General features: G+C 44.5%; 4 protein-coding genes, 1 long non-coding RNA gene and 1 pseudogene across 11 annotated transcripts in view; 4 read left to right on the forward strand and 2 right to left on the reverse strand.

Moving 5' to 3' along the window:
• Window positions 1-3,055: 3,055 nt before the first annotated feature.
• LOC132647099 (uncharacterized) lies at window positions 3,056-17,390 on the reverse strand. Its single transcript, XR_009585371.1, has 3 exons — window positions 17,163-17,390; window positions 13,374-13,518; window positions 3,056-3,130 (listed from the first exon to the last, which is right to left on the reverse strand). It is a non-coding gene; the product is annotated as an uncharacterized LOC132647099 (long non-coding RNA).
• Window positions 3,328-11,174, forward strand: LOC110566202 (cytochrome P450 2B1-like). The gene is made up of 9 exons (XM_060366466.1): window positions 3,328-3,507; window positions 3,717-3,733; window positions 5,198-5,334; window positions 5,473-5,622; window positions 6,831-6,991; window positions 7,680-7,856; window positions 8,566-8,707; window positions 10,501-10,688; window positions 10,860-11,174. Exons 1-9 carry the CDS (start codon window positions 3,328-3,330, stop codon window positions 11,028-11,030), a joined length of 1,323 nt encoding a protein of 440 aa, XP_060222449.1. The 3' UTR covers window positions 11,031-11,174.
• Window positions 17,391-17,432: 42 nt separating the features above from the next.
• Window positions 17,433-45,807, forward strand: LOC110566203 (cytochrome P450 2G1). Of its 3 annotated transcripts, none has more exons than XM_060366464.1 (9): window positions 17,433-17,566; window positions 17,690-17,807; window positions 36,212-36,361; window positions 38,704-38,864; window positions 39,238-39,414; window positions 41,048-41,189; window positions 43,400-43,587; window positions 43,706-43,847; window positions 44,548-45,807. In XM_060366464.1, exons 2-9 carry the CDS (start codon window positions 17,720-17,722, stop codon window positions 44,727-44,729), a joined length of 1,230 nt encoding a protein of 409 aa, XP_060222447.1. In that variant the 5' UTR covers window positions 17,433-17,566; window positions 17,690-17,719; the 3' UTR covers window positions 44,730-45,807. The 3 variants fall into 3 exon arrangements, with proteins under 3 accessions (XP_060222447.1, XP_060222446.1, XP_060222448.1); XM_060366463.1 differs by adding an exon at window positions 34,680-34,842 and having other exon boundaries at window positions 17,560-17,807; XM_060366465.1 differs by lacking the exons at window positions 17,433-17,566; window positions 17,690-17,807 and adding exons at window positions 33,840-34,110; window positions 34,680-34,842.
• Window positions 29,781-29,913, forward strand: LOC132647586 (U6atac minor spliceosomal RNA; annotated as a pseudogene).
• Window positions 45,808-46,387: 580 nt separating the features above from the next.
• On the reverse strand, window positions 46,388-57,649 carry LOC132647100 (protein NYNRIN-like). Of its 5 annotated transcripts, none has more exons than XM_060366467.1 (3): window positions 53,042-57,649; window positions 51,445-51,596; window positions 46,388-50,955 (listed from the first exon to the last, which is right to left on the reverse strand). In XM_060366467.1, the coding sequence occupies exon 3, from the start codon at window positions 50,326-50,328 to the stop codon at window positions 48,850-48,852; it is 1,479 nt and encodes a 492-aa protein (XP_060222450.1). In that variant the 5' UTR covers window positions 50,329-50,955; window positions 51,445-51,596; window positions 53,042-57,649; the 3' UTR covers window positions 46,388-48,849. The 5 variants fall into 4 exon arrangements, with proteins under 5 accessions (XP_060222451.1, XP_060222450.1, XP_060222455.1 ...); XM_060366468.1 differs by having other exon boundaries at window positions 51,445-57,308; window positions 57,419-57,649; XM_060366471.1 differs by having other exon boundaries at window positions 46,388-49,118; window positions 49,541-50,955; window positions 51,445-57,649.
• Window positions 57,650-64,061: 6,412 nt separating this feature from the next.
• The window catches only part of LOC110543049 (cytochrome P450 2A3), a 7,213-nt gene continuing 1,278 nt past the window's right edge, over window positions 64,062-69,996 (forward strand). The window contains exons 1-7 of the mRNA XM_060366474.1: window positions 64,062-64,280; window positions 64,548-64,710; window positions 65,427-65,576; window positions 65,839-65,999; window positions 67,304-67,480; window positions 68,972-69,113; window positions 69,546-69,733. Of these exons, the coding sequence (XP_060222457.1) occupies window positions 64,101-64,280; window positions 64,548-64,710; window positions 65,427-65,576; window positions 65,839-65,999; window positions 67,304-67,480; window positions 68,972-69,113; window positions 69,546-69,733 (1,161 nt within the window). The 5' untranslated portion in view covers window positions 64,062-64,100. The remainder of the gene's footprint in view (window positions 64,281-64,547; window positions 64,711-65,426; window positions 65,577-65,838; window positions 66,000-67,303; window positions 67,481-68,971; window positions 69,114-69,545; window positions 69,734-69,996) is intronic.

A 69,996-nucleotide genomic window follows, 5' to 3' on the forward strand; every position in this document is an offset into this window, starting at 1 on the left:
ATCTTTAAGGCGCAGCATTATGCAGCTCTCTACAGTTCCCCCTTTTTGTTTTAGATGCATCAGGCAAGAGTAGAGGTCTGATCTCTGATATTAGAAATAAATTGGGACTTTGTACCGATGTTCATTTAGGTGTCATCCACTCAAAGAGCATCAGACCTGTCCGATACCTTTTTCTCAGAGGCGGGACCTGGGGCATCAACTGCATGCAATCAGACATGCTCTTCTCTGGGTTGAAAGCGGCTGACCCTGAGTGCAGTGCTTAGCCTCGCATCCTGAGCGTAACATTTTAGCTTTTTATGGTAGCCAACCATGCTCAACAAGCAGTTCTTGATGTATGAGCAGAGACTTCTGGAGGCCCCATCTTAGGCTGAGTCACATCTCTGTTCCTCCCAAGAGCTTCAGTCCTCATTCATCAGCTCTCTATACTACCTGATCTGTGCTGACGCACTCTGTACATGGCCTGAATTCTATGTGTACAGACTTGCCTAATATGTATGGTTCATGTAAACAGAATCACATAGTGTGTGGTCTTTGGTGTCTTGTGTATTTTACTTTACACCACATTATCTAGGTCCTTGTGATTTACAGGCTGCATTCGCACACCTTCATGGGCTTTTTTCATGCTCTTTTCTCAACATCCTTTTCAAGCATCTTCTCTCTAGGCAGAGGCCTCCTCACCCCATGGCCCCTGAGCTGCATGATTAATAACACCAACCTCAGGTTCCCCTATGTTTCTCATTAAATCTCCCAAGAATCACATGATAGCTTGCATTAGTCAGGGTTATCTTAAGGAATGGTACTGACATAATCAATCAGTCAGTCAGCTGTGTGTCTGCCTAGCCTATCTGTCAATCAATCTACCAATTGTCTGTCTGTCTATCTATCTGTCTGTCATCTATCTATGGAATTTATTAGACTGGCTTATAGGCCATGGATGGGTATTGCAACAATAACCGTTCCATATGGAAAGACTGAGAATTTAGTAGTTGTCCATGCATGAGGCTATAAGTCTCAGCTGTCCTATGCAGTGCTGAAGACCTGGACAATATCTGGAAAGCCAGCTGCTGATGTTTCATTTTTGTTGAAAATCAGAACTTGGATTTAATACCAACCACAGCAACAGGTTAGACAAAATTGCCAATAAGAGTGTAGGCAGGTAGGCAAAAATCCTTTCCTTCTGGCCCTTGTTTCAGTTCAAATCAGCCTCTCTCTCTCTCTCTCTCTCTCTTTCCCTCTTTCTCTCTCTTTCTCTATGTGTTCTTTAATCTCTATTTCTGTCTCTCTGTCTGTTTCTTTTTCTCTCTGTACCTCTATCTATTCTTTCTCTGCTATTTCTGTCTAACCAGTGACAAGTTCTCATATGAAATCTGGAACCCAAACTACCAAAGAATCTCAGCCTAGGAACAGCACGGTGAGGTTTATCACATAGCAACCCCACTCCTGGTACTGAGTTTCTGCATTAGTTCCTTTATTTGTCACAGGGGTTAAATATCGTCTCAGAAACAAGTGTGAGGAAGGATTTATTTCTGGTCAGTTTTTTGATAGGGAGGCATGGCAGCTGAGCCCCTATGTTTGCTGTGACAGCTGAGAAGAACAGACAGGGGGCTGGGAGGGAGGATGTCCCTGAAGTAATCTATTTCTTTCTGAGAAGTCTTCCATGTAAAAGATCTCAGAAATTTCTTAAAATACTGTTGGTTAGAGATCAAGCATTCAAACACATAGATCCATGGGAAATAGTTCACATTTTTTTCTTTTCACTTATTCTTCTCCTTTATAAAACATCCTGATAACAGCCTTTCCTCCCTCTATTCCTCCCAGTTTTCTTCCATACTTCCCCTCACCCCAGATTCACTGTGCCTCTGCTTCCCTTTAGAAAAGAGAAGTCCTCCCAAGGATGTCAACTGAACACAGCATAACAAGATGCACAAACCCTAATATTAAGGCTAGATGAGGCAATCCAGTATGAGGGAAGGGTCCCAAGAGCAGGCAAAGGAGTCAGAGATTCTGCTACTCCCTTCTAACTATGGCACTTTGTGAACAGACTGATGTCATTACTGTAGGAGTGGTTTTCTAGTGGTAAGTATTCACTCTCCTTTTTAGCAATCCCAGTCTTAGGCAAATTGTCTTGCCCCTTTGTCATGTTATAACACAGCAGCAAAGGCCTCACCAGGTACCAGTGATGTGTTCTTGGGAATAACTGGTTACAGAACCACAAATTCAAAATGTCTTCTAATCATAATTACCTAGTCTCCAGTATTGTGCTTCAGTGGAAAACAGACTAAGAGAGTCTCTGCATCCTACAGCACAGCATCTACAGAGGTGAGGGAGGCTAGAGATATTGCCAGAGACAGATGGCAAGATGGAAGGTCAGAGATCTCCCTGTGCTGTGAGACATCCAGGACAAAGTGATGACCAGTGACAGTGATCATAGGCTCCAACTGCTTCTCTAACAAGCTGAAGCCTCTCTATGTATACATGATTGCTGAGCTGCACCACCCTTGTATCTAAGGCTTTCCCCTTACTTCTTTTTCTCCTATCTATGGCTGTCACAGACTAGACAGTGAAGTGGGGACTGTGGAGAAATCACATCTGCCCTGGGATTGGAGTATGTACAAACACAGAGAGACTCACACAGTAACACACAATTCTACTCCTGTCACTCAAGAGTAATCAGTCATATAGGACACTAAGCACATACAGAGTAGCTCCATAATGCAAGAATATTCTAGTGAGCCTTGCATACACCTTGAGTATCAACAATTCAGGAGGCAGAAGCAGAAAATTCTCTGAGATTGAGGCCAAACTAATCTATTGAGTGAGTAACAAGATAGCAATAGCTAAACAAAGAAACTGTTTTGAAAAAACAAAACAACACAAACACAGACACAGATGCAGACACACACACACACACATGCATGGACATGCAAACACATCTAGGAAAACATAGAAGCACATGCTTACATTCCATAGTAAATATCCTTCATATGTGCAACACACACAAGTCCATGTCTGAGTAAATAAACAGACAAAACTGAGCTGACAAGCACACACCCACCTCCAGAAATTAAGATGCATTGTTCCCAATATCTTTTTGTCCTGTGTGTTTTTTTCATGGTGTCCTTTCCATCATCTAGGGTAGGGTGAGAGAATAGGCAATGAACAGGTCACCAGCAGTTCAAGCAGGAAGACTGAATGCTCACACTCCTGAACAATGATGAGACAGGAGGCGGGAACAGGTGAAGTTGCATAACTGGGTGGAGAGGCAGGTTTATCATAAAAGATCCAGCTGAAGTGTGCAGTGCAGTCAACGGTGCTTAGACCAAGACCATGGAGCCCAGTGTCCTGCTCCTTCTTGCCCTCCTCCTGGGCTTCTTGCTACTCTTATTCAGGGGTCACCCAAAGACCCATGGCCACCTGCCACCAGGGCCTCGTCCCCTCCCCATCTTGGGGAACCTCTTACAGATGGACAGAGGCGGCCTCCTCAACTCCATCATGCAGGTGAGACATGCACCAGGCCTGAGCCCTGTGGGTTTAGCCCCATGTTTGCTCATGGAGTCACTGAGCAGGAAGAGCAAGGGACTCCTCCCAGGCTGTAGGTTCAGGTGGGAAGGTTGCTGAGTGGTGGTGAGATGCTGATGGCTGCTGCTCTGATGGCAGATGAGTCTTGCTCTGCTGGGATCCTGTGGGGCGCTGTGCTTGGAGTATGAATGGTGAAGAGGTGGGGAGATATAATGTGAGAGTTTCACTTTTTGGGGCTTTTTTTCCAGAAAGGAAAGAAAAATGTCAGAGGTATCAACAACAGGTTTTGCTCCTGCCAACAAAAGAAATTATCCTGGTGTGTTCCAGGACAAGGGGAAGGAGAAGAAATACAGGACACAGTTAGGTAGGAAGGTAGGACTAATTAGTTACAAACACCATGCAGTATCCAAGCCAAGGCCAGTGGCACTGTCTTTACCAGTCTCTGCACAGTTGCTCCACTGGTGGCATTCTATGTTGCATTACCAATTGTTTTATTATCAGCAAACATCCTTGGCCCCCACTTCCCATTTAGAGAACTGATATAGTGGCAACAGTCTCAACTTCCTGCTATCTTTTCGGTTTTAACAGATTACCCACCTGGATTCAGTAGTATATTCATTTATTTTATTTAGCTTTTGAGACAGGTTGCTTTACTTTTCCCAGGATAATCTCAAACTCATGAACCTCCTTCAAGTTTGATATAAGATCTTTTATCTAATCTATAGATTGTTACTTTGTGGTTACATAAAGTTCAATGGTGTGACCACACCTGAAAATATAAATACATCAACATCAAACATGCAGAGAGCTTTCCCTTAGTATTATTAACTAGACAACATCAGGGAGTAACCATTTTTTAGCACTGAATTTCTCTTCAAAGCATCGAAATCTAGACTTTGCTAAAAGTTACAAGAAGATAAGGATGGGTTATTTGCAAAATACACCAGTCTGTTCAAGGGCTTTCAGCACTGAAGGATTCTGATATTCCTGGGGCCAATTCCCTGTGCATGCCAAGAGATGGTTGTATTGCCATGTAGTCTCCCAACTGTCTGTACTGTTAGTCATGATTCACATTCAGGGCCATCTCTGGGGATCGTCACTCCCAATGCTGCCAAGTAACCCAGTGAGTGGGTCATGACCATTCTCTCTGACTGTTGTCAAGAGGCACTGAACAGGTTGAAGCTGGGTCACAGGAAGAATGGTCTTGGATGAGATGCCAGAAACAGTTGGCCAGACCATACTTGGGCAAGGTTCTATATCTATATCTGTATATATTGCAGATCTATACATAGATCCATAACTGTTTGTTTTGTTTTGAGATAGGGACTTAAATAGCTCAGGCTGTCCTTCAACTGGCTATATACCCAAACATAACTACTGTTTCTCTGGGCTCTCCTTCCCCAATGCTAGGATGATGATCATGTGTTTAGATCATCATCCTAGATCATCATCCAAATTCGCCATAATGATGTAATGATTATACCATCCAGCCAATCAGTGCAGACCCACTAAATGATGAAATAACTCTATGCTCTTAGATCCTCAGAAAAGAAAGTGTGGAGGAGGTGTCTATTTATTGATCTGTACGTAAAAGTTTTAACAGTTTAATGATAACATTTAGGCTGACTAGCCACAACTCTGTGCCCTTATGTTTGGCAGCTTCGAAAAAAATATGGAGATGTGTTCACCTGGGACCAAGGTCCGTGGTCATGTTGTGCGGGACAGAGGCCATTAGGGAAGCTCTGGTGGACCAAGCTGAGGCTTTCTCTGGCCGGGGGACAATCGCTGTGGCTGAGCCAATTGTACAGGGAAATGGTGAGATATGGTACAGGGTGGAGTGGTGCATGTGGTTCAGGAAGGTGAGTCTGAGGGATGGATCCCACGCTGTGGGGAAAGGCTCAGGATTCTCTCAACTTCCAATGTAACCCATCCATGCTTTCCCTATCTTCTTAGGTCTGGTCTTTGCCAATGGAGAACATTGGAAGACCCTTCGGAGATTTTCTCTGGCCACCATGAAAGACTTTGGGATGGGGAGGAGGAGTGTGGAGGAGCGGATAAAGGAGGAGGCCCAGTGTCTGGTGGAGGAACTGAGGAAAGCTCATGGTGAGTTTGGAGGATGGGAATAAAGGAAAACATGAGCATGCAGCCAAAAAAGGAGAAAGAGACACACAAGGGTAGGGAAAGAGAAAAGAGACAGAAGAGAGATTGGAGGTTCATGGGTAGGCATGAACAAAGATAGAGATACAGAAATACAGAAACAGAAAAAGAAAAGGGGATTATAATGTCCACAAATAACTCAGAGACATGGATTGCCCTTGGGGATAACTTGGGTACAGGAAAATCAATCTCAGAATTAATTTTATTTGTCAGTTGGGTATGTGGTGCACACTTGTCATCTCAGAACTCAGAAGGTGAGGCAAAATGGTATGAATTCAAGGTCAGTCCTGTCCACATTGTGAGGTCCTGTCTCAGAAATGTGTGTGTAGCTGTAGGTGAGTTATAGCGTGCTTCCATATAGAGTGGGCTTGAGGGTGTGTGGTTGTAATCCCAGCATCCAGAGGTGAAGGCGGGAGGCTGAGATTTTCAAGGTCACCTACTGCATATAGAGTTCAAGATCACTTAGATTAACCTTTCTCATGCCCTCTCCACCCCACAATGGTCTTAGTCTAGTGATTCTCAACCTTCCTGATGCTAGGACCATTTACTATAGTCCCTCATGTAGTAATAACCCTCAATCATAAAATTATTTTTGTGCTACATCATTACTGCAGTTTTGCTCCTGTTATGAACTGTAATGTAAACATTTGTGTTTTGTTACGTTCTTAGGCAACTCCTGAGTTGTTTGTTATTCTAGGGGGTTGTGAGCCAGAGGCTGAGGAGCTCTCCTCTTAATCAAAGGCAAGTGCAGAGCTTTGATAAATGAAGCAAAGGAAGCAGGAAGAACTGCAGTCATGTCCTAAGCAGGGACTGGGGTGACCGCGGAGGGGAGGCTTCAAGTGTGCACACTGCCTTACACATGCTCTTTCTCGGTCTGAATTCTGGCCCCAGTCATGAGTAGCCGTGATACCTTGGTGTAATTAGCTATCATTTTTGTATGCTAACAGCACTGTGTCTTATGTCCAATGTCCTGGGGAAATTAAATAAAAGGATGCATGGAGTGCTTAGAGGAGGGCTTGGTGCTACTGTGGTTAGCTGCTATTTCTGTTCTTTGAGCAGTGAGTGGTGGAAGCAGCCTCAAAAGATGGCAAAGAATTCAAATAATACACTGGATTCATATCTCCTATCTCCTGTCCTGCCTCCTTATCCTCCAGGAGCACCCTTGGATCCCACGTTTCTCTTCCAGTGCATCACAACCAACATCATCTGCTCCATTGTCTTTGGAGAGCGCTTTGACTACAAAGACCACCAGTTCCTGCGCCTGCTGGACCTGCTGTATCAGACCATTTCATTCATGAGCTCATTCTCCAGCCAGGTCACTGGGTGGGAAGAGAAGAGCAGGGTGGAGGAAACAAGCGGCTGCTTTGTGGGTGAAGAAGGCAGTGATTTACTGCTGGAAGAAAGGCCGAGACAACATGGAGAGACAAGGGGGCTGAGACCTGGAGACAGGGAGAGAGCATGGTTAACAGAGCAGAGAGACCTGAATGTAGACCTGCAAAACCATGCAGACAGGAAGAAAGTGATGACATGGGTGGTGCAGCTGTCGCTCAGAGGACAGGTGACTTTGGTTTTGTGCATGAGGCCCTCAGATCCTCCCCAGCACTGTCTATCCTGGGTGTGGTGGTATACAACACATGACATTCCAGCACTTTGGTGGTAGAGGCTGGGTGATTAGAAGTTCAGTGACCCTTGGCTACATATTGAATTTGAGGACAGTCTTGCATAAATGAGACACTATGTCCATAAACCAAACCTCAGAAATGTAAACAAAGAATTCAGCGAAGAAGATTGGGAGAAAAAACAGAAGAGTGGAAAAGGGAGTTACAGGGAAGGAAAGACAAAGGTTAAAGACAGATTTAGAGATACAGTTCCAAAACATGCATGTATATAGTATACATACATAAGGAGTGTGTGTGTTCGCAAAATGTGAGTAACTAGGAGCATTGCCCACTTCCTGAGACCTGATAGCTCCAAATGATCACTGAAATCCTTCTTTTGTGCAGATATTTGAGCTCTTCTCTGGCTTTCTGAAGTTCTTTCCTGGTCCCCACAGACAAATCTACAAAAACATGCAGGAAGCCCTCATTTACATTGACCATAGTGTAGAGCAGCATAGAGCAACCTTGGACCCCAGTGCTCCACGAGACTTCATCGATACCTACCTTCTACACATGGAGAAGGTAAGTCCTGAATGGGTGAAAGAGAGGATGGGGGAGAGGGAAGGATGAAGATGTGATTAAAGGAAAAGAGGAAGGGGGAACAGAGAATATAGAGGAAAGACAGGAAAATGGAGTAGAAGTGATGCAGAAGCAAATGGAAGAGAAGAAAAGGGAGGAGAAAAATAGTGAGAGAGTGAAGGGCCATGGTTGGAGATTAAACACAGGGCAAATGATGAAAATCAGAAAAGACCACAAAATCTGGTCTGCAGAGATGGCTCGTGGTTTACAAACACTGTCTGTTATGGCAGAGGACCTTAGTTACTGTTCCAAAACTTAGGTTGGTCAGCTCATAACTACATGTAAATCCAGTTTCAGGGGCTCCAGCACTGTCTCCTGGCTTTTCTGGCCAACATACACACAAACACTCACACACAAAAGGCAGATACCCACAGTCACATACTCATAAATAAACATAAAATAAATCTTTTTAAAAAGAGCTGAGAATGACAAAAGAGACAAGAAGTGAGAAAGATTCTAAAGAGTCAGATGAAGATACAATAAAAAGAGCCTAAGAGGCAAAGAGGTAATTGGTGTGAAGTTCTGAGAAGAGAAATTCCAAGGGGTCAATATAGTGAGACAGAAAGACAGTGACCAGAAAAGCATGTGCATCTCCCTGCAAGGACCTAGCCAGCCACCCCTGACCCTCCCTTCTCTCTCCATCTGGAACCAGGAGAAGTCCAACCAACACACAGAGTTCCACCTCCAGAACCTCGTCATCTCCCTGCTCTCTCTCTTCTTTGCTGGCACCGAGACCAGCAGCACCACACTCCGCTATGGCTTCCTGCTCATGCTCAAGTTCCCCCATGTAGCAGGTGAGCCACAGGTGGACAGTGGGGGATGGTCTATATCCCCTTTTGCTGCAGAGGTTTGTGTGAATGATAGAGACACTTGCCTCTTAACATCTGGAACTCTGAAGGCTTTGATCTACTCCTAAATTATGCTAGTGCTGTGGGTAGTGTGTAACAAACACTTAGCTGACCCGTTTTCTGTTGGTTTCTTCTATCACTTAAAGGGGATCTATCCACCATTCCATCCATCCATTCATCCATCTATCCATCCTTCATCCATCCTTCTTTCCTTATGTCTTTACATTCACTCATTCACTCATCTTTCAATTTCTTAATCTTTCCAACTGACCTTTGCATTCATCCTTCATATGTGCACCCATTCCTCCATGTATCCAACTAATATCTAACTCATTTATCTGTGATTTATTTAATCATTCAATACACCTATCCATTCATTCTTATATTACTCTTTTATTCATTCATATACTCCTCCATTAAATTTAACATTTACTTGGTTATAGATTAGTTGTGTTCTTTGATTTTATTTCTGTATGAGCCATTTATTTATTTAATTGATCACTATAACAAGTGATAAGTGAAATATATTCATCCAATTTTTAGTTTGTTCATTTCATTCACTCATCCATGTTTCCTTTCATTAACTGACTCATCCATTTCTTGGGTGTCTTACGTACTCACATTTTAGAAACCTAAAAGTGAGTTAGTGTTACCATGAGTATGCCTGCCACAGCTCATGTGAAGAAATGGGAGGACAACTTGGTCCTCTCCTTTCACAACATGGGTTCTCAGGCTGAGGCTCTCCACCAGATGGCTGCCACCATGAATGAGCCGTGTTCAGCCTGTCAAGCTGGCTAAGGTAACCAAAGTGCTGGGCAGGTGTGTGTGGAATTTGTGGATGATGGCTCCATTAGAAAGGGTGTGTTCTCACCCTATTGGAGTCAGAGGACTGTGCTGCTCTTGCTGCAGGGTAGTGGATATTCACCATTTAACCTATGGGATGACCTGCAGCTGCTAAATAAAACCTTTGTATTATTAAAAAAATGAAAATAAAGACAGGCTGACAGGCTTGTAAGTCAAGTGCATTTACTGGTTAAGCATTTCATCAGTCAGTGTATTCACATATTGATTGCAGTTAAGTAAAGAATAATTTGCTTCACTTTTATTCTTGAGGACATAGTCTCAGATTCTTAGCTTGGATATAAAATTTTATTTCAATTTAATGTGCACTGGTGTTTTGCCTGTGTCTGTGTCTGTGTAAAGGTCAGGTGTTCTGGACCTGGAGTTACAGATAGCTGTGGGCTGCCATTGTGTTTGATGGGAATTGAACCTGGGTTCTCTGGAAAAGCAGCCAGTGCTCTTAACCATTGATCCATATCTCCAACACCTCCCCCTGAATTTTTAAATATGCATTCAATGAAAAAGTGTGTGTGTATGTATGTGTGTGTGTGCATGTGTGTGTAGACCTGTGCATGCAGGAATACAACTTATACATTCTTGCCATTTCCCCACCCACCCTCATTGAAGATTGACAGTTGAATGGCCTTTGCTGTACGTTTTTCCTTTCTCTCTGTTTACAAGCAAGGTGGGAGCTTGTTGAGAGAGACTCTACAGTGCTCTGAGTGCGGCTGGAGAGACGGGGCTGGAGAGGAGCACAGGTGTGCACAGCAGCTCGCACTGGTCTTTCTCGCAGTCTCCTTGCTCTACACTCATCCTGGGTCATTGCCTCCCAGAAAACAGGCCCATTGTGCATTGCCCCAGGGAAGGGGACATTATCTATTGTCTCCTTTTCTGTGCAGAGAAAGTCCAAAAGGAGATCGATCAGGTGATCGGCTCACACCGCCTACCAACCCTTGATGACCGCATCAAAATGCCATACACCGAGGCAGTCATCCACGAGATTCAGAGATTTTCAGACATTATTCCACTTGGTCTGCCGCATAGAGTCACCAAAGACACAGAGTTTCGAGGGTACCTGCTCCCCAAGGTGAGAGCAGCTGTGATTCTTCATCTCTACTCCATGAGTGTCCTGCATTCCCTTCAATCTTAGAAACAGACTGTTTGTGGCTTCCCAGCATTCTGTGCTTCTTAGGGAATGACTGATTTGCATATGGGGACAGGGTATGTTAACATTTTTGCATCTTGTAACTCCTCCTAGAACACTGAAGTGTACCCCATCCTGAGTTCAGCTCTCCATGACCCACGGTACTTTGAACAGCCAGACACCTTCAATCCTGACCACTTCCTGGATGCCAATGGGGCACTGAAGAAAAATGAAGCTTTTATGCCCTTCTCCATAGGTGAGAAAGACCTGTGGTTCCATTCCTAGACACCAGAGGGCAGGCCCAGCCTCCAGGACACAAACAGAAATAGGTCCCTGTTACCTGAGTCTATTCCAGGTGCATTGTCTGAATCACCCCATTCACCCTGGCTAGAGCCCCATGAGAGGACTCTTGAAGTAAAAGAGAACCATGGTCAGGAGGACATTGAGAAAGTATTTCAAAGTCTCTAAACCTGAGCAAATTCATTTTCTTAAGGAACAACAGCAAGAACAACCAACATCATTTGTGAATCTTGCCATAAGCTGGGTAGGGTCTTGATGGCTAGAGAGACATTTATCTGTGAGCACTGGGGAGATGGCGCATGTCTTGACACACTTGTACCTATTTGCATTAAATACTTTTGGATTCTTAAATTTCAAGAAAAATCAAAATTACTAGCATTTATTTGAGCAGAGAAACCATTGATGATGCACAATACACTGAACCAGAGAAAATCCAGAGTTTAGCACCCATCAGTGTTGCAGGCTGAGTCTACAGACAGATGAGGGAGCTGGCCATGCACACACAGCTTGATTGGTGCCAGCTCCACCTTTGCCTTACTTGGCTATGCTGGAGTAGTTGGAAGCCTGGGATGGGTCAACTGCTATGAGTGACTGACACTTGTTATTCCTTGGAAAAATATAATCTCAAGTCAGTGTTTAGTTTGGTTGTCTACTGTGCTTGGTTCGTTCGTTACACACAGAAACTACCTTCAGACAAATTCAGTCAGTTTAATGGACTCTATAGGATTTAAATGTGGAAATTCTTGTGCTCAGGTTTCTTATATCGATGAAAAAAATGTTCTAGAAACAAACCCCCTCTTGCAAACTCCAGTCTTAGGGGTGGAATCCAAGGCCACATATATGTTAAGAAAGTTCACTTCCTAAGAACAACATCTCCAACTGTAAGACCTGGGGTCTCACAGCTCAGGAGTTCAATCGCGCCCTTCCCAGAAACTCCCCCAGACCAAGACTCGTTGCAAAAGCAAGAGGTTTATTAACCATTGTACAACAGGGTCACCCCTGCTGGTCAGCAAAGAGTGGCACCGGGAGACAAAGGCCTTTAGGTTTTTAAAAGAAAAATTGCGGGAGATTTGAAGTTCTAGTTTTGGCAATTTAGGATTGGATGAGGAAGTTGTAAAGTAAGATAATTGGTTAGTCCTAGGTGCTCAAGCTTGGCCAGTCCTGCCAAGTGTGGATGCAGCTGCAATTGAAGGTGGGGGTGGTTAGCTCATCCTTGAAGATTAGGGCTGCGGGCTCTTGGCTGGAGGTCAAAAGCTACTCAGAAGAAGTCTAGGTTTGTTGCTAAGAAACGCTATCTCAAGGACAAGGGTCTGGTCCTTCTTTTGCTGAGTGAAGGTCATTGCTTGCTTGCCCCTTTTTTTATATCTGTCCTCACAGATAGGGTCACATTCCTTCACTCTCTGGAAAGGTACTAAGAGGCTTTAGCTTAACCTGGACCTAAAGCTCAAAACTATAGGCTTTAGAGGACATATAGGTTACAAAGTTAGCCTAACCCTTTCAGCACGTGTGAGCCCTGGGGATTTGAAGTGAGGTCCTCATGCTTTTCCAGCAAACATTCCTGCCACTGGGCATCTCCCAAACTTCACACTTTGTCTTTTTGAGATAGGATTGCTCGCACAGCACTGGGCGTTGCTGGCTAAGCCAGGCTGGTGGCCAGCAAACCCCAGGAACCTCCCTGTCTCTGCCTCCCTCAGATCTTCGAGGAGGAGATTGTGCCAGCACTCCTAGCTTTTTCTCAATATGGGTTCTGGGGCTGAGTTCAGGTCTTTATAATTTTATAATATGGGTCCTGGGGGCTGAGTTCAGGTCTTTATAATTTTTTTGCCATGTATGATACAGCCTGAACTATCTTCCCAGCCCAGGACACGATTATTTCTTTATCATTTGTTTGTTTATTTTTATTTTTACAGGGAAGTCCAGGTTGGTTTTGAAACTAGACCTGAAAGCTCGTGTTAAAGAAGTGTGCCTTGCTCAGTTCACTAACTTCTTATTGTCCACATTTTCTTGTTTACTTATATAGACCCCTCACTGTCTAGAACAGTGCCAGCACATCGCGGAGCTCACCGCAGATAGCCATGAAGTAAACAGCCCTCTGCTATATAGTCAGACACAGTTTCTCCCGGTGAACACATGTCTCTGGAGTTCATAGATTTCCCTGGAGGAGCTTTGGAGTCTAGGCCAGCTCCCATGTCCCCAGCCTTCTCAGCACAGCAGTCATGCTGACAGTGCCTGCTCACACTTCCTCAGCCACCCTTGAGGTGTGATTTATCTGCACCTCTACAGTGTTTGTGCATTTGCAAAGTGGTGGAGGCAACAGGGTTTACTTACATAAAAGAGCTGCTGACGGGATTAGCTTCAGTATGTGCAAATGCTTGCATGTGTCTGGGCTCTAGCCAGCTCCCCGAAGACCTGGCTGTCCTTGTCAGTGTTGAAGCCTGTTGCTGGAGTTCAGTGAGATTTGGTTTGCAGAGGCCTGGAACAAAAGGAGCCAGACAATCAACTGTGCTGGCTGCTCCCAAGGCTTTGGAGGCCAAGCTGGCACAGAGCTTGCTCCTCTGATTGGACTCTACCCTCTCGCTGCTGCCACCCCGTTTCTGCCCAATTGAATTCTTTCTGCTTTCCCTGGTCTTCATCTTTCTCCCTGGCCTTCTACACTCTATTCCTCTGACTCTGACCCTTGAATCTTGATTTTTTTTCCTTGTCCAGGTCTTTCCATGGCTCCAAGTCTGTCTTTAGCTGTGTCTCTTTCCCTGTCTCTGTCTTTCTTTCCATCTGCATGTGTTCTCTGTGCTTTATGTCTTCCTTCCTCAGTTCCTTCATTCATTCCTTCATTCCTTTCTTCCTTCCATTACCATTATCATTACCACTGTTTCTGTCTTGTTTAATGCAGCTGGGAAAAGACTGCCTCAGAGCAAACTTCCTGGCATTCCAGCTCTCTCCCCCACCCCCAAACAGAGTTTCTGTGTGTAGCCCTGGCTGTCCTGAACTTGCTTTGTAGGCCAGGCTGGCCTCGAACTCACAGAGATCTACCTGCCTCTGCCTCCCTGAGTGCTGGGATTGGAAGCACATGCCACCACACCTGGCCCATATTCCATCTCTTAGTGCTCTTTGCATCAGAATGATTCTTAATAGAAAAGGCCATCAAAATTTCTCTTGTAGGGATGTATCTCTGTCTCATAGATATTTCTTCTGAATTGAAATATCCCCTCCTGTAAGAAAGAGGCAGAGCCATAAAATCCAGAAAGCTAACCAAGAGGTTCCAGACTGGGGAAGTTCTGAGTCATAGAACTTACAAGGCCCCTCCCCCGAGGATATAGTATGCAGATGCTGGGAAGAGGAGACTCTTCCTCTTTGCAATAACTCTGCGTCAGGAATGTGGTGCTTGCTCAGTATCTGCAGTATGAGGTTGACTTGCTTTGGGTCAGTTGTGAGCTGTGTACACGGAACCACTGTGGCATGGAGATGCCTGGTGCAGGGGCCAATCCTTGTGAGTTAGACTCAGCACCTTTTTTCACTGATTCCAGTCAGGGAAGCAGAGGAAGAGCTAGAAGAACCTCATTTGCAAAGACAGGAAATTCATGCAAATAGTGGATTATGGGGACCCAAAACCTCCAGGTCTCACAGCCCCTTATTGGGGGGCTTTAATCAGCCTTAAGATCATATACACACCACCAGGAAAAATGGACTAAGCAGGTTGTAGCTATATATGTTTGTGCATGACCTACGTACATATACACATACATATGTATGTACTAAGAATTGAATAAAAAGAGGCAATCAGTCTGAGAGTGGGGGGATGTGGGAAGGGGTAAAATGTAATTCTCTTTCAATTAAAAACATGTATTTTAAAACAGAAAAAATATTGTGAAATTTGACAACAGAGTTTAACTGAATGAGTTGGCTGGGAGGAAATTGCCTGCCTTTGGCAAGATGTGGCATGTCTGTTATAGGTTAACTACCGTGCCCGGTACTGTAGTCCTTGCCAAATGCCTATGGTGAGCTGGGCTTACTATTGCTGTGATGAAACAAACACCATGACCAAAAGCTACTCTGGGGCTTCCATAGATTATGCTTGAGGATTAATTAAGACACAGAGACATCTATCTATACAGTTTAAAACTGCGGGCCCTTTGCTGGGGCAGTCTTGTTTCTCACCTAACCCGACTTCTCCACCATGGTCTCTCCATGTGATTCTCACTGCCTACTTCCCAGCTCTGTCCATCTCCCTTCTGCCTCCTGCAGCATCTCCCTGCATCTCTCAGCATGCCCAGACATTCTAGCACTCCTTTCTGCCCCAGTTTTGGCCTCCAGCTCTTTATTATGTAAAAACCCACAGTCCTTACTCAGTTGGCTTTGGGGGTTACCCAAGAAAGGTGGGTAGCCCCCAAAGCAGCTTGCCTTTCTTCTCAAAGGCAGGTGAGGACATCCTGAAGCCTGAGGATACAGGCTCCAATTAACAATTGAAAATACAAGGATACACCTTCATACAGTGTGTGTGTGTGGGGGGTCATCCCAACAAAGAGGAACTGGAGAAGGAGTTTATTTGGCTTACAATCCCATATTCACACCCACAAACATATGGGCAACACTAACCACACTTAGTGGGTTATGAAAAAAAATGAAGTGTTGAGGGAAGTAGGTCACATGACTGGGGGATATGAAAGGAGCTTGAGGGGAAAAACGGATAGTGAATATGATCATATTTTGTTGTATATATGCACAAAATTCTCAAGAATGAAGTTTTTTTTTTAATTGCCTGACTTTAACTACACCATCTTCCATCTGATCCCATTAACACTTTTTTGAGGGCTGTACTCTGAAAGCAATAGTTTGTAAGGTAGGAATCCAGCCCCACGGTGTGCATATTCGCATGCGAAGGAGAGAAAGCAGTGCAGAGCCTGCCTCACTGGATACCGGGACAACAGAAATACCAGTGTTTGGACTCTTACACCCTCTTAGGTGTAAGTGTGTGAGTGTGAGTATGTGTGTGCTTGCACACGCTTGCATGCGTGCTTACTTTTAGTTGATACATGGAGATTTGGTCCATGCCTTCAACTGCATCCTCTACTTTGTCTTTGCATACTTTGTCCCTTTGTCTCTATTCTTAGCCTTTCATGTTTAGTTCATCTTTTTCCTACAATATATAGTTACTATTTGATCTTTAATTATTATTTCTAAACTATGTGTGTGTGTATTAGTGTGTGGGTATGTATACATGAGTGATATAACTGATGAGGACAGAAGAGGGCCTCAGATCTTCATGGAGCCGTAGCTCCAGGCTTTTGTGAGCTGCCCGATGGGGATGCTGAAAACTATTAGCACTTCTTGTTAGGGTCTAGAATTCACTGAAGGATAGACCCAGACTCAAGTCATATGTAAAAGCAAAGAGCGTTCATTCTGCAGAGAAGGCCAGCATGCTGGTGTCACCACCTTCACGAAATGGCAGTGACCCTGAGGGGAGCTTGAAGGCCCCCTTTAAAGCCAGAAAGGGAATTCCTACTGTGGCTACATGACTTGGATTGGAACTGGCTGGTGCTCATGGAGGACAGTGACTCTGACTGGACTGGCTGGCTCTTTGAAATTAAGTCCTCTCACTCTGAAGAAGAGTATGTACTCTTAACCTCTGGCCATCACTACAGATTTACGTAATTTGGTTTAAATCTTCAAACAGGTCAATGAATGCTTACTTTTGTAGTCTGACCCGACATTAAGAAATGGGACATAATAAACACAGCTATTGATATGAACCATAGCAGTCACTCAGTCCAAGGCCACAGTGATCATTACCTTTTCATAGATGATGCAAGGCAGCCATCACAGAACAGAAGGTTATTTATTACTGTTGTTAGCACAAATGAAGAAACCAAGCCCTAGGGAGGTAAAGTGACTTGACTTAAGGTGGCATCATTAGTGGAAAGTAGGCCCATGATGTGAACCTTGCAAAATACAGTATGTAAACCTCTAAGGTCCCTCTCCTAAATTTTCTGGCATAGAATAAGGTATAAATTCTATAACTAAGACAAAACAGAAAGCACACACACAAAAAATGCAGCCTTTTCTCAGAGTTGGTAACGCAGAGATTAACCCATAAGAAGAAAGATGTTTTATCAGGGATACCTGGAACATCCATTCTTGGCGACCTGGCATGCTTTCCTTCAGGTACTTGATAACACTCTACCTCCAGGACTTGGAAAAAAATCACGCAGAAATCTTTCCTCTTTGCTCATTGATGTGATTCCAAAAGTTGAAAAAGTCTTCGAGGTCTCCTTTTAGAGTCCAAATCTTGTGTTTGACTTGGCTGCCCTTTCTGGGCAAGGGCAACCAGAAGCCTCAGGAGGCTTTTTTCCATGTCTTTGCTCTCCTCCTGCACCTCTGATACAGAATCAGGGGAGGGCGCAGGAGAATGTCTCTGCCCTGTATGGACAGCCTATGTACCCTACTTGCAGCAAAAAGGCCAGAAGCACCAGAAGCCTTTTCCTCATGGTTCTCATGGTTAGACGTGGAGAGAGAACATCAAACTAGTGAGTGCATTGGGCACTGGAAGACCCCCGGGGACAGGAGTGTGAGCATTTCAGAAGCTGTTTCCTAGGAATGCCTGGGAAGGGTGTGGACATAACTCAAGGAGTATTGGTGATTCCCAACAGTACATCACTGCGGCACTCCACCCATCACAGATGATCCCTCATTGCTGTGTGACGCCTTTCCTGGGGAAATGCCAAGAACTGTCCACTTATCTACATAGAGAATTGATGAAAAATGAAGGTAAGAAAACATCAAAGCCCAACTTGGTGAACCAATGAGTTTATTAGAGTAACATGTAGGGGTACAGGTGACAAGTTGTTACAGAGGATGACTCTGTATTATTTTTCCTTCCCAGTTCATTAATTTCTGACCTGGTCCTAGAGACTTCTCCCCATTTACTCTTTGGTTTGGTGTTTTTTTTTAATTATTATTATTTTAATTTTTACAAAGCTTTAAAGTACATCATTAAGTTATTTCTTGTTTTTTTTTATTTTTATTATCTGAGTACTCTTTACTTTTTTAAAATGACGGCACTTAGATCAGTAAACTTTTTGTTTACTGCTTTTCTTGTAGCTATAGATTTTGATAAGTAGTGTTTCATTTTGATTCAACTTTAGACGTTTTTAAAACTTTTTTTCCATGATTTCTTCTTATAGTTTCTTTTATAGTTCTTATGTAGACTTCTATAGTTTCTTTTACTGCAGATTTCTAGTTTTAATCCATTATGATCAGGTAGAATGCAAGAAGTGCTTTCAATTTTTCTGTGCATGTGAAGATATGCTTTGTGTCTCAATATGTAGTCTATTTTAGAGAAAGCTCTATAGACTGCTGAGAAGAATGCTTCTTCTATAGTTTGTAAGTAGAATATTCTATTGATGTCAACTCTAAGGCTAACTTCAGTGCTTTTCCACTTATTATTTTGTCCAGATGACATGTCCTTTGGTAACCATGGGGCATTGAAATTACCTTCTACTATTATGTCAGGATTAATCTTTAATTACATCTGATAGTATTTTTCATGAAATTGTATGCACCAAATTTGATGTGTGTGTGCTTAGAATCAAAGTTTCTTCTTGATGGGTTGTTCTTCTGGTCAGGGAAAAATGACCGTATTATTTTTTCTTATTAATTATGGTTTGAAGTCTATTTTATCAGATATTAGAATAGTGATGTCTGCTTGATTTCTGGTTTGATTTACTTGGAATGCTGGTTTCCATTCTTTCGCCCTAATGTAGTGTCTATCTTTAACAATGAGGTATGTTTCTTGTAGACAGGAAATATGCAAAGATGGATCCAGTTCACCATGGAACCTGCTAGCCCAGACTTTTGATTTGAAAATGGAGACCACTAATATTCAGCTATTATTGAAAGGCATGCATTAACTCTTATCATTTTGTTCACTTCATAGTGTTTGGTGCTTTCTTAGTCATTGTTTGCTTAACAACTCTACTAGCACCACTTGTTTTTATGTTGGTTTTGGTTTGGTTTGGTTTGTTTTTGCTGTAGCCACTCTTAGCTCTCCATTTGTGCCCATCCTCTCTTCTCTCCTTTCTGCTCATCTCAAGACAAGTTATCATACAGCGCAGGCTTATATGCAAATTTCTGTAGCACAGATGGCTTGAACATTTGCTCTTCCTTGCCTCCTGTCTTACTAGTGCTGAAATACAGGTATCCCTCATGCCCCACCCCCACAGGCAGTGCCTTTCCTCTTATTCTGTCTGCTTTTTTAATTTATTATTCTGGGCATGGAACCCAATGGCTTTGTACATATCAGACAGATTCACTATTGCTGATCTCTCAAATTATCTCCTCAAATAACCTTTGTTCATGTAGGTGAAGGCTATTAGATGCTGGAACTGAAAATTCCTAAAAAGTATTTGCTGATTTATTTGAAGATAACAGTAGTAATGAAAGAATTGCATAGTTACATAAAGATATCTCAGCATCTGTATGAATATTTTTGATCTTTTACAGGGAAAGGAACAGAGGCATAGGGTGAGGGTAAAGGAGTCAGGGGGCATGGGTGTAGGGTAAGGGCTGGTAAGGACTATACTTGGGTAAAGTTCTAACTTGTTTGAGAATATAAAAGAGGAAAATAAAAGATTAAACTTGGAGAATGACCCTTGCTTAGCTCCAATTATAGCTTCTGAGTTTGGCTAGAAATTGAGAAATGCTGAAACACTGACAGAGTCCATTCAGCTTTGATGTTCTTAATCATTAACTATCTGGGCCATGTTAGAAAGTTATTATTTACATTTCATATAGTTTGCACAAACATCAAAGATTCTGTTCCTCACTAAGATAACATCCCATGTTTTGTGTTGAGTTTCTTCACAATCTTCACTAGATGTTGTTTCTCAGATATGCTTGGTTCTGATTAGCATCCAATTCTTAGACCTTTACCTTCCCAATTTGAAACTAAATTGAATAAATAAAAGCTGGGTTTTTTTGCACTTAAAATTACTTCTGTAGTTTCTGAGTGGTGATCTGGGGAAAGAGGAATCGCATATTGGCTTTTTCAAAATATAATATTATACTAACATAATTAGAAAAGATTGAAAATTTGCATAGGAAGATGGGCCAGATGAAATTTAAGTCAGGCCTCCCCTAATTCCAACTGCTATAAGTAAAAGTTTTCTGTGGGTAAAAGCATGTTGAAGTTGTTCATTTTATGGAGAGCCCTTGATGTTTTGTCAATGTTCTGTCCAAAAAACGAATGTTGTCATCAAAATGAACATGTTGTTGTCCAGCAGCTCTGCTAAATTTTCCTGTATTATCACACACAAAAAAAACCCCAAACCTGTTAGTGTTATGCCTAATACCAGGCCAGATTAGCATAAAACTGTCGTGTATCATTTCAAGTACTATATGAAATGTTTAGTTGGCCATAGCTTGTCTTCTTCAGTCTGAACCTAGCATCTTCTAAAGCTGTGTATCAGAACTACTACATAGTGTAACATTTTTATTATTTGAGAATTTCATATAATTTTTTTTAATCAAGTCCACTCCCATTCCTTTCCCTCCAATTTTTCCCACTATTACCTCCCCATTTTATGTACTTTTTAAAAAATCCACTGAGTCCTACTGCTAGTGCTACTAGTGTGTGCATAGACACTGAGCCTACTGGATTGTGAGTAGTCTCTCAGGGGATAGTCTTGAAGAAAATGGAATTTTCCTTTCCCAGCAGGCCTCAGTTGCCAATAGCTCCTCAGATGGAGTGTTCCTTTGTGGCTAGCTCTTACGTCCATGTCAGGTTTTTGTCTGGATTGATCCTTCATGGGTCTTGTGCATGCTGTCGTAACTATTGTGAGTTCATATGTGCAACTCTCCTGTTATGTCCAGAAAACAGTCTCACTGAAGTCATTCACTGCCGCTAGCTCTTACAATCTTTCTACCCCATCTTCCACAATGATACCCTAAGACTTGAGAGGAACATATATTATGCATATATAAATGAACTTTTAGAGCTGAATGTGAAACAATAGACCTCACAAAACTAAAATGCTTTTTACAGCAAAGAAAAATCATCATTTGGGTAAAGACATAGCCCACAGAGTGGGAAAAATCTTTACCAATATATAGATGACAGTGGTTTAGTGTCTAAAATATACAAAGAGCTCAACACCTAAACACCAAGAAAACAAATAAGCCAATTAAAAATTGGAATATTAAAAGATGTTGGGAGCCGCGTGATAGTCTCGCCGGCAGAAACGCACGCGGACACAGGAATCCTCCCGCAACAGAACCTTTATTACAGTCACGCAATGGAAAGAGGAGAGGAGAGGGAGAGCCCCGATGTGGCACTGTTTATATAAGCCCGGGTCGCACCTGAGTGACGTGTGAATACCCTGATTGGCTGCTCACGTTTACCCCGCCTGATGACTCGGGCCCAGCATGCTTAGCGTGCTTGTGACGTGTCAATACCCTGATTGGCTGCTCACTCTTACCCTGCCTGATGACTCGGGCTTGACGTTTAGCATGCTTATGCAATTCTTAGCGTGCTTACGCAATTCTTAGCGTGCTTACGCAATCCGCGCATGTGTACTGGAGGTTTACAGTTTTGAGGGTGGGATGTCAGCGCCACCTAGTGGCGTCTGAGTCTCGGCTCTCCACATCCCCCTTTTGTTTTAAATAAATGAAAACTGCCTTAAAGCCTATATAAGCACGGTACAAGAGGGCCCTAAGCTCGATCAAGCAAACTCTTTCTTTGGGGAGTAAGTGATCAAGAGCTTTAGATTACTCCCTTACCCCACCAGGTGTAATGGAAACAGGTCCTCTGGGTGCAGGGGCTAAGGGAGAAGATTAAAGAAGGAGGTGACACTCATTCCCGTGCAATGGAATAAAATTCCAGGGAGTGCAAGGGCTGTCATTCTCCTATTTAGGTACCATAGCCGCTTAGGCAAAGGCAAACATTGAGACTTGGATCACTCATCGACTCAGTGCAATGGGTAAAACCCCTGAGGTACATCGACTGAGTGTCACAGTCTGTTTTAATTTTTTAACATGGATAACCAAATTTTTGGGAGATGATCCTTGTTCCAAGGCTGCTAGTACTTGCGCGATTGCGACCTAGTTACGTTTGTTTTGGGTATTGAGTTTGCAGAACAACCAGAGTAAAAACACTAAGCCACAACATAACGCTGCACCAAACATTCCAACCCCCACCCAATCTTAAAGTAAGAAAAAGCAGAAGAAACCCAGGGTAAAGCCAGTCTGTGGGCAATGAATCCACTTGAGTAGAATTAGTGGTCCTCCTCGCCGTCCTTGGCTCTTTAAGCAGTAGCAGGTGTATCTGTTGAAAGATCATCTTCAGCTATCACGAGCTTTCGCGTGAGGGGCTCCGGTACCCAGAATGGATTGTTTTCTTCCTGTGGGAAAACACAGACAGCTCCCCTGGATCTTATTAAAATAGGATCCGGGCCTTTCCACTGACCGGTTAAGACATCCTTCCATGTAATCATTTCCTTGGGCCTATTAGGCCCTGAGCAGTGGCGATCAGCAGCCGAATGGCCTTGACTGTCCAAATTTAAAAAATTTAGAGTGAAGAGTGCCAATGAAACGGTCACTCGTGGCACTGAGGTCAGAGCCTCCTGGACTCCTCCCTTTTGTTTTATTAAGTAGGATTTTAGGGTGCGGTGAGCACGTTCAATAATACCCTGACTTTGAGGGTTATATGGGAGACCGGTTAGATGGGTTATTTTCATCTGATGACAAAACTGTCTAAATTTTTGAGAAGTATAGGCTGGCCCATTGTCAGGTTTTAGAATTTTGGGCTTTCTCCAGGCACTCCATGCCTCTAGGCAATGTTGAATAACATGGGCTGCCTTTTCTCCAGTCAGGGGAGAAGCAAACATAACTCCAGAGCAAGTATCAACAGAAACATGCAAATATTGAAGTTTACCAAAAAATGAAATGTGGGTAACATCCGTCTGCCACACTTGTAGTGGACAGATTCCTCTGGGATTAATCCCAACATGAGGCATAGGTAAGAACTGACAGCAATTTTGACATTGGGTAACAATATCTCTAGCTTCTTTTCTAGTAATGTCGAATCGATTACGCAATGTCTCAGCTGTAACATGAAATCTTTTATGAAACTCCTTAGCCAATTCTAAATTTGAAAGGAGGGCAAATGCAATCATCTTTGTGGCTCGATCTGCCAGGTCGTTTCCATGGGACATGGGCCCCAGTAGACCGGAATGAGCCCTAATATGTGTAATAAAAACAGGGGATTTTCTGGTAATTAAGGCAAACTGAATCCTTTGAAAAATTTTTGCAAGCTTGCTAGATGCTTTAGTCAATCCAGCAGCCTCTAAGATTTTAGTTGCATTTACCACATAACTAGAATCAGAAACAATATTTAAAGGACCTGGAAATTTTTTCAACACTTTTAGCACTACTAAACATTCCACAATTTGAGGCGAGGTCTCATGATATTGCTTAGAAATAACTTTATTATTAACCACATAAGCTCCTATTCCTGTTTTTGACCCATCTGTATAAACTACCAATCCATCCCGAAGTGGTTTTTGGGATGTTACATGCGGGAAGACTACCTCCTGAGTTAAAGCAAATTGCAAAATAGGATGTTTTGGGTAATGATTATCAATTGAACCACTAAAAGAGGTAACTAGCACCGCCCAAGCATCAGAGGTAGCAGTTAGTACTTGAACTTGGTGAGCCGTATAAGGCACTATTAAAGACTTTGGCTCCTTCCCAAAGTATGTAATGGCTGTTTTTAACCCACGAAGTGTGAGTTGAGCGACTGCATCTGGATACCATTCAATAATTTTTGTAGGAGAAGCATTGGGATGAACCCACACTAAGGTTCCATCTTGCCATAATACAGCAGTTGGTAAATGTTTAGTTTTAATGACACACAGGTCAAAGGTCTTAGTTTCATCTACACGTTTTAATTGGGCATCCTGTAAAGCGTTTTCTACCACTCGCAGGGCGTGGCTTGCAGCCGGTGTTAAGGCTCTGGGTGAAGAAATATGAGCATCCCCTTCCAAAATATCAAATAGGGGCTTTAATTCAGCAGAAGGAATCTTTAAAAACGGCCTAAGCCAATTTATATCACCTAATAATTTTTGAAAATCATTTAAGGTATGTAAATGATCCCTGCGAATTTCTATTTTTTGAGGAACTATTTGTTCCGGATAAATAACAGTCCCTAGAAAGGAGCCCACTTCTGAAATTTGGACCTTTTCAGTGGCAATATGCAATCCCCACTGTTGCAGGGTTTTTTGCAACAAAGGATATGACATTAAAATTGAACAGTACCTGAATAACATGGTGGCAAACTCATAGCTCCACCCTCTTTATCTCTGGACCAGTATGGCGGCTGGCCACATGCAACTGAACTCAGCTGGAAACCCTAAACAAACATGGCAGCCAAACTACAGCTTTATGTGCCTTTTATTGCTGAACCATCATGGTGGCAGGCCATGTGTTAGCATTAGCAGGCTGCGACTGACAACACCAAGTACAGCCACTAGGTGTTGCTGATATAGTAAACACTGTGGAGCATCTATAATCCCCCACAACCAAAGATTTTGTGATTAAACAAGCTTTAAAATTAACTGCTTAACAGAACAATTTTAAACTGTAAAAATTATTTTAGCCATACCAAACCTATTAGCTAGAATTTTTTTCTTAAAAGAGCATAAAAAACATTTTGTAACGAACAATCACCAGTCCTTTAAATTAATTATGTGGAGAGCACATGGGAGGCAGGGCCTCTTTGCCTGAATCAAAGATGGCGCCGGCCACGTGGGGCGGGGCCTCCTTGTTCGAACTAATGATGGTGCCGGCCACATGGAAACCGCTGATATACCCAAAGGTCCCACCCATTTTTCCCAAAGCCAAGATGGCTGCACCCAGTTACCGGCCACGTGGAAGCCTCTGATGAAAGCCAAGATGGCTGCGCCCAGGCATTTAGCGGGAATTTTAATCTTATTGGATAAAGAGGCCTTTTTATTGTTTTTTTTCCTTTTACCTTTTTTTACAAGGGCGTCCTTTCCCTGACCTCTCTTCTGTGGCTTTAACGTCCACAGAAGGGTCTTTTTTCTTAGAGACGTCTCTATTTCTATCCATTGGGGCCCCTAATCTCTTCTCACGTCCTGATTCTGGCATGTCGTCTCGCATCTCCCCTACCCTTAACCTTTTGCTAATCCTTTTCCTTCCGAGGCAGCCCTCAAGTTTGCACGAAAACAAAAAAAGGAGAGCTATGGCAGCTATCACAGTAAGGAAGGCCATAAGGGCTTCTGCTAGCCGAAATGAGAAACGGGATAAGTCAAGGTCGAACATGTCTTTCAGGACAAACCTTAATGTTGCGGTTCTGAATTCCTCCCCGCTAACGGGGGCTCTCCTTACCCAGCACTGGCAGTAGCAGGCTTCCTGCTTCCGGGTTTCGGCACCAGATGTTGGGAGCCGCGTGATCATCTCACCGGCAGAAACGCACGCGGACACAGGAATCCTCCCGCAACAGAACCTTTATTACAGTCACGCAACGGAAAGAGGAGAGGAGAGGGAGAGCCCCGATGTGGCACTGTTTATATAAGCCCGGGTCGCACCTGAGTGACATATGAATACCCTGATTGGCTGCTCACTCTTACCCCGCCTGATGACTCAGGCCCAGCATGCTTAGCGTGCTTACGCAATTCTTAGCGTGCTTACGCAATCTGCGCATGTGTACTGGAGGTTTACAGTTTTGAGGGCGGGATGTCAGCGCCACCTAGTGGCGTCTGAGTCTCGGCTCTCCACAAAAAGAAATGCAATATGGGACTAGATGGAGAATTCCCAAAAGAATTACAAATGACTAAGATACATTTTAATTTTTCAGTAGTTCTCCAATGATGGAATACAATGTGGACTTTTAAGTCAAATAAACCCTTTTCTCTCCAACTTGCTTTTAGTCATGGTGTTTTTCACAATAGTAAAAACCCTAACTAAGACAGATATGAAGTTGTAAATATTTTCTGTGATTTTTTTCATGTTGCTTAATAAGCTTTCTTGAATCTTTTCTTTGCTGAGAAAAAAAAAGTGTAAGTATTGTTAGATATGATCTCATTTCTCCATTTTTGAATTCTCTTGTTTATGATTTGGGGCTTATAGTCAACTAAGCATTGCTCAGATCAATGTCATGAGGGATTTTCTTTGGGTAGTCCTAAAGTTTAAGTTTTTTTAATTCATGCTGAGTTATTTGGAACCAGTAAAAGATAAAGGTCTGGTTTCTTTCTCCAAGATGCAGGCATCTAGCTCCTTCGGTACCATTTGGTAAAATGTTATAGTTAGTGAGAGGACCAAACCTACTCCATTTTGAATCAGGCCTGCCATGTTAAGCCTTAGGTTTTGGTTTCCCAGGAAGGGACAGTGGGCTTCCCAGAGACCACAGAAGTGGACAACCAATCAATGACCGCCCAGTATCTAACCAGAAACTAAGTCAGCCAATCAAAGAAAATTCCCTATGAGGTAATCCTCTCTCTCTCTCTCTCCAAAGTGAGAGCCAGTCCTTATAAAAGTCATGTGGCCACAGTAGAATTTCCCCTAAATCTTTTAAAAGAGCTTGCAAACTCACTTCAGGGTTGTCATTTTGTACGAATGGTTGACCCCCGCATGCTGGCTATTTCTGCAGAATAAACGCTCTTTGCTTTTACATACTATTTGAATCTGGGGTCTTCTTTCAGCAATTCTCAAACCCATACATTTTGAAGAATAAGTTCTGGTAGTCTTTAAACAGTAAAGTGACCATGATTAACAATAATTCATCATATATCTTAAAACAGATAGAAAAGAGGGTTTTGAGTTTACTTATCTTTTAAAAAATGGAAGATTATGGTGATAGAGATGCAAGACTTACTTGGCCATCACCTAGTATATACAAGAAAGAACACTGCCTTGTACCCATACATGCATGTGCAGAAATGATGTGCCCATAAACACTGAGAGACCAAAGAATTAAAAATTAGGTGTTTTGGGGTATTGGTTTAAAGTTTAAAGCACAAGCCTGAACAAAGGCCAGACAGGTGGAGACATGTCCAGTCACCTGCAGGGAAGAACTAGCCTTACTGCATTCCTTTCCTGCCCACTAGAGATAGAGTTGCTAGGAAACCAGCCCAGATTGCCCCTTTCCCTAGGACAGCCAAACAAGGGAAGCCTGACCATTAATGGTTTGGGGACCTTCCTATAGCCAATCAATTCAAAATGCAATATCCCCTTTTATGTTTCAACCAATAGATACTTGCCAAGCAGGAATTCCCCTGCTTTGCATGGGCTCTTTAAATTAACCACCTAACCTGAGCACGAGGCTCTTTGCTCTCAACAGCTCTGGCAATGAGGGTATGAGCCCAAGCTAGCGTGTAATAAAAAGATCCTCATGTGTTTTGCAATTGACTTGACTCCTGGCACAACAACATAAACTAAAACATTGTTATTATGTGAAAGGCTCAAAGGGGAGGCTTACTTTCATTTGACCTTCATGAATGTCTCTTTGCAAGCAGAAAAGGACGCAGCACTCATGTCCCAACTGAACATGGTTCTCCTCAGCTTTACACAATAAGCACGTTCACCTGCTGAGTCATCTCACTGTGAGTCATCTCACTGCTGAGTCATCTAAGAAAAACAGACAATTAGGGCTACTAAACCTTGAGTAGAGGCCAGACCAGCTGGCCCTCCTCAGAAGACAGGATGAGCTTATTTTAAGATACGAAACCTGGGGCAGGGAGGACTGCCCTTGGAAGAAGCTGTAAGCTGCCAGCTGCAAAAGTGCTGTCTTTCTGCTGACTAGTCAATATAAAGATACATGTGTGGCCTTATTTTTAGGTATAAAAACTCTGTGCTTTGTATGCTTGGGGTCGTCTCCTGCCTTGAAGGGGCGACCCCCATCACGATCGGAATAAACTGCCTCTTGCTTTTGCATCGAACCTCGGTCTGTGAGTCTTTTTGGGGAGGGAGAGTTTCGGAGTCCCTGCATCGGCAGGTTTTGCAATCTCACTGCTGAGTCATCTCACTGTGAGTCATCTTATGCCCGAATCGTGATACCCCAAAAGACCACCACCAAGAGCTGAGTCCTTTGCAAACCACATGAGGATCTTTTTATTACAAATTACAAGCTGCAGCTTGGTCTCACACCCCCCACCGCCGAAGCAGTGAAAGCCGAGAGCCCCGTGTTCATGTTACTTGGGAGATTTAAAGATTCTGGTTCCTCCCAGCATGCCCAAGGCAGGGGCAATTCCTGCCTGGCAAGCATCTATTGGTCAAAATGCTACATTTTGAAATGTTTGGCTATAGGAAGGTCCCCAAACCATTAATTATCTGGTGTCCCTCATTAGGAGGATGGGCCAGTTTCCTAGCAACTGTATCTCTAGAGGGTGGAGAAAGAATGCAGTATGGCAGGTTCTTCCCCTCAGGGCATTACTGGCCTTCTCCAGCCACATATTTCAGGCCTTAATTAATAATAGGTGCTAATTTTTAATCTTTTTGGTCTCTCAGTCTCACTGCTGAGTCATTTCACTGCTGAGTCATCTCACCACTATCTTTTCCATCTCCAGTTCTAACTTTTCATTTAGCTTTCTCCCCATCAGTGACATATTTTTTTTCTCTCTTTCTTTCTTTCTTTCTTTCTTTCTTTCTTTCTTTCTTTCTTTCTTTCTTTCTTTCTAAGACAGGGTTTCTCTGTCTAGCCTTGGCTATTGTGGACTTGCTTTTTAGACCAAACTGACCTTGAATTCACAGAGATCTGTCTGTCTCTGCCTCCTGAGTACTGGGATTACAGACATGTGCCACCAAGCCCAGCAAGATCTCTTTCTTAATCTCTGTCTCACTGAGACATTTTTACCCAATTCTAACTCTACTCTCTGTTTTTTGTTTTGATTTTCTTTTGGCCTTTGTTCTGTTTGGCATTCATTCCTGACTCCTAGAAAATCTCAGCTCAAATTTATGTCACTCTGATTTTTATTAATTGTGCCTCTTTCCTCTTGGTTTCTTTGTGTGTTGTTCTCTATCTCCCTCACAGGATGGCTTCCATAACTTCCCTTCCTACGTGCCTCTCTGTTTTTAGGTTGCTCTAATTTCCTTTTCTGTTTCTGTAGGGGAGGACTTTGTTTTTTGGCTTACACTTTCAGGACATACTCCATCATCACTGAAGAAACTCAGAAGAGGAACTAAAGCAAATAAGAAAGCTGCTTATTGGCTTGCTGCCTCTGACTTGTGCTCATTAAGTTTCCTTATACAAATCAGAACCACCTGCCCAGGGTTGGCACTGCCCATAGTGAACTGGGCCCTGTTACATCAATTAGCAAGCAAGACAATAGACATGACAACAGACCCATCTAACAGAGGCAATCCCCCAAATTCCCACACACCTATAGAAAACTCTGAGCTGTGTCAAGTTGACAGTTGAAGCTAACTAAGAAGCAGGCATTCTTCAATTATTATTTCTCTTTAATTTGCTTTTAGATGTGAGTTTTCCTTCTACTTCCAAATATCAATCTAAAGGGGAGTTGTGTGAAGGATGTTTTCTCTGGGTCCATTCTTGTCAAATTGAGTAGACACAGCTAGCATTGTGCATGCCCACCCACACTTCATCATCAAAACCACAGACTTAAGCGACTAAACCAGTGTGCTCGTGTGTTTGTGTGTCTGTGTGTCTGTGTGTTGGGGAGTGAAATGAGAAAGAAGAAAAACAAACTAAGAGTTAAGAAAGGAAGACTAGTGTTGTATGAAAGGAGAGAAGGTTAACACTCTTCTTGACAAGGACGGAAGAGGAGCTTGGACCTAACAACATACATACAGTTAGGGCATTGCCACCTACTTCATTGCATCATTTTAAAAACCACTATTTTTAAAATGACTGCCTACAGATAGGGAAAGGGTCTTCACAAACCCTATATCTCACAGAGGGCTAATATCCAGAATATATAAAGGACTCAAGATGTTAAACAGCAACAAACCAAGAAATCCAATTAAAAACTGGGGTACAGAGCTAAACAGAGAATTCTCAATAGAGGAATATCAAATGGCAGAGAAACACTTAAAGAAAATACTCTACATCCTTAGCCATCAGGGAAATGCAAATCAAAACAACACTGAGATTTCACCTTACACCCATCAGAATGGCTAAGATGAAAAACTCAAGTGACAACACATGCTGGAGAGGATGCTGAGAAAGGGAAACCCTCTTCCACTGGTAGAAATGCAAACTTGTACAACCACTTTGGAAATCAATCTGCCTATTTCTCAGACAATTAGGAATAGTGCTTCCTCAAGATCCAGCTATACCACTCCTAGGCATATATCCAAAAGATGCTCAAGTATACAACAAGGACATTTGCTCAGCCATGTTTGAAGCAGCTTTATTTGTAATAGCCAGAAGCTGGAAACAACGAAGATGTCCCTCAACTGTGGAATGGATACAAAAATTGTGGTACATTTCCATAATGGAATACTACTCAGCAATTAAAAACAAAGAAATCATGAAATTTGCAAGCAAATGGTGGGATCTAGAAAAGATCATCCTAAGTGAGGATGAAACAGAAACAGAAACAGAAAGACACACAGGGTATATACTCACTCATAAGTGGATATTAGACATATAATATAGGATAAATATACTAATCTGTACACCTAAAGAAACTAGGCAACAGATGCCCCTCAACTGAAGGAGGGATATAGAAATTGTTGTATATCTACACAATGGAATATTACTCAGCAATAAAAAATAAAAGAAATCATGAAATTTGCAGGTAAATGGTGGGAGCTGAAAAGGATCATCCTGAGTGAGCTGTCCCAGAAGCAGAAAGACACACACGGTATATACTCACTCATATAGACATGTAATATAGGATAAACCTACTAAAATCTGTATATCTAAAGAAACAAATCAAGAGAGAGGACCCTGACTAAAATGCTCAATCCCCATCACAAAAAGCAAAGAGGAAGGACATCAGAAGAAGAAGAAAACAGGAAACAACCTAGAAACCCGCCATGTAGGGCCTCTGAAAGGCTCTGCCCTGCAGACTATCAAAGCAGATGCTGAGACTTATGGACAAATGTTGGGCAGTGTGCATAGAATCTAATGTAAGAAGTGAGAAATAGTAAGATCTGGAGAGGACAGGAACTCCACAAGGAGAGCAACAGAACCAGAAATTTGAACACAGGGGTCTTCCCAGAGACTCATACTCCAACCAGGAACCAGGCATGGAGATAACCTAGAACCCCTGCACAGATGTAGCCCATGGAAGTTTAGTGTCCAAGTGGGTTACATAGTAATGGAAAGAGGGATTTCACCTTACAACTGACATAATCTGATTGGCCTTCTCTTTGCTCACCTCCCCCGAGGGAGGAGCAGCCTTACCAGGCCACAGAAGATGACAATGCAGCCACTCCTGATGAGATCTGATAGACAAAGATCAGAAGGAAGAGGAGGACCTCCCCTATCAGTGGACTTGGGGAGGGGCATGCGTGAAGAAGGGGGCAGGAGGGTGGTATCTGGAGGGGAGAAGGGAGGGGCTTATGGGGGGATACAAAGTGAATAAAGTGTAATTAATAAAAAAAAAAATAAAAATGAGCTAGGCAACTAGGAGGACCCTGGGTAAGATGCTCAATCCTCATTCAGAAAGGCAAAGATGGACATCCGCAGAGGGAGAAAACAGGGAACAGGACAGGAGCTTACCACAGAGGGCCTCTGAAAGGCTCTATCTTACAGAGTATCAATGCAGATGCTGAGACCTATAGCCAAACTTTGGGCAGAGTGCAGGGAATCTTATGAAAGAAGTGGGAAATAGTAAGACCTGGAGAGGACAGGTGCTCCACAAGAAGAGCAACAGAAACAAAAAATCTGGGCACAGGGGTCTTTTCTGAGACTGATACCCCAACCAAACATCATTCAAGACATAGAGAAAGTGATCAAAAGCTGTGAATTTGTCTCTGTTGAATTGGCCTCCTCTCAAAGCTGTGAGGTTCTTGGGCTCCCGTGACTCAGGGTACTCTTAGGTCTCTGTCCCACCTCAGAGCTGGGATACCTTCCCAGTCCTAGTATCCGTGACTCAGAATCATGGCCCCAGAGCTGTGGTTTTCTGGACACACTTCCATCCGAGTACCAGAAGGCAGGCCAACCACAACAAAAACAATAACACTTAGTATTTATAAGTCATGAACACAGTGTTGTAGGGAGTGGGGGAAGCTCTGTGTGAGGGAAATTCTGACTGAATGTGCACTGTTGATGTGGGCACAGCCATGACAAGAATGGAGGCTTTGGACCCATGAAAAGCTGGCAAAGCCTCTCCACACATGGCTCGAGCTTGAAATTAGTCATTTCCCCTTTGGTCAAAGTATAGTATTTATGGAGGACTGATTAGCATGTATAAAAGATGGTGATAGCTGCTTCTTCCTTCTGGTTGGATATAGTCAAAGACAGCTCACCCACATAGAGACCTCCTACAGAGAGCAGCTAACCCCTTCCCCTGTGAGGTACATAAGAATCATGCTAAGGCTCTGGGTTGCAGCCACAGAAGGTGCATCCATCCCAGCATGCATACCCCACCTGAGCCCAGCTTTCTGTACGCGTGTTTGTAGGTCCGTCCTTTCTTCATTCCATTGCCTCCACTAGTCAGGGTTCAAGACCCAAGTTAAATGGGTCAATAATGTCACAACGTCTTCAGTAATTGGGCCTTACAGTTAGGCTTAGGAGGATAACTAAGAGCAATGACAACAGACAATAGTAATGTTTGGGACACTACTAACAAGAACTCCAAAGACGTAACTTATACCTGGCACTCTCTTTATGTTTTCTTTTGATAGCCTGTGGTATCTGGGGGAGGCATTGTCCCTTTGATGTAGGGTTACTCCCTCTATATCTCCTTTATATATTCATATGTGTCTATCTTAGGAAGCATCTACATTAGATTTCAACACAGTGTTTTCAACCATCTTTAGCTTACTTTCCTTGCAACCTTAAACTTTCAACCGTTTGACTTCTGTCTTTCTCTCCCCCCTCCCTCCCTCCATTTCTTTCTTCACCTAAACTAAAGGATGAACAGAACACTTAGGCCAGTGGTTCAAGACATTGAAAACCAGCAGTATTCCTACTTGACAGAGCGTGAAATTGTAGCACCTGACTATATGGCTTCCCAGTGAAGGAAAATGGCTAAAACTAGAACCCAGATTGTCTCTAAATTTTGAAATCAATAACTAATGTAAGATTGAGTCTCAACCCTCTAGTGATCAGTGCCAAGAAATTAAAGTTGAATTTTAGATTGCCACTCCAGAGTCTAGCTGGGCTCTCTGAACCTTTAAAACTGGAACAGAGAAGAAATGACAAACACACAAAGTAGTCCTCATCATTTTCCAGAGAGGTGTTGGGGGGCGGGTCTCAGGGCTGAATGAGGGATGTTTGCATAATGTCCTTCAATGTGCTATACTGTGTAAGGAAATGTCTTGCCCCTGGCATTCCTTGGGTGGGTAGAGGCACTCCTCCTAGGGCAAAAAGAAAGGTCTAAGGGAGGAGAGTTCACACAGCAGGATAATGTAAAAACAAAAACAAAAGTCTATATAAAGATTCCCTGTAAACAGATAGCTTCTCAGATGCCACAAAGACTATGAAGCCAAGGTAAAGGTGAAGAACTTGAAATAGGAAGAAAAGAGGTAGCCCATTGTAGCGTTTTCCTCATGGATTCAATATACCTTTGTGCAGGTGAAAGATTACAAATTACATAACTACACACCCATTAATTTATCTGTATTCTGATGGCATAATACCTGGCTTATTTGATTTCCATGGGGTCAGATTTCAGCAAAAGCTGATCTCCTAGAAGCTATTTAGGCAAGATCTGGGACCAAGGACACAAGCCGTTGACTTAGCACCATGGCACTGGGAGTAGCCTTCAGCATTTTTTTGGCACTCTTGTTGTCTTACCTGCTCATCTTGATCTCCTGGAAGCTAACTAGTAAAGGAGGAAAGCTGCCCCCTGGACCCACACCAATACCGTTTTTGGGGAACCTGTTACAAGTCCACATTGATGGCCCACTTCAGTCCTTCCTGAAGGTTAGTGTGTCCGTTTCTTCTTATAGTGATGAGGATAACAATACGTCATAGCTGAGTACACACAGAAACTCAGAATTTCTGAACACCGACTCAGAAACAAACTTTAGGAAACAGGATTCTGAAATCACAGTCTTAAAATCAAGGGGGAAATATTATAAACAGATTCTAAGTGCACTAGACAGAGTCCCTTCTTCTTGGGGCTCTGGCTCACTGTCTAAGGATTTGAGGAATCTCATTTCTTTAAGTACAATGTTCATACTCAAATTGTCTTAGATTTTTAAGATGCTAGAAACCTAAAGTTTCAAAAAGAGAGGCTCTGGATCTCAGAGTTTAGCTATTCCAATTCCATTATTTCACACATAGAACCAACACATACAAAATTAGGCATATTTTCTGCCCAAGGTATCAGGAATCATTCTCATGTTTTCTCTCCAATAGCCCTTCCAAGCCCAAGACCTTCCTCTATTTTACCTTTGCATCCTCCTGGAATCTCTGCCCTCTGCATTCCTTGACAGATCTCTGTTGTGCTCCAATTTACTCTTTCATTCAGTATCTTCCTTCACTCCCAGCTCCAGAAAAAATATGGCTCTGTGTTCACTGTGTACTTTGGTCCGAGGCCAGTGGTTATCTTATGTGGACATGAGGCAGTGAAGGAAGCCCTAGTAGACCAGGCAGATGACTTCAGTGGCCGTGGTGAAATGCCTACAATAGAGAAGAATTTCCAAGGTCATGGTAAGTAGCAGCAATAACAACAGGAATTATTTCAGTGGACACTGTGCTAAAGGATCTCTGATAAGGGATTCATGGGAATCAACTACCTTGCCTCCATTGAGAAGGTATGGCCACTCTGCTAACATTGAAGTACAAATGCTGATGGTGTGAAAGGTCAGGTGGTAACACACAGTATGTCTGGGAGCTACTTTGTTTTCAAGCTCCAGAAACTGGACTATAAAGTGCTTGTAGTGTTATCTTCATTCTTACATTTAATGATTTACTGCGTGACATTATTTGTGTATCCCCCCAAAGCACCTTCACAGCCAAGCTCAGTTCCTATCTGCCCATATCCATATGGATATATAACAAAGGACTCTTCTTGTGTAGTGTTATCCATGTACCCACTCCTACATTTGTGCATTCTTCAAATTCAGGCAGATTCACTTCCCTCTTTTCCAATACACATTTTCTCAATTCTGTCCATTGTTCCATGAATCCACCAAAATATCTTTATTACCTTTTGTATGCAAACATCTTTCCATCCTATTATTCAGATATCTTTCAATGTTCTATTTATCCATGAAAACCAACTATTAATCTTTCCATCCACCCACTCTTCTATCCATCCATCTATCCATTCTTAGACCTTTTCTTCCAGCCACTATCTCTTCATCTTAATGTCTCTATCAACTAACACTTCACTCGGCCATTGAGCCTTCCAGTCAGCCAGCCAGACAGACAGACACCTGTTCAGCACACCATGGTTATTTCAGTCCAGAGCTCTGGCCTTTCCTCCAGGGAGCCTGAGTGTGATTCCCAGCATTCATCTGGGGCTCACAGCCATCTATAACTCCAGTTTCAGGGGATGTGAGGCTCCCATCTTGCCTCCACCACCCCCACGCCTCCTTTCACTTATCAATATATTTTAAAATGGTCTTATCAAATTTCCAAGAAGTTCACCAATCAACACATCAGGTGATTTCTACTGTAGTCTTCATGCAAAGTAACTCTTTTGTACGGGTACATTGATGCACAGTTGTGAGTGTCTGTACACACACATACATGTTTTAAAAAGAACCCAGAAAATAGAATTAGTATTTCCACTTAAGGAATGCTCTGTGTGACATTCCATCCTTACCTCAGGTGCTTCCCTAGGCATTAAGCAGGAAACATACTCAGTCACAGCTTGCTCTCCTCTAAGAAGATTTTCCTGTTCACACTGATTCTTCCTAGCCTTATTTCCTTTTCCCTCAGTCTGGACTATTTTGGAGGGAATCTTGATTTCCCATTGAGTCTGGAAGGATGAGCCTTTATAATCTTGTCTACCACAGACCTGAACACAAAAAGGGGAGAGGGGACAAGAGCCTGACCATTGACATCCTGGCAGGTTTAGGTATGTCCAGTGGAGAACGATGGAAGATTCTCCGGCGTTTTTCCCTGACTGTCCTTCGAAACTTTGGGATGGGGAAGCGGAGCATTGAGGAAAGGATCCAGGAGGAAGCTGGCTACCTACTGGAGGAATTCCATAAAACCAAGGGTATGGAGACCACATTGGGTGACTGGGTGTTTACAGAGAGCTTAGTTGTGGGTGGCAGTGGCTTTGGTGAGAGAAAGACCTGAAATAGGAAAAGATGAAAACCATTATGGGTTCATAGAAATTCCCAGTGAAGTTCCATGTTAAAAATCAACATGGAAGATTCTGAGAGATGGCTTGGCCAGAAACACTCATCAGTGGATCTCAGGGGTCTGAAACTCAAGAAACCATACAGGATTCCAGTGTTGGGTGAGCTTGCAACTTTTTTCTAGAAAAAGGATCAAGTGCTGCTATGTTATACATGCTTTCTTGTGATGAAGGAAACAGCATAAAACTTCAACTCATCACTATTTGTAAGGGTAGGCATAATTTGCTAGGCTGGAGAGGTGGCTCAGCTCTTAAGAGCACTGGCTGCTCATCCAGGGGACTTGAGTTTGATTCCTAGCACCCACACAAGGCTTGTGAGCATCTATAATTCCAGTTTCATAAGTTCAAAGCCCTTTTGGCTTTCATAGGTAAAGGCATGCATAAACATACATGTTGGCAAAACATCTATACACATATAAACATTCAATCAAAATAAAACTTTTAAAAGAGGATAGTCAGTGGTAGGCCTATTCACATCACTGTGAAACAAATGCATACTAATTTCTCAGTTTAAGCTTGATGCGGTGTCATATTCCTGTAACCCCAGCACTCAGGGGGTCAAAGGCAGGCAGATCTCTGTGAGTTTGAGTCCAGGACAGCCAGGGTTACACAGAGAAACCCTGTCTTGAAAAAAACAAAAACATAAACAAAAGAAATTTCTCAACATAAGGGATCTTTAATCCCACGATTCCCGAGGGGGTCTATGTTTGTCGGGAGGGCACATGCATGTGTAGAGAGACGGGAGGGTGATATGCAACCAGGCTGGCTTTGAGCATGTTTCAGTTAAAACACAAACATTCACACACACACACACACATACACACACACACACATATATATATATTTAAACCCTTGTCTGGAAATATATAGAAAAATGGACAAGCCAGGCATGGTGGTACATGCCTGTAATCCCAGCACTCAGAGGCAGGTGGATCACTGTGAGTTGGAGTCCAGCCTGGTCTACAAAGGGAGTCCAGGACAGCTAAGGCTACACAGAGAAATCCTGTCTCAAAAAAAGAGTAGACAAAATTTTGTGGACAAAATCCACTCACGGCATTGTACAGCCTTGTGTCTCCAGGACGGATCTGTTGTCTACATTGCGAATGTGTGCATGGTTCTGGAGAAACCAGCCTCCATACCGTTTACTTGACCAGCATCCCATTTTACAGGTAAAGCCTACACCTGAGAACTGGTGAAATAGGTTATTTTTTCATGTATTTATGTTTGCTGTACGCATGCGTGTACGCATGTTTGCATGTACGGGTGCACATTGATGCCTGTGTACTTGCACATGAGTGTGTGGAGGCCAGAGGACAACATCAGAAGGCTTGCTCACTGCATCTCACCTTTCTTTTCTGAGTTATTCAGGGATTATCGAGGAACCCAGAGCTCACTGGTACCCCAAGTCTAGGTAGCCAGCTTTTCCCAGAGAACTCCTGCCTCCACCTCTCAAGTGCTAAATCAGAAACTGGTTGCTACACTTTTTAAAACAGCTCACCTTTTTATTTGGGTGCTCAGAATTCTAACTTCAAGTTTATGTGGCAAATGATTTGACTCCTGAGCCTTCTCTCCAGCCCCAGGAAGGATTTCTTAATAAGGTAAATGGATTCTTATGGTAAACCTCAACAGGATCCAGCTGTACTTCGTAAAATTGTGTTATCACCATTTATTTGTACAGATGTTTTGCTTGCATGTTTGTCTGCGCACCATGTGCATGCCTGATGTTTCCAGAAGCCAGAAGATTCTTCAAACTGGAGTTACAGATGGTTCTGAGCTGCCATGTGGGTGCTGGGAACTGAACCCAGGTCCTTTGCAAGACCAGCCAGCGCTCTTAACCACTGATCTGTCTAGAGTCCCTCAGGTGTTTTTTGTTTGTTTGTTTTGTTGTTGTTTCAGATGTGTCCTCTGTTACCATCTATCTACCACAAATACATTTAGGTAACATCGACAAAAGATCACTCTGAACTCGTCTACCATTTCTGCAGTGTCTGCTCCAAGCCTGACGCCATGCCAGGCATTTGGCAAGCACCATCACATTGAACACTCATGGGTCAATTAGGAGATTTCCAAACCAGATTGCAGTTTGGGAAAACTAGACACAGACACGAAAATGAGGAACTCACACATGCCCTAAGCGGCAGACCCTGAGCTCTGTGCCAATGCTGTGACATTTCTCACCCTACCTCTCCCACCCCTAGGTGCTCCCATAGACCCCACCTTGTACCTGAGCCGCACTGTATCCAATGTCATCTGTTCCGTTGTGTTTGGGAAACGCTTCGACTATGAGGACAAGCTTTTCCAGAGCCTAATGAAGATGATCAACGAGAGCTTTGTGGAGATGAGCATGCCCTGGGCACAGGTGCACACTGGCCACTAGTCAACTCCCTGCCCATCCTTTATACTCAAGCAAGCATTGTCCTGGACTCCACCTAATCCTTCTCCCTTCATCCCTCAAAGACACTCATCAGTTTGTCCACCTGTTCAAGAAGTAAACAGATACAACCAAATCTCAGACCCAACAGTAGATTATTTAGTGAGACAAAGTGTCTTTGTATACTTCAGGTTGGCCTTGAACTGCTGGTCCCTCCTCCTCAGTCTCCTTAGGGCTGGGATTAACAGTGCACACTATCTCCAGTCACAGACTTTGAGTCCAACTCTATGACTTTAGAACTCTGCTCATATGCTCTCTGGTGCCCATGACTTATACATCCCCCTTTGCCTCTGCCCCGCAGTTATATGACATGTATGGGAGAGTCCTGCAGTATTTTCCAGGAAGACACAACCACCTCTATAACTTGATAGAAAACCTTAAGGACTTCATTGCATCCAGGGTCAAGATCAATGAAGCATCCTTCGACCCCTCAGACCCTAGGGACTTCATTGACTGCTTTCTCATCAAGATATATGAGGTACCTCTTCCTCTTACACCAGTCTTTCTGTCTTCTGAAACCTTCATTCTTGCCATAGAAAACCCATCTTGCAACTGTGAAGGTGAAACGTGAGAAAGTATTATTTTCTATCACTTGCCTTGACCACTAGATAAAATGTAGAAACTATAGAAATGTAAGGCTGTCACACCGTTAAAATAAACTCCCTTAAAATTTATGAAATCAGACTTATTTTAGCATTTGCTTTGTATTAGTCGGGATTCTCTAGACCAGTGGCTCTCAGCCTTCTTAATGATGGAAGCCTTTAATGCAGTTCCTCATGTTGTGGTGACTCCAACCATAAGATTATTTCTTTGGAACGTCATAACGTAATTTTGCTACTGTTATGAATCATGATGTGAATATCTGATCTGTGACAGCCGTGAAGCATAGAATTACTGCTCTAAAGGAACAGAACTGGGTGTTGGGGGGGTTATCAGAATGGCTTACAGGCTGTGGTTCAGCTAGTCAGCCATGGCTATCTACCAGTGGAAGGTTCAAGAATCCAGCAGTTATTCAGCCCATGAGCCTGCTGTCTTGTCTGGTCCTGGAGAAGCAGGCTCTGATGCCAGTGAAGAGTGGACTTGCCAGAATGATAGCAAGCAGGCAAAGAGAGAGCCAGCTTTCTTCTGCCGCATCCTTTACATAGGCTGCCAGCAGGTGTGGCCCAGAATAAAGCGGGTCATTCCCACCTCAGAAGATCTGGAGTCAAGGGGGGTCTTCCCACACCAAAAATCCAGATTAAAAGTAGGTCTTCCTACTGTTAATCAAATGAGTAAGCTAAGAAAAGACTCCCTCACAGGCGTGCCCAGCCGTTTCTCTTTAGTTAGTTCCAGATGTAGTCAAGTTGGCAAGTAAGAATGGCGGTCACACAGTGCCCACTTCTTCATGGGCTTCCTTTACGCCTACAGCATGAGCTGGTCAAAACCCCTGCCCTTCATCTTTGTGATCACGGTCTCCTTTCAAGCAAATGTTTCCTAGCTTTCGTGCTAGATTGTCTCTCTGCCTGGCTGGTTTCAAGTAAGCTAATTCCCCCTCATTTTTCATGACACCACAGAATGTATACCCTATTTTTCTAATACACACTTCGAATCTTCAAAGTTTAGCATAAAGAAACTTAAAGTCTTACATTTTAAGACCATCAATACAAGAGACATTTTACTGAAAACCAGAATGTGCATTCAGAGTCTCTAATTGAGAAACTCAGAAGCTGGCTCTTTTAATTTGAGTTTACACTTCAAAATCACTAGCCTAATGTCTTTGAGAGGCAGGAGTGCACATAGTAAGCATGCCCGTGTGCTGACCATTAGACTCTAGGGAAAACGTGATGAAACCCGAGTATTTGGCAGTTGAAAGCTGTGTGCTTTAATGGCCCCGAACTTTCAAACCATGCAAAGATTCTGTTTCCTTTTCCCATACTTTTTGCCTACCACAAGCACGCTGGCCATCTCTTGTCTTTCCTCTTAAACACCAAACATGCTCTGCACCTTTGCTTACCTTGTTCTTCCAGGCTTAATTGACTCATCTTTCCTCCTTCCACAAACGCACCCCCTCTACACGGAGGATCGGGGAAGATAAAGGGCATAAATCTGTTAACAGCCCCCTTCCCTTTCAGGATAAAAGCAACCCCCACTCAGAATTCAACCTCAAGAACTTGGTCCTCACCACCCTTAACCTCTTCTTTGCTGGCACGGAAACGGTGAGCTCCACATTGCGCTATGGATTCTTGCTGCTGATGAAGTATCCCCAGGTGGAGGGTAAGTTCCAATCTGAGGGGCCCAACTGGCACCTCCGGTGCCTCCTTGGCAGGACAGCTATCTTGAAACTGTACAGTCCCATGGCATTAGCTTCCCTTCCCTTGATGACCTCAGAACACAGGGCCTTCACCTCTCTGATCGGTCCTTGCATTTGTCCTCTGTGGCTGTTGAGACTTAGTAGCCTGTATTTTTTATCTGAACCTCATAGTCATGACTTCTCAGAGCAGCTGAAGTCAAGGAAAACAGCCAGTCTCTCTCTCTCCTCTCTCTCTCTCTCTCTCTCTCTCTCTCTCTCTCTCTCTCTCTCTCTATCTCTCTCTCTCTCTCTTTCTCTTGCTCTACCTTTCCAGTTCCCCTACCTCCTCCTCTGATTCAGAGACAAGACAATGCATGGACAATATGGATAATCCAGCTAATCTCATTTCCCAGAAAGTTAGTGAGAACTGCCAGTCCCCTTTGTACTTATGTTATACTTACGCTCATAGCATTGATGTCAGAGATTTGAAGGTGGGTCTCTTCCCTTCCTGTTTCTCTTTGAAATGGGACTCTCACTACATAGTCCAGGCTGACCTAGGTCCAATGATCACTCTTCTTCAGCCTCCTGGGAACCTGGGATTACACACATGCCATCACACCCAGGTGAGGCTGCTTGAGGGCTATTGCTCAGCTGACCACGTTGTCCATATCAACCAGAATGTATGACTAATAAACTAGAATTTGATCTGCTTAGGGAACTACAGTGATTAAGTTATTTCTTGCTTAAGAAAACTCTCTACTTTGGCCTTTCTCTACACTAGTCAAGTTCAAAACAATCCTTTGGTGAGTGAAAACAGCATCTGTACATGAATTCAGCTGGAAGCAGGAAAACAGCCTCTCTCTCTCTCTCTCTCTCTCTCTCTCTCTCTCTCTCTCTTGCTTTACCTTTCCAGTTTCCCAACCTCCTCTTTGGGACTGTTGCTCCCCTCCATGCTTTCTCGTTTTGTTTTGTTTTGTTTTGTTTTGTTTTGTTTTGTTTTGCTTTGTTTGGGGTTTTGTTGTAGGTGTCAATTAATATTTCCTATTGATACATCTTCTGGCAATTCTGCTGTTAGTCCTAAACAGCTGTATAACCAAATCACCACACAGAGACTGGGTTTATTTCGTTAAACTAGAATACAATGCTGGGCAATATTTACTCCCTCCTAAACCTCCAAGCCCTCATAGTTTCCTAACATTTAGATTTTACCCATTATACTTGCTTTCTGTGAAATATTATGTCCAGTCCATCTCCACGTAGTTCCAAGATCTGTCCTCCAGCTCTGCCCTCCTTATTCTCTCCCAAGCTCTCCTCCCTAGTCCTCTATCCTCCCACTCTTTTCCTGCCCTCTGGCTCCTCCCCTCTTTCCTGTCCTCTGGGTCCTCCCATTGGTCAAAATTGTGGCTAGTTGCTTTATTTTGGCCTGTTTACACACAGTTGAGACAGGATGCTTAGAATAAGTATCACAATGCAATATCCGGATTGAAACCAGAGTGTGTGAATGGGGGGAGAAATCAGCATTTGAATGAACAAGGGTAAGGTATATACATTTGAAAAGAATATTATACCAACAAGGTTTTTTTCTTTATTTTTTTAAGACAGAGTTTTTGTGTATAGCCTTGGCTATCCTGGATTCATTTTATAGACCAGGCTCACTTCGAACTCATAGTCATCCACCTGCCTCTGCTTCCCTGAGTGCTGGGGTTAAAGGCATGCACCACCACACCCAGCTGGTTTCTTGCTATTTTTAAGACAAAATTCCCATGTGGCGTTCAAGGATCTAGGCTGTGCAGCTCCTGGTGTCTGATGAGTGTTCAGCCATTAAGTATAAAGAAGTAATCCAAACACATGTGATTCTCCTGTAAGGCTCACTGGTCTTCCTGGATCTAGGCACAACATGTCAAGATCCTTGACTTAATGACATCTGCAAACCTCAGAATAGGACTTGCCCCAGCCTCTCAGCGCACACATTTCTTGGCCAGACATGTGGCTCACACTGGTAATCCAGCACATATGAGGGGGAAAGACCATTGGAAACCTACACAATCTAGAGTGTAAGTCTAGTCCAACACGAGCTACCTAGTGAGACCCTTCTGACAATCAAACAAGCACATGCTACCCCTAAACACAAATGGCAGCAAAGGCAGCAAGCATCAGTGTCACCTCTTCTGGTTTACTTTCTGCTGTCTTACAGCCAAGATTCTCGAGGAGATTAACCAGGTGATCGGAATGCACCGTGCTCCAAAACTGGATGACCGGGCTAAGATGCCGTACACTGATGCCGTCATCCATGAGATACAGAGGATGACAGATGTTGTGCCCCTGGGTGTCCCCCATAATGTCACACGGGACACTCATTTCCGAGGCTACTTTCTGCCCAAGGTGAGGCCGCACCCTACTGTTGTCTGTCGCTCTTTCTTGACTTCTCTCTCATCCTGTTTTTGTGTATCTAATTCTGTAGTCCAACACAGAATTCTAAGGGCCTCTGTCTGTCTCCCAGGGTACGGATGTGTATCCACTGATTGGCTCGGTCCTCAGAGATCCCAAGTACTTCCGATACCCGGATGCTTTTTATCCTCAGCATTTTCTGGATGAGCAGGGACACTTCAAGAAGAATGACGCCTTTGTGGTCTTTTCCTCTGGTTTGTAATTATGCCTAGATTTCCCCAGACACATACTAGAACACTCCTTCCAAGGTCAATGCTATAGAATAATTTTAAAAAATCCTAAAATCCCAGATCAGGGAATATTAGAACCATTCACGTTAATGATTAGAGAAAAAGCTAGGGTGAGAAGGTGGTCTATGGCTGTAATCTCAGGTTCACAGAGCATGACGTGAGCGATTATGACAGCATGTGATTTTCAATGGCAGTCATGGGAAGCCTGGAGCCTCAACCATGAGACAGAGCCTTAAACACAATTCTCGGCTTTTTTTTTTAACTCCCTAGTATTTGATACCTAAGGCATTTGAAATACCTTTGAGGAGTTGACATGAACCTAATTTTGTTTTTTTTCCCCTGATCTGGGGATGGAATTCACACACTTTGAGCAAAGACTTTATCATGGAGTCACACACCCCATCTGGGGATCCAGTCAATGCTCTGCTGTTGAGTCACACCTCAGCCCTTGTGGATCCTTTAGAACCAGTCTATCTGGTTCTAACCCAGGAAGCTGGGGTCAGCAGAGAAGAAGCCACCACCTGTCCAGCCCCTCTAGGTGGCAGGCAGCAGTGGTTTGTTGACCCCACATAGCAAACACAGCTGTGAGGAGTCAGCCGAGGCTGCGTGGGGTGGTCATGGCAGGTGCATGGCACATGCCTCTCTGTCACTTTTGTGTCCCCAGGAAAGCGCAGATGCGTGGGGGAGGCGCTGGCCAACATGGAGCTTTTCATCTACTTCACCTCCATCCTTCAGAAGTTCTCTTTATGGTCCCTAGTGCCTCCTGCTGAGATTGACATCGCTCACAGGATCTCTGGCTTTGGCAACATCGCCCCCATCTACAAGCTCTGCCTGGTGGCCCGCTGAGGGCACTGCCAGGCCAGCGAAGAGCCCCCTTAGCTGAGCACTGCTGGAGTTCACATACACCCATTCTTCCCATCTCTCTCCCACTCTCCCTGCTCTCTCTCAATCCTCCTTTCACTTTCAAGAAAAGTCACTCTTACTGTGCTGAGACCATGGGTCAGGAGAGGTGTCTGGAAAAACAGGCTGGATGGATAAAACAGGGCTCTAGCCACAGTTTGGGGAAAAGCTTAAAGGTTTAATTAAATTCACTGATTTGTTTTTCAACCTTGGTCTCAGTCCGAACCAAACTCTTACAGACTCTGTGTATTTTCATGGTCCTTTGGGTCTTTGCCCTGGTAGTGACCAGAATGTACTCCATGGTTGCTTTTCTTTCTCCTCCCCAATAAAGAACTCAAGACTGTTGACCCTAACAAGTTTCCTGTGTATCTGTTGTCTCGGGAAATAACCAAGGGATGAGACACCTAAGCAGGGTGCCAGGAAGTAGCTTATTGTTGTGAACAACAGGCCCCCTAATATCCCCTCCACATAGCAACCCAGAGTGACATGTACTTTGGTTGGCCGTATTAAGCTTGTGGAACATAATATAATAAAACTGCCCCTGCCAAAACAGAAGTTAATCATGAGCAGAAGTTTTTCAGTGCAGAAGGGAGGGTGGAGGTTAGTTTCAGAGGAGATACAGTGAGCACCCACAGGGTGCTGACCTGGTCTTTTCTTCCTTTGGCTTCAGAGAGTGTCTTCTACCTCAAGGTGAAGTGTAAAAGAGTAGTTGAAATGGGCTTTCTGACTCAGCAATTTCCTGTTTCAGGGCGAGATCCTGGCTGGCATCGGGCATCTTGCTGGCTTCCTGCCTATCCTCACTGTCACCTCTCCTGCTAGCGGCTCTTACCTCAACTCCCAGCTCTACACATCTGCATTCTGTTTTGAATATACCTCAGTTTTTCATGGCTTCTGTCTCCACAGTTCTATCAGCATGTTCAAAGTTGGTGAAACACCCTCTCTTATTTCACTAAGTCAGTCGATACTTATCAAATGTATAGTGTGTGTCAGTATCCATCGGTGAATAAAACAAGCAAAAACTCTCTGTGTAGAGCAGATGTTTTGGTTCCATGGAAATTGCTGCACAATGCCATGCCTTTCTCTGACTGGGAAGATTTAAATGGCTGTGATCATGTTATGAGCTACAAAGAAAGACTGGGGAACATGTAAGAGCAGAAAATCCATGTTAGAGGAGTGTGAACTGTTATGAGAGAGAGCACGGTGGTGGCACATGCCTTTAATCCCAGCCCTTGGGAAGCAGAGGCAGGTGGATCTCTGAGTTCAAGGCCAGTATGGTCTACAGAGTGAGTTTCAGGACAGCCAGGACTACACAGAGAGACCCTGTCTCAAAAAATAAAAAATGTTAAGAGAGAATTTTAAAGACCGTTGATATCAAAACATAACAAATTAATAGTTTTATGCATACAAAACTAGATAGGCCTTATATAAACAACAGAAAAATAATAGTGAGGTATAAAATATATCTGAAGAGCTCGCCACACTGGAATACAAGCTGAAAAACAAATAAATATTTTAAAATATTTTTATTTCCTCTTCAATAATTTCATATGCACATGTTATGCCAGGTTCATGGGACCCTCAGAGACCACCAGGAGATGACTCGATGCAATTGCAAGAGAGCTTTATTACGAGAGCGATCGAACTCGGGACCCAAGTCTCACTGGCGCAGCAGTAGAGAAGTGGGACCCCGAGCTCTGAGTGAACAGGATTTTTAAAGGGAAAGTCTGTGAGCAGGGGGTTTCCATGGCAGCAAGCAGGGGGGCACAAGCCTTGGCGTTACCGAATTGGGTGAAGTTTAGCAGGGCGGGGTGACTTTTCTGAGGCATATAATCACAATGGCTAAGGCATATAATCACAATGGCTATTTTTCTAAACCATATCTGAAACATTGGGGAGAATTTTCCCACCCGATTTTTAACCGATTCCCATTGATTATTGCCAGGGAGTTTGTCTCTATTTTCTATGAAGCATTTATTCTATTATATTTCCTGCAGGCTGTTGCTAGGAGAGTTAACTTTGTTTTCTGCCAGGTGTACACTCTGTGATATTTCCTGGTACCTGAATTCAGTTCCCAGTCAAAATCTTTATTTCAAAATGGAGTTATATTCTGGCTAAATTAAACTCTTCATTTCCCCCTTTCCATGTAACTGAAGAGGCCAATCTTGGGCTCTTACAGTTCAAGGTCATCTCCAAGTTGTTGGTATTGGGACCTCATTACCATTAATTGTATAATTCCAAGTCTTTGTTTAATATATCCCAACAATTTATTAAGTATGCATGGTCCAACAGTGATTAAGAGCAAAAAAATAAGAAGGGGCCCTAGCAAGGTAGAAATTAAAGTAGTAAGCCATGGGGAGGCATCAAACCAAGTTTTAAACCAGCTTTGGCTTGCCTCTCTTTGTTTTTTTCTTTCTTCTAGTCCCTTTCTTATTTTAGTCATAGAGTTTTTTACTATCCCTGAATGATCCACATAGAAGCAACATTCTTCCCCTAGTGCTGCACATAATCCTCCTTGCTGTAAATATAACGTTTAGACCTCTTCTATTCTGTAACACCACTTCAGCCAGTGAGGATAATGACTCCTGTAAATAAGTAATTGAGTTTTCAAATTGCTTAATGTCTGCATCGATTGATTCCCTTAACTTATTGTAATACTGATTTTGCATCACTAAAGATGAAATACCTGTCCCAGCACCTGTCAATCCCAGTCCCAATAGAACAGTTAAAGTTGCGGCAGTGACTGGCTCTCTTTTTTGGGGGGGGAACTTTTTCATCATCATATTGGCTAAGAACCTCTTCTTGTGAGTGATAAATCAGCCGGGGTACTAATTGAACTAAAACACAATAATCATTATGATCAGACAATATTTTGCCATTAACACAGGGAGTCAGCCCTGATCCACAGGCCCACCATCCCTCAGGGGGAGGAATCAGGTATTTATCATCTGAGGCAGTTACTCTCTCAGTTTTGTTGCATAATTTTTGAAAAGGAGCTGGTACTTTTCCTAGGCAGACACCTTGCCCTTTTATAGATTGTAAAGTCATTCGGGCGTGTCCTTTCTGCTGCCATCTACAGTCCTTGGCCTCCCCAATAATATAACTATCAATGAGTGCTATTCCCTCATAATAAGGGGGCCTAACATCATAACATAACCAGCAGGAAGAAGTAAGTTCTGGTTGAGATGCATTTAAAATCTGGAAAGTATTCAGCAGCATTAACCAAAGGGGGTCATTAGGGTCTGAAGGGGGCTTTATTGAGGTGGAACTAACTGGAGCCTTAGTGTTTGCGGGGGCTGGAGCCATTGTAGGATTTGGCTTTGGAGGTGCCGGCCTAGGCGCTAGGACATCATTAGGTCCCATAGCCACAGGGTGGTCAATGGTACTGGGTGGTGTGACTTGCAATTTGATTGTAAAAATGAATCCATGATCATATCCAGTCTGGTATAGCCTAAGACCCCAGGTTCTCCCAGTTTCCCAGGAGTGGAAGGCTTTACCTTTGTCAGTGAAGTTTATCAGTACCAGATTACAAAATAGGCTTTGGCATTTTTTAAGTAGTGGATTAGCACTTAGGTCCGTTCTTGAAACTGAAATCAGGTCATTCTCTGGGAGACGCCAGGGCACAATGCCTGTGGATTCACACCCCCAGCTTGAACAGAAAAATGTATCTGCTTCGCCACAGGTGCTAACCCCATATTTTGATCTCCCTTCCCCAGGGCACACATAGAAGGGGGTATCTCGCAAGGCCATCCTTTGTGTCATGTGTCCACAGCCTGGCTCTCTGGGGAAGGAGAATGGCCTCATGAAGCAGCCTCCACCTCCAATACAAACCAGTTTTTTAAAATGTGTATCCATATCTTGATCCCTCTTAGCCAGTTGGCACAGGTCAAACTGGAGATTGGGCCACTAGGTTCCTCAAGGGGCTACCTTAGATGTTGAACTCATAATTTCTCCTGTAGCTGAATGGATAACGCTCCAAGTTAAATTTAGGGGTTGATGTGGATTATGGGCTGCCTGATTCTGAAAGAGACTTAAAGTTATAGTTATTAATTGGAGGAACGCTGTAACTTTAGCTTGAGCGGTTGGCGTTGTCCTTGGAGACCTTCCATTCTGGAGCCGCTGGAGTCAAATAATCCTCTGGGACGGAGAACGGGTTAGCTGGCCGAGCGTGTGAGTAATGGATCCAAGCAGCAATCCCGTCAACCTTGATAGCCGTAGGAGTGGTCAATAAGATGATGTAGGGTCCTTTCCATCTAGGTTCCAGTGTATTCTGACGAAACCGTTTCACGAATACCCAATCTCCGGGCCGGAATTTGTGTGGCTCTGGTACTGGGCCTGCTTCATAAAGAGCACGTAGTTTAGGCCAAACATGTTTATGAGCCCACTGGGTGGCTTTGACCCGAAAAAGTAAGTCATCTTCATCCATTTCAGCAATAGCATCAGTCTTAAGGTTGGGTATTATAGGAGCTGGCATCCCATACAAAATCTCAAAGGGAGTTAAACCTAGCTGGTAAGGGGAATTCCTGACCCTATAGAGGGCAAAGGGGAGGAGCATCACCCAGTCAGCGCCAGTCTCCAAGGTCAATTTAGTTAAGGTCTCTTTTAATGTTCTATTCATTCTCTCTACCTGTCCTGAACTTTGGGGCCTATATGCACAATGCAATCTCCAATCTGCCCCAATAAACTTAGCTACATTCTGACTTACTTTGGACACAAATGCTGGTCCATTATCTGACCCTATCATGTGAGGAAAGCCATACCTGGGCAGAATGTCCTCCAATAATTTCTTTGCCACAATCTGGGCAGTCTCATCTTTGGTGGGAAAGGCTTCAGTCCATCTTGAGAAGGTATCCACGAACACCAGCAGATATTTGTAGCCATATTTTCCAGGTTTGATTTCTGTGAAATCAACTTCCCAATAAGCCCCAGGTCTCTTACCTCGAAGTCGGGTCCCTGGATGTTGTGATTGGTTGGTGGCATTAGTCAGTTGACAAGCTTTGCAGTTAGTCACAATGTCATCTATAGTCTTATGTATGTCCCGGAATGTTACTTTTGATTGACGGACAGCATCTGCCATTCTCTTAGATCCCATGTGGGTAACTCTGTGAATCTTTTTAAGGATTGTTCTGGCTAGAGAGTTTGGCAGGATTAACTTACCCTCAGATGAGTGCCACCATCCTTCTAAGCATTGACTCATAGGCTGGTTTTTTGCCCATTGAATCTCCTCTTTTGTGTACCAGGGTGCATTTGGTAAGTTTGGATCAGGTGGTTCTGGTAGTATAGCAGCCAAAACATCAGTTGTTTCCTGGAGTGCAACACTTTTGGCTGTTCTGTCAGCAAGGTTATTTCCCACTGCTATCTTAGTATTATTTCTCTGATGTCCAGGGCAATGAATAATGGCTAGCTTTTTGGGAAGCCATAAGGCTTTTAGGAGCCAAAGGATCTCCTCCTTATTTTTGATGGTTTTTCCTTCTGCTGTGAGGAGTCCCCTCTCCTGATATATAGCTCCATGTAGGTGGGCGGTGGCAAAGGCATAATGACTATACATTGATAGCCAGCCCTTTGCCCATAGTCAGAGCTTGGGTCAAGGCTATTAATTCAGCCCATTGGGCAGATGTTCCTGGAGGAAGAGGTTGAGTCCATATTACCTCAGTCTCAGTTGTTACTGCTGCACCTGCCCTCCTCTGACCCTCATGGATGAGGCTGCTTCCATCTGTGAACCAAGTGTGGTCAGCATTTTGCAAGGGTGTATCCTTAAGGTCCTCACGAATGCCATGTGCTCAGGCCAAAATTTCTTCACATTGATGCAGAGGCTGTTCCAAATCCGGGTCCGGCAGGAGGGTTGCTGGATTCAAGGAGGCAGGGGGCTGAAAAATGACTCAACCAGGATTAATTAACAAAGTCTGATAATGAGTCATACGGGCATTACTTAACCATCGATCGGGTGGTTGTTTAAGTATCCCTTTTATGGCATGGGGGGTGGTTACAATCAGATTTTGGCCCAGTGTCAATTTATCTGCGTCCTTAACCAGAAGTGCAGTTGCTGCAATGATTCGAAGGCATGGTGGCCATCCAGCAGCCACAGGATCAAGTTTCTTAGACAGGTATGCTATTGGTCTTCTCCAAGGCCCCAACGTTTGTGTCAGCACCCCTTTTGCCACTCCTTTGTTTTCATCTACAAACAAGTGGAAAGGCTTGGTTATATCGGGTAGCCCAAGAGCTGGTGCTGACAACAAAGCTCGTTTGAGTTGTTCAAATGCCTGTTGCTGTTCTGCAGTCTATTCAAAGACCTTGGTTTCTTTGGTGGCTTCATAAAGGGGTCTAGCTATTTCCGCAAACCCAGGTATCCATAGTCTGCAAAAGTCAGCTGACCCCAAGAATTCTCTCACCTGACGAGGACTTGTAGGTGGAGGAATACTGAGGACTGTTTTCTTTCTAGCATCCAATAGCCATCTCTGTCCCTTTTTTAGAATATAGCCCAAATATGTCACTTCAGTCTTACAAAGTTGTGCCTTTCTAGCTGATGCTCGATAGCCCAAGTCCCCCAAGGTTTGCAAAAGTCTCTGTGTGCCTTCCAGACAAGCTTGCTCTGACCCTGCTGCTACTAGGAGATCATCAACATATTGAATTAAAGTAATATCTGGATTTTCTTTTCAGTACTCACCCAGATCTTCATGGAGGGCTTCATCAAAGATGGTGGGAGAGTTTTTAAATCCTTGTGGCAAACGAGTCCATGTCAATTGTCCATTTATCCCTCTCTCGGGGTCATTCCATTTAAAGGCAAAATATTTTTGGCTCTTGGGGGCTAATAATAAGCTGAAGAAAGCATCTTTTAAATCTAATACCGTATACCAAGTCTGCTCAGGTGACAAAGAACTCAGAAGAGTATAAGGATTAGGCACTGTTGGATGTATATCCATTATTCGCTTGTTGACTTCCCTCAAATCCTGGACAGGGCGATAGTCATTTGTATGAGGCTTTTTTACTGGTAGTAAGGGAGTATTCCAGGCTGACTGGCATGGCCTTAAAGCACCCTCAGCCAGTAGTTTTCGAATGTGAGGAGTTATCCCCTTTCGAGCCTCTTGGGGCGTGGGATATTGACGTATTCGAACGGGATCTGCCCCAGACTTGAGTTCAACAAACACTGGGGGTCGGTGTTTTGCCAATCCCATTCCTCCAGTTTCTGCCCAGGCTTGGGGATATCGTGCCAGCCATGTCTGCAAGTCACTTAAGGGGGTAATTGGCTCTTCAAACAATCTATATTCCGCCTAAGAGGCTAAATTTAGAGTCAACACCTGTATTGAGTTGCCTTTTTCATCTAATAGCTGAGGCCCTTCTGATTTGAAATGAATTTGAGCTTTCATTTTGGTAAGCAGGTCCCTCCCCAACAGGGGATAAGGACACTCTGGAATTACCATGAATGAATGGGTTACCCGGCCCTTTCCTAAGTCCACCATTCTTCGGGTAGTCCATGAATATTGTTTCATACCAGTGGCCCCTTGGACCCAAGACCTTTTTGATGAGACTGGTCCTTCAGGTTTCAGGAGCACTGAATGCTGAGCTCCAGTATCTACTAAAAAGTCCAAAGGTTTCCCCTCCACTCTCAGAGTTACCCTAGGTTCGGGGAGGGGATCCGAACCCCGTCCCCCTCAGTTTTCCCCCAAAGCCAGGACCTTAGTTTGGGACCTGGGTCCCTTATGAGGGCAGTTTTTAGCTCAATGTCCTTCCTTCTTGCAGTATGCACATTGGTTCTTACCCAGTGGTGGTTTGCTTCGTCCCTTGGGTCCTTTGTCTTGAGCTATCCACTGAAGTTGGTGCCTCCTTTCTCTGGGGTCCGAAACATTGTTGGCCAAGAGGACTTGTGCCAGATCCCGGTTTAAAGCCTTTCCCGTTTTTAACTGCTTTTCCTCAGAGCTGTCCCTGTTATTATACACTCTCTCAGAGTGTTATTATACACTCTATCTGAACCAAATCTTGCAATGTCATCTGTCCTATTCTTTCCTGTTTCTGCAATTTTTTTTTAATGTCTGGAGTAGACTGGTTAATGAAAGCCAAAGCAACTGTACCTGTATGTTTAGGCTTTTCTGGATCTACATGTGTATATCTGCGAAAGGCTTCACTAATTCTCTCCAGGAAGGCGGCTGGGCTTTCATCCATTCCCTGCCTGACATCATATACCTTGGCCAAATTAGTGGGCCGTCTTGCAGCCGCTTTGAGACCTGCCAACAGAGCCTGACGGTAGACTAGGAGATGCTCCTTACCTTTAGCCGTGTTGTAATCCCAGTTGGGCCTCCTGTAGGAAAAATAATCATCAATACAGGCTTGATTTGTAGTTGGAATTCCTGTAGCATCTGGGACATTTTTTCGTGCCTCTGAAATAATACGTCCCCGCTCCTCTGTGGTAAACAAAACCTGTAAAAGCTGCTGGTAATCATCCCAGGTGGGCTGATGGGTGAAAAGAACAGTTTCAAGGAGATCAATCAAATCTCTAGGGTTGTCAGAGAACTTGGCATTCTGAGTTCTCCAGTTATAAAGATCTGATGTGGCAAAAGGCCAATAATGGTGAGGTTGATTGCCATTATCATCTGGTGGTCCTGTGGCCCGTAGGGGAAGGACAATAGAATATGCCTCTGTCACTTCAGAAGGAGAGGCTGCCCGGAAGCTCCGGGTCCTCTGCGCCGGGCCAGATGGTGGTAAAGTGTCTAGCACTGAAGGAGCTGGTTGAGGGGTGGGAGGAGGTCTATATGGAGGGGGTGGAAAAATGGCTTCCTCTGGAGTTCCATCCTGTAAAATAGGGTGAAGGGGAGCAGAGGGAGTTGAAGGGGCACCTTTGGGGTCTTTTTTCTTGGTCTCAGTCATCAGAGCAGTGACCTCTGGTTCTGGAGATTTTATGGAAGGAGAATTGTTAGTGGGAATCAGAAAGGGCTTAATCCATGGAGGTGGATGAGTCACCAGGTTCTTCCAAACTACAATATATGGCACCTGATCTGGGTGCCCGCATGCTTTCTGAAAAACTTTATCTTCCACTGCTAAGACGGTGGGAAGGTGGAAGGTTCCTTCTGGTGGCCAGCCCACATTGAAGGTGGGCCATTCTGAGCTGCAAAAAGTCATCCTTTTTCCTTTTCTCACATCAACTGAAAGACCGTGAGCTCTAGCTTTAACCTCTCCAAAATGAGTCAGAATCAAGTCAAGGGGTTTGGAAGTAGTCTGTCCCATATTGTCAGTCAGTCTATTCGTCAAGAGAATTCAAGAGAAAGCAGAAGAAGTAAGGAGAACAATTTCAGCAAATAGTAAATCACTCATGCACAAAAAGAACCGGCCGTCTCAGACAAAAATGAAACCAAAGGCAACAACTTACAGCCTATACCCGGGCTAACATCATGGGAAATCAGAGAAACGAAAACAGCTGCAGTTTTGAACAAAAGTAAAATCAAGCACTCTCAAGTAGACACAAAACCACAAACAATTAATCACAAAAATTAAACAGTAAGTCCGGGCACAACACCAACAGGGGGGAAAAACAATTAATCACACGCAGAAACCAAGTAACACTGAAAACCTGGACTTCTCTGCCACAGAAGTTCCAGAAAACTGATCCTCACTCCAGTTCCCCTATCCCAGGAGTTCCGAGGAGGTAAAGACAGATCCTCACACCAGTCCCCCTATCCCAGGGGTTCCGAGGAGGCAGAAACAGACAAAACCTGGACTTCTCTGCCACAGAAGTTCCAGGAAACCAATCCTCACTCCAGAGGCAGAAACAGATCCTCACTCCAGTCCCCCTATCCCAGGGGTCCCAAGGAGGCAGAAATTCCAGGACATCAAAATGTCTTTTGAAGTCCCCACAGCCTAGGCCCCAACACGTCTGTCATACCTAATCTGGCTGCTCCCGTAAGCACCTCGAGGCTTTTCAGGAAAAGAAACAAAGAATAAAGGCAAACAAACATTTAAAGCAGACAGACAACATAGAAGACATTACACTTACCTGCGGGACTAAGCTCTCCGGGTCAGGAGTCCTAGAGATCCCGAGGCATCCCGGACGAGCCCCCAAATGTTATGCCAGGTTCACGGGACCCTCAGAGACCACCAGGAGATGACTCGATGCAATTGCAAGAGAGCTTTATTACGAGAGCGATCGAACTCGGGACCCAAGTCTCACTGGCGCAGCAGTAGAGAAGTGGGACCCCGAGCTCTGAGTGAACAGGATTTTTAAAGGGAAAGTCTGTGAGCAGGGGGTTTCCATGGCAGCAAGCAGGGGGGCACAAGCCTTGGCGTTACCGAATTGGGTGAAGTTTAGCAGGGCGGGGTGACCTTTTCTGAGGCATATAATCACAATGGCTATTTTTCTAAACCATATCTGAAACATTGGGGAGAATTTTCCCACCCGATTTTTAACCGATTCCCATTGATTATTGCCAGGGAGTTTCTATTTTCTATGAAGCATTTATTCTATTATATTTCCTGTAGGCTGTTGCTAGGAGAGTTAACTTTGTTTTCTGCCAGGTGTACACTCTGTGATATTTCCTGGTACCTGAATTCAGTTCCCAGTCAAAATCTTTATTTCAAAATGGAGTTATATTCTGGCTAAATTAAACTCTTCACACATACAATGCACTTTAATGATATGTGCCTCCATTCCTCTCAACTAGCTCCCTCTCCCTGTCTCTAGAATGTTTTATCTTCCTGATACCCTTCTGGAACTCCTCTTTCTCATGACTTAAAGAAACCCACTCGGCTTAAGTAGGGTTCCTTGCATGGGCACAATTTCAGAGTTATTTACTATAACTAGGATTGGCTACCCCCCCCCCCCGAGGGCTCTTAGCCAGGAGTGGCCTTGTATGCCCACCCCCGTCTATGCTAAAATGCTGGCAAGCTCCATCTTGTGCAGGTGACTCTACACACAGCAAGTTTGTGAGCGAATGGCATTGCCATGTCCAGAAGATGGCATTACACAGCTCTGGCTCTCACACTGGGACCACCCCTCATCCACAACATTCCATGAGCCTTGGCATGGAGGGAGACAGATGACCCACCAAGTTTGAGCACTCAGTAGTAATTTATTATCAACATTTGGACAAATTCCAAGTCCTGCATCAACTTGTAACTACTGCAGAAAGAAAGTTGCCTGACTGAGACGGACAACAGTGCTGAACTAATGGCATGAACACAAACACTCACAAGGCAGTTTGATTCCACTTGCATTTAGCAAACCAACAAAACATCCTCCCCTGGAGCCCATAGCCATCCTAAACATGGGAAGGGTTGGCCAGGTTTATAGCACTGAGAAATGGGACCATCCCAAATTAAAAAGAAAAACAACTGGACCTTGAATAAGGGCCAGCTAAAAAGAAAGAGAAAGTCAGGCAATTTAGGGGAGGACTGTCCTTAAAGCTGTAAGCGGCCTGCTACGGAACCAAGAGATGGGAGAAGAGGGGAGGACTGTCCTTGGAGCTGTGAGCTCCCCGCTATAGCTGCCAAACGCATAACTGCTATCTTTTCTGCTAACTAATCAATGTAAAGGCCTGAAATAAAAACTCTGTGCTTTGTATGCTCGGGGTCGTCTCCTGCTTTGAAGGGACGACCCCCATTTCGATCGGAATAAACTGCCTCTTGCTTTTGCATCAAACCGCGGTCTGTGAGTCACTTTGGGGGAGGGAGCAGTACGGACCCTGCACCGGAAGTGCATGTTTTGCAGCACTACCTGTAAATTCCCTCAAATTGAATCAAAAGTGGTAGTCACTACCGTAGTATGTATGCCACTGTTGTACCAATGGGTTCACCTTGCCTGGCAGGTAATTTTTGTAGCATGCAGAGTCCACGGCAGTAAGATCCTGATAACTTGTCTACCGCAGAGGCAACCTCCCGCATGGTGAAAACTACTCAGCAGGAAGGAGACACATAACTCTGTTCCAAAGTGACATCAGGGGTCCCTTCTGATCCTACTTCAAGAAGTGGGTGGACTCTAGGGAGGTGCCCACTGAGAGACTACAAGACATAGTTTCAGCTCCCAGAGAAGGTGCTGACCACAGTGACAAAGTCGATGAACAGCCTCAAGTAGTGATATGTGCATATAACGTATATAAACATACATGCATGTAGAAATGACTAATGAAAAAGAACTCGGATTTGAAACAGAGGAAGAGCTGTGTATGGGCATGTTTGGATGGAGGAGAGGGATTGGGAAGAAATGGCACAATTACAATCTCAAAAAGAAAAGAAAAACGGGTGTGGAGGGAGACCTGTCTGCAGACAATGCCATAAGAACCAACAGAAGCAAAGACTGCCAGGGGAGGGGAAGCTCCGCCTCCAGGGGATGGAGAACAGTGACACTGTGCTCAGCTGAACAGTGCTCAGGTTTAACAGCAAGCTTAAAACAAGAAGAAAACAGGCGACGAACAGAGTAAACGAGAATTCTGACCTCACAGAACCAAACAACAGCCGCCGCCTTCTTTCCTTTGACGGCGATGAGATCTGTTTCCCAGTGAGTAACAATTTCCCAGTATGCTGCAGTTCCCTTGCAGGAGACTGAAACTGTGCAAGAAACAAAGTCACGAAATAAGACCCCCCACCCCATGCACGCTGACCCTCTGCCTGGAAGTGCTGGGCACAGACAGGAGTCAACCGTTTGCTATCTCCCACACCTGTGCATGTGTAAAACTGGGATTGTTGAGTAAAAAAATAAAAACCCATGCTTCTTCCAGGGTGCTTCCGTCCTGTGCATTTATCGGGCCTTTCTGCCCAGGCTTTCTGTTACATGCCCTGCTGTTTGGCTGGTGGGAGCGTTCCCAGAGGAGGGGGAGTTTTCAGACAGAAAGGAATGTCCCTCCTCTGGCTTTCCCTTTCACACTGTTCAGGCCAACACTCCCCAAACTCTTCCCTAATCCTTCCCTAACAATGAACTCTGATACACAAATATTTTCCTTCTCTGACCACAGTTTTTTGTTTGCCAGGCTCACTCACCACCTCCCTACCAGGCCTGGGGGTGTGGAGGATGGTGTGTCCTGGTTGGTCAGATCATGACTGACTAATGAGCCAAAGAATGCAAAGGTGATACAAGTTCAAATATCTCGATTATTGAGCTACACTTTACTTGTTCTTGTCTAACTCTAGAGTTTTTGTTTGGGGTTTATGGAAATGGGGTATAAATCATAGGGACAATTTTCTAATGCTTCATAAGAAACAAAAACAACAAACCGACAACAAAAGCAAACCTCAGGCAGCAGACAGGGTTACCACAGACATGGAACTTAGGGACACATCAGCTGGTTCCATGAAAAACTCTCATCGGAGTGGACCCCAAAGCAAGCTGCCTCTGCCTTAGGTTAAAGCTTTTCTTTGGGAAATGATATTTGATAGAGGTGGTGTGAAACACTGTGAGTGTGCTAAATGCTACTAAACTTTTCTCTACAGATGTTTAGTTCCTATGTCATTTCATCTCAATCTAAAATAAAGGGAGGGAAGCTGAGGAGACAGCCCAATGGCTAAAGCGCATGTTGTGCAAGCATGGGCGCCCTGCGCCCACATCGGAAGCAAGGCCCAGTGGCACACACCTGCAATCTCTTTCATTCTGTTGGCCTCGGAGTTCCGGGGTGGGCACAGATGGATACCTGAGCCTAATTAAGTACACAGGCTAGCCAAATGGGTGAGCTCTGGGTTTGGCAAGAGCCCCTGTCTTTAAAAATAAGGGGGAAAGTTATTGAATAAGATGCCACTCCTCACCCTAGGTGGTAAATTATTACAAGTAATAAAAAAGAATACTAGAACCGTTGGAGACTCTTTTTTTCTGTGTTTGCTCTGCTTCTGGGTCTAAGGGATCCCCAGTAGTGGCTTGACATGGTTTTCTTGGGCTGTCCAAAGCTAAACGTATCACTATCTGCCTCAAATCTGCTCCTGATCTGGGCCTTCAAAGCAGTAAATGACATTCCCGTGTATCACCCACATAGCTAGCAGGAAACCAAGCAGCAATTAGTGGTTCCTTCTCTGTCTTTCTTCAGCCAGCCTCTATCCCTAAGCTCACAGACCCTTCCATTTTCATCTGGCTGTCTGCAGCAGGCACTTCCGTGCTTCTCAGCCTCCACTAATTTTTTTTATAACTTATATATTTTTACTTTCATGTGCATTGGTGTCTTGCTCCCATGTATGCCAGTGTGAGGGTGTCGGTTCCCTTGGAACTAGAGTTACAGTTGTGAGCAGCTGTGTGGGTGCTGAGACTTGAACCTGTGTCTTCTGGACCAACAGCCAGTGCTCTTAATCCCTGAGCCATCTCTTCTGCCCCCTCGGCCTCCACTATTATCCCATTCAAAAAATTGAAGAATCTTTCTCAGACACAAATGTGACCATCTTGTTACCCTGTTTAGGCCTCTTCTGTGGCTCCCTGTTGCTTCAAGATGAATTCCAGGCTCCTCACCAGAGCTCCATGTGCTCTGGCCCTCACCAGTGGCCAGGCCTTGCACAAGAACACAACCTCACATCTCCAGTTCGCTCAGGCAGGCGTGCATGCTGTTACTTCAGTCTGGAATACTATCTCCCAACATTCTCTGCTCTCCTATGAGGCATCCCTCCTACTTCATGTCATGGCCTACTGTGAACATACAAGATTGAGTCCATTGCCATTCCTGGCTTCCTCTGGACAGCTACCTTTTCCCTGCTCGGCCCACCCCAATGCCTGTGGCTTCCCTCCATGTCATTGACTGTTCTAAACTATCACTGTGCTGTCTTCTGGATCGCTAGGCAAGAGCCTTCAATGGGCCCTGTCCCGTGCCCAGTGATTACCTCCATATGCCCAGTACAGAACTGGCACAGTTCAATGAAAAACTAGTTGAAAATATTGGCTGGCAGCAAGGCATGGAGGCAGTATTAATCCCAGTATTCTGGGAGGCAGAGGAAATTGGATCTCTGTGTGTTTGAGGCTAGCCTGGGCTACAAAGTAAGTATAGAACAGACAAGGCTACACAGAGAAACCATATCATGAGAAAGAGAGAAACAAATTGAAAAAACGAAAGAAAGAAAGAAAGAAAGAAAGAAAGAAAGAAAGAAGGAAAGGAAGAAAGAAAATGTTGACTGGCTTAAAGATGTTGGAGGCAATATCCTAGGAAAGAATCTTTGAGAAAAATATTTGAATATATCCAGTGGAAGTAAGAATCTTGGAATGTTCTGGGACAGACCTGTCCCATGGAAGCATTTCAACTACTGACAATCAAAGAAGGTAAACACAATAAAATTTTGTAGGTGTCATTTGTTTATTAAAGAATAGAAATGAAATGGATCCAAGGGCATGTTCAAGTCTAAACACAGGCAAGCATGTGTAAGTACCAACTCTTCATCTTTACACGATATGGCTTCATGTGCCTGCAAACATACACCATAATAGATACAAAAATACCCACCTAGGTGTAAGCAGTCACCTACTTGAACATATATCAACACTGAACACAACATTCAAATGGTGGCCATGCCACAGTGGGCGCATGTGAAAGTGTGAGTGTACTTAAGATGTTTACATGCAGAGACCAATGGGCATGGACACACACAGATGTGAGGATGTAGACACAAACTGATTATCCCCCCAGATGAATCCAACTAAGACTTGTAAAGACCCAAGTTAGTCAATGAGCACGGGCATTGTAGTAGTTGGAATGAGAGCTGTCCTCCATAGTCCTGGGCAGGTGAATGCTTAGCCTCTGCCTGGTGGCACTGTTTGAAGAGGTTTATGTGGTCCAGCCTCGCTAGAGGAAGTACGTGAGATTAAAAGAGCTCACACCTCTCAAACTTTGTTCTCTCTGCTTTGTGCCCGTTCCAGAGCAAGAGCCCAGCTTCCTGCTTACCATGTTCCCCACCACAACAGACTATTATTCCCGGGACAGTAAATCAGATAAACTCTTCTCTATGCTGTCTTGGCCTTGGTGCTTTATCAAAGTAAAAGAAAAGTAAATAACACAGACATGTGGCAACATGCATTTCCACAGAGACCCCAAAAGTGTACCCAGAGTGACACATGCAGAAGGATGTCCAAATGAAGCTAAGATAGACAGAAGTAGCTGTCATAACTGGCTAACCAAAATGAAGCAACATGAAGACACCCATAAATACAAAGGACTCTTGGGGACAACAGTGACTCTCTGGGAAGGAAAAAGAAAACTATGAGTAGAGAGTCTAAGATGAGGGACTATAGACAGCAAGGCAAAGTCCTGTGCAGACTTCAGCTCCATCCAGAGCAATCTGAACATCTAATGCAAATCCACGCTTCCTCAGGAATTGCCCAAGAGAGCACCAGGCCTCTAGGCTAAACTCCCTATTGGCAGCTATGAGGGTGGAAAAACACTAATGCTTAGCTCTGCTAAAGAAGCATGGAGGAGAAAAGTTTCTCAGATACCTTCTTCTTCGGGGTGGTCATGGAGGCGCTCCCAACAAGACAGGCCATTGCAATTGCCATTGCTCTGCACCATAACTAGATGGTTAGGACCCTACTGCTGAAGACACCACATCCTTCGGATGCAGGACATAGAGAGACCAATCTTGAACTGACCAGGAAGTTGACTCCTTACCGACTAGCTTTCATAGTGCTGGAAGGTGCTGGGAGAACACACATCTCTGGTCTTACCCCGTGCTGGACCCTCTTTGCTACAATGAAAACCAGAGGATGCAAAAGGCAGATTGAAGTTTAGGTACCATCAACCCGTCTCCTTTTTTCTTATAGAAGAATAAGATGTGATAACAACAAATGAACAAAATAGTTGATATTTATTGGCTTTATGCATTAACTCACACATCACGACCAAGAGGTAGATGCAGTAAGTCCTTGGGTACCTGATACTCAGTTTGTCGATGAGGTCAGCTCCTTGAGGCAGCCAACAAAGAGGCTCTCAGGGAGACTGATAGAAATGCTCCCGGGATTGGAGTCTACCCAAGTTAGGGTTACATCCTATGCCTTGACTATGCTCTTAGTCACTCAACAAGAAGGGGAAACAGAAGCTATCAAACACAGTTTCTGAGTCCACCACTAACTCACTCTGTAAGCCTGTCCTGAGACACTGCCCTTGCCCATGTCTCTTCCAGGTGACTGTGAGCACTTCTCCCTGTGTCTCTCCCACGTGACTCCAGTTTCTGCCCTGGCATTCATGTACCTGCAGAAATCAATAAGGACAAACACATTTGATCTCTCTTGAGCTCTCCAAGCTCTGTTCTCTTTCTGACACTCCCACTCTCACCCCTTGTACAGATCATGAGAGCCTGCCTGAGCAATCAGGGTCCTCCTTAGTGCCAAGTTCACTGAGACACAGCATCTCAAAAATATTCTTGTTCCCGAGGAAACAAGGGGAGAGGAGAGGTGGGGCCCAGGGCTAGCACAGGTGCAGGTTGGAAATTAGAAGAGTTGCTACCTGCCAAGACCAGGCTAATCCCATTCCCTGCCCCTTCCTCCTCCAAAATCAACAAACAACATGTTTTTCTGCTTCTTTCTCTGCCTGTTGTTTGCTCCCCAGCAGGACTCCAAATCCAGCACAGAAAGAGATGAACAAAATGCCAGTTATGGCTGTTCCAAGCTCACCCATCACCACCTGTCTAAAGCTAAGGCACCACCAGGAAAGGTCCATCCATCAAAGCTTGCCAGTGTCCACCTACCACCCCTCTGAGGGTCTAGCTGAGACCAACCTCAGCGAGCACCTAGTGTTCATGTCAGAATCTGCTGGAACCAAATCCACAGGCAAATCCAAGAACCATCTGTTTCCACTCTCTTATCCCTCTTATCCTAACTAATGAGTCTACTAATCCCCCGGGTGTCAAGTTCCATGCTAACTTCTTTCTCACCTTAGTGCTTGTCTAGGGGCAATCTCAGTGCTAATTTCTTCCTCCTTCCTCCTGAGTCTACTTGATACTGATCCCAATCTCAACACCCGGATGGCTTTCACAATGAGCTGGGCCAGGCCATGAAGAGGAAAGAGAGTCAAATCCCGGCTCCTTAATAACTGTGGTAAGCTCAGTGAGGGCAATGATGCACCAACTCCATACTTACTGAAATTACACAGATGATATAAAGGTAACCTTCCTGGGACACAGGTTCATCAAAAGGCACCTGTCCTGGTTGTTAAGGAAGAATTCAGTGTGGGAGAACACTAGGCTCACTCTTAGCTTCTCTGTGGCCACCCTTAGCATCCCAAGGTTACCTGTGCTGAAAGCATACATAAATCTCTTCACCTCAATTTGCTAATCCTGCAATCCAGGTATCAGCTAACTTACCACGCCCCCAAATATGACCTTTATTTTCCTCAGTGCTTTCTTTCCTCTGGTGGGGAAAGAAGTATAGAGAGGGAAAGCTGAAAGGGTAGAATGTGATAGCATTTGGCTTGCAGGATTTTCACATATGTGGCCCCACTTCACTCTCTGTGTGCCATTCTCAGTGAGTTCATATGTAAATAGGAGACATTTGTCAGCAACAACAGCAATGAAGCCAGGGATCCTGTGGGCTTTCCACAGATCTGTAAAGGAATACAGTGGGACTTGGGTAAATTAGAACTTTTCTACCTATTGTAGTTGTCTTCATTTCTCAAGACCTAGACAGGCCCTCCATCCTAGACTTCTCCACGGGTTCTGAGCATCAGGAGATAGCATGGGCCAAACCCAAGGCATATCCACACCTGGGGACATGTGCTGACTCCAAGATCCTCCTGGGATTTCAGTGTGCTTCTCCCTGGTACTCCCCAGTCATTCTTACCGCAAGAGCCACCACCCATTGCCCCTGGGGTCTCTCCTTCCCAGTTCCTTAGGTTCAGGACCCTTTTCATTGCAAGACTACCCCAGGGTCTGGGGTAGTGGTACAGGCCTCAGGAGGCAGAGACAGGTGGATATCCATGGTCTACATTCTGAGATCCAGGCCAGCCAGGACTACATACTGAGAACTTATCTCAAACAAGAAAGAAAAATGAACCTTTAAATTCATAGCCATTCATCATGCTTCCAGCCAATGAGTCAAAGGATTCTTCTCTCAAGGAAACCCACACCCAAGGCTCTGATGGTTAGGTAACATAAATGTTATGGAGGATTCAGATCTGGCTTCTTTCTACTGTTCTCTGTATCAAGTAGCCCTGGAGCACTTCCTGCTTAAAGGTCTCAAATTCGGTCTACTCCCTGTTAATCTCTTACAGGCCCTCCTCCTCTTTTATTGTTGGCTACATCCCAACCTAGGTGCATGATGGGGGTAAGGGGGCCAGTCTGAAGATGAAATGAGACAATTGCATAATCAGCACGAAAGTCCAGCCTTCTAACTCAGGATGAATAAAAGCAAGCTAGTTCAGCCACCACTGCCTGTCTGTCGCCCTCATTGCAACCATGCTGGCCTCTGGACTGCTCCTCATGACTGTGGTGGCCTTCCTCAGTGTCATGATTTTAATATCTGTCTGGAAGCAGAGGAAGCTGACAGGGAAGCTGCCTCCGGGACCCATGCCATTGCCCTTCATCGGAAACTACCTTCAGCTGAACACAGAGCAGATGTACGACTCCCTCATGAAGGTGCTGTGCTGGGCATGCAGAGGGGTAGAACACACGAAGCCTGGGAGGGACACCCAGGTTTGATTGCAGCTTTGTGGTAGGGTATTGACAAGGAGGGAGTGTAATTTTAGGCCAGAGGAATTGTAAAAAGAATTAACCAATTCCAGACATGTGGCATCACATCTTGGGACACCCAGTCTGATAGTGGTTCTAACTCTAGAGGAATGAATCCCAGGCAGCATCAAGGTTTTGGCCACCCCCTCTAACCCTCTCACCTACCTCCATCAGATCAGCGAACGCTATGGTCCTGTGTTCACCATCCACCTCGGGCCTCGCAGGGTCGTGGTGCTTTGTGGGCAGGAGGCAGTCAAGGAGGCTCTGGTGGACCAGGCTGAGGAATTCAGTGGCCGTGGCGAGCAGGCCACCTTTGACTGGCTCTTCAAAGGCTATGGTGAGGGGACCCAGATGGGAACTGCAGCAGGGGACATTTGAGGGCATCCTATTCCCAGCCTTCTCTCTTCCACCTCCTCTAGGCTGTCTACTCCAGGGCATCACTGCCTCCTGCTGGGTCAGGCCTCAGGCTTGTCTCTCTGCCTGTTCCCAATTCCCACAGCGACCCCCAGACTTCCTCTTGCTCCTTGGGATTCCTCTCTCTGAATCCTGGTCCTGTAACCTGAGCCAAAGCTTCCCCCCCCCCCCCACAACCCAGCCTGGTCATTCTCAGCTTCTGTGAACAGGCAGGATGCTTTCTGTCCTCTCAGTGCTTTCTGCTTCCACTGCCAGAAATCACAGAACATGTGTTCCCTAGTCCTGTCTCCTGGCAACATCTGCTCCTCTCCCCAGACTCTCTTTGGTTCTCTCTCCTTATTTCCCTCTCTTTTCTAGCTCAGTCATGCATCTTTCACAACTGTATCCACCCCCAGGTCTCCACAGTCTCCATCCTCTGCCCTGTTTCTGTGTCTCTGTCTCTTGCATCTGTCCTCCCTCTTCTTGCTGTCCCATAACATAGTGTCGTGCTGCTTTCTTGTGTTCTGCATGAGCATTTCCAGCGATCCCTGTGCATCTTGCTCTGTCTGGCTGTCCTGTTTCAAGCCAGTGCTAGGGTGGTCAGTGGACAGCCATGCCTCTCTTCTCTGATGTCTCCTGGTTCCCTTCTCAATGGCCCAGGAGTAGCCTTTAGTAGTGGGGAGCGAGCCAAGCAGCTGAGGCGCTTCTCCATCACTACCCTGCGGGACTTCGGCGTGGGCAAGCGTGGCATCGAGGAGCGCATCCAAGAGGAGGCGGGCTTTCTCCTCGAGGCATTCCGGAAGACAAACGGTAAGCTGAGCACTGCAAGTTCTCACCAAGGTGAAGAAAGCCTCAGGAAAGCGGCATCATGACCCAGGAAGGGAACCAGGCTGGGGAACAAGCGTCCTGGACCCTCGCTCTGGCGTGGGGTCTGGGTTTTGACTGTGCACTGCAGTCAGTGCCTTTTTGAATCCTGTGATTCAGAGAATCTGATGCTATCACACGGTGATGCTTTTGCCCTCCCCACCCCAATTTCCAATGTCTCCCTCTCCTTCCTCGCCCTCATCTGCAGGTGCTACCATTGACCCCACATTTTATCTGAGCCGAACAGTCTCCAATGTCATTAGCTCCATTGTTTTCGGGGACCGATTCGACTATGAGGACAAAGAGTTCTTGTCACTGCTGCGGATGATGCTGGGAAGCTTCCAGTTCACGGCCACATCCTCGGGGCAGGTACCCTCCCTCAGCCATGCCCTACATTACCCCTAAGTACCGCTGCCATCCTATTCCCAAACTCCCAGCCTGCTCAAGCAGTGTCTTCAAGCTGGCCTGGCAGTTAGCGCCAGAACAGATGTCTGCACAGTCAACAGCTGTGCCTGAAATCAGCTGGCGGTAGTCTGTCTACCTGTGTGCCTGTCTACCTGCTTCTCTCTGTGTCTCTCTCATCTCTGTGAGTCCCTCTCTCTGTCTCTCTCTGTGTATATCTGTCTCTCTGTCTCTGTGCATCTGTCTCTCTGTCCTTCTGTCTCTCTCTCACACACACACAGATCAGCTCTCTCAGTCCACTGGACTATGCAGATCAGTGACACTCAGCCACGAAAATACCCAAACACCTGCACCTCTAACCAAACTGTTTACATAGAATGCCCCCCCAAACACCCAAGTAAGGGTCTTCCTACACAACTCATTCACACACCTAAGTATGTCCATCTGTGAAGCCGTTTGAATAACAAAGCAGACAACCCTGCGAATATCAGCACTACTTAAAACAGCATTTATTTTAATGTCTCGGACAAGCATATACTGTACTGTGTTGAGCCTCTTCACACCATACCTCCTACCTTGACTTTTCTCTTGCCCCCTCTGCTGGTTAGTCCTGTTTGTCCCAGAGACAGTTTTACTTCTACTTCTAATTGACAAATACATATACATATATATGTGTGTGTGTGTGTGTGTGTGTGTGTGTGTGTGATTTAACACCTCAGCACCACAGATGAAAGAATGCATGTGTGAGTTCTCTCTCTGAGCTGGTTAAATTCCCTAAATATGGTGCTCTCCTCTTGTACCCATTTTTATGAAAATGCCATAACTTTGTTTTTAAGGGCTGAAAAACAATTCAGCATATATATACGAATATATATGACACCCTGTTTCTGGACACCTAGTTGAATTGCATAATCTAGCTGTTGTGACTACCCAGCACTGTCTTAATGTAGGAAAGCCTCTTACAACTCACCAGTCCAAAGTCCATTAATAATGAACAGCTGCTTCCACCTGACATCACCCAAAAGCTGAAACATCTACAGATGTAACTCCAACCTAGATGTCAATCAGAGACCCCAAACCTGCATGTGTGCCCAAGTCCACGTCACTTCAAGTCTTAAAGAGCAAGCCCTCACACTTAATCTATAAGAGAGCTATGTCTAAGCCCCTGGACAGCTGACACAAATGCCCCTTGCCTTAAGACAGACACCACATCTGCTGGGTTTTGTCCAATGATAGCCTTCTTGGGTTCTGTTTTCCCTTCCCACCCTTAGCTCTACGAGATGTTTTCTTCTGTGATGAAGCACCTGCCGGGGCCACAGCAGCAGGCCTTTAAGGAGCTGCAGGGGCTGGAGGACTTCATAACCAAGAAGGTGGAGCAGAACCAACGCACCCTGGATCCCAATTCCCCTCGGAACTTCATTGACTCCTTCCTCATCCGCATGCTAGAGGTGAACCCAGGAACTAGGGAGCAAGGGGAGAGGTGCAAAGCTAGGCAGGGTGGACTCGGACTTTGGACAGGTACAGAGGTCCATCCAGCCCCCTCAATTACAATAATCACATACCATTCAGCCTCAGTGTTCCCGCTGCTCTGCCCTCATTCTCAAGAGGATAGACAAACTGGGGAACTAGGCAGTAGATGGGGCTGCTGTGTGCCAGGCACTGTGTTAACAGGTCAGTGATATCCACTATGGCTTCCGTTTTACAAACAAGGAGCTTTTACAAAACAAGCAGCCCAGCTGTAGCCCCCTCCTTCATCACCTCCCAATCCTACTCTCCCTTCCTCTTCTCCTCCTATGCCCCTCCCCCAGTCCACTGACAGGGGAGGTCCTCTTCCCCAGCCTATCAGGCCTCATCAGAACTGGCTGCATTGCTTCCTCTGTGACCTGGTAAGGCTGACCCCCCCAGGGGTGAGGTGATCAAAGAGCAGGCCACTGAGTTCATGCCAGAGGCAGTCCCTGTTCCCTTTACTAGGAAACCCACTTGGAGACTGAGCTTCTGTGGGCTACATCTGTGCAGGGATTCTAGGTTATCTCCATGCATGGTCCTTGGTTGGAGTATCAGTCTCAGAAAAGAACCCTGTGTGCAGATTTTTTGGTTCAGTTGCTCTCCTTGTGGAGCTCCTGTGACCTCCAGTTCTTCCTATCTCTCCCTTCTTTCATAAGATTCTCTGCACTCTGTGCTGACCTGAAACTTGCTGAGTAGTCCAGGCCACTCTCAAGCCTGTGGTGATCCACCTGATTCTGCTTTATGGAGGCTGAGACAGAACTTTACATAGTCTGACATGCAAAGAATTGAAGGATGAGATTCCTCTAGAAAATATTAAGGTTTATAATTAAGAAATAGAAACCTGTTGTCTAAAATTCATTGTCTATGGGCTGTAGAGATGGCTCAGTAGTTAAGAGTACAGGGCTGCTCTCCCCTTATAGGGAGAGTGTAGGAGTTCAAACGAAGCACCCACACAGCAGCTCACAACCATGAAATTCTAGTCTCAGTAGATCTGACTCCCTCTTCTGGCTTCTGTAGCTACTGAACACACATAGCACTCTGACATACTGCAGACAAAACACTTACACGCATAAAAATAATTCTTAAAAGCTGTGACTGTCTCACAAAAACTGTCTCTAGTTTTCACTGACTTCCTCTAGCATGATGTCTCTGTCGTTGTTTCGAGAGTCTTTCTCCAGCCTTTTTTTCTTAAGTGTTTCTACCTTTTAAAAACTAGCAGAAAAGCTGGTCATTGAAGAGTCAACTGAATCATGAAAGGCAGAGGGTGTTTAGCTCATCCAAAGGTCTGGAACTGGATAGAAGTTGACATAGCCAGGATTCACCTTCCTATCTTAGCTCAGTGCCAAGGAAAAGTGAACCCAAGGTAGGGGCAGAGCTACAAGGGCACCAAGGTGTAAGGAGTGGATCGGCCTTGAATACTTCCCCCCCTGCAGGAGAAGAAGAACCCCAATACAGAGTTTTACATGAAAAACGTGGTGCTGACCACACTGAACATCTTTTTCGCGGGCACAGAGACAGTCAGCACCACCCTGCGCTACGGCTTTCTGTTGCTCATGAAGCACCCGGATGTTGAGGGTAAGGCTGCAATGGACAGGAAGTGGCCGTTGGGGTAGATTCTCGACTCTGATCTGCCACAGTGTTCCCTACTGCTCTCAAGAAACCAGACTCTTAGATACTCACTCTGCAGAGGCAGAGACATGGCTGGTGGGCACCAGTCTCTAGTTGTTGAACCAACTGTTGTGTTGCTAGCTGAACTTCAAAGAACCCACTTCCCTGCCCTCCCCGCCCCCCGTTGCTTGCTTAAATATACTTTCTTGCAACTTCCATGTAATTCTGGTATACTGTTAACAGGAAGCTCTTCCAACAAATCTTATGACTTGTATGTAGTGAAAATGATTGACAATGTCACAAACTGTTTCATGGCCTCCATCTGCTTTCATGTTTTTGAACTCTCACCCCTACTATGAGGTTCTTGTACACCTCTAATTATATCCCTCTTCTTCTCAGCCAAGGTTCATGAGGAGATTGACCGAGTGATTGGCAGGAACAGGCAGCCCAAGTATGAGGACCGCCTGAAGATGCCCTACACTGAGGCTGTGATCCATGAGATCCAGAGATTTGGAGACATGATCCCCATGGGCCTGGCTCGCAGGGTCACAAAGGATACCAAGTTTCGGGATTTCCTCCTGCCCAAGGTGCTGACTCACCCAGCCCTCTTCTTGTGTCTCACAAACCTCCTCCTAGCCCCTCTCTCCCTTTCTCAGTGACTGGCTTTCGCTGCCACCACACCCCTCTCTCCTCCTACTTAGAGACTCTTATATCTTGGCTTTCCCCCTAGAGTTTCTGACTCAAGCCTTTCAACTCCATACCTCTCAGTCATTAAATCTCAAGAAATACAAACTTTATTTACTTAGAGCTCCTGTGTTAGGGACAGGAGTTACATGTTTACCCATACAAT

The sequence above is a fragment of the Meriones unguiculatus genome, chromosome 14 (genome assembly GCF_030254825.1).
Source record: "Meriones unguiculatus strain TT.TT164.6M chromosome 14, Bangor_MerUng_6.1, whole genome shotgun sequence".
NCBI lineage: Eukaryota > Metazoa > Chordata > Mammalia > Rodentia > Muridae > Meriones > Meriones unguiculatus.

Bases quoted from the DNA above. Each gene is read 5' to 3' on its own strand.
- LOC110566202 (XM_060366466.1), top strand. From the start codon at position 3,328: ATGGAGCCCAGTGTCCTGCTCCTTCTTGCCCTCCTCCTGGGCTTCTTG. The intron at 6,992-7,679 runs GTCACTGGGTGG...TCTTTTGTGCAG, and splicing joins TGAGCTCATTCTCCAGCCAG to ATATTTGAGCTCTTCTCTGG. The intron at 10,689-10,859 runs GTGAGAGCAGCT...AACTCCTCCTAG, and splicing joins GAGGGTACCTGCTCCCCAAG to AACACTGAAGTGTACCCCAT.
- LOC110566203 (XM_060366465.1), top strand. From the start codon at position 33,931: ATGGCACTGGGAGTAGCCTTCAGCATTTTTTTGGCACTCTTGTTGTCT. The intron at 36,362-38,703 runs GTATGGAGACCA...TCCCACCCCTAG, and splicing joins GGAATTCCATAAAACCAAGG to GTGCTCCCATAGACCCCACC. The intron at 38,865-39,237 runs GTGCACACTGGC...TCTGCCCCGCAG, and splicing joins TGAGCATGCCCTGGGCACAG to TTATATGACATGTATGGGAG.
- LOC132647100 (XM_060366468.1), bottom strand. From the start codon at position 50,328: ATGTATAGTCATTATGCCTTTGCCACCGCCCACCTACATGGAGCTATA.